This window comes from Salminus brasiliensis, chromosome 1 (genome assembly GCF_030463535.1).
Source record: "Salminus brasiliensis chromosome 1, fSalBra1.hap2, whole genome shotgun sequence".
Classification (NCBI taxonomy): Eukaryota; Metazoa; Chordata; class Actinopteri; order Characiformes; family Bryconidae; genus Salminus; species Salminus brasiliensis.
Window position 1 is genome coordinate 81,628,352 of NC_132878.1, and position 65,149 is coordinate 81,693,500.

The following is a 65,149-nucleotide window of genomic DNA, read 5'->3' on the forward strand; positions in this document are numbered from 1 at the left end:
CTGTGGAGGGAGCTAAAGATCAGGGTGATGGCAAGGAGACCCTCGAACCTCAAAGAGTTGGAGCTCATCACTAAAGATGAATGGGCAAAAATACCAGTGGAGACATGCAAAAAGCTGGTCAGCAATTACAGGAAGCGTTTGATTGCTGTAATAGCCAATAAAGGCTTTTCTATTAATTATTGAGAAGGGTATGAATAATTTTGGACATGCCACTTTTTGTTCAAATGTGTATAAAAGCTGAGAAATATTTTTTCCCACAATGATGCCTCTTGTACATCATCGTGTTATCTCCTGGGAGATGCCTGTGTCATTTCCAGGCAAAAATATAATTTCTGGTTAAATAAAAGTAAATTTAAGTCAAACTTTGACAGGGGTATGAATACTTTCGGGCATGACTGTGTATATATATATATATATATATATATATATATATATATATATATATATATATATATATATATATATATATATATACACACACAGCAATACAGATTAAGGTTTTATATGAATGTTTTTTTTTAAAGACATTTTATTCCAAATCTTTAGAATGGCGTTACAGGCCTCAGTGCCATACTTTGCATCTCATGTTTTAGAAGCCAGGTGACTGGTTCAAGATACATTATTGCATTAAGATATAGAATGATAGTAGAAAATGCAGCTTTAAAATATATTTCTGACACACTGACCCTATTTACACCTGGTCACTTCATTCAGCTTAAGTATCAGGATTATATCTGGATAAGGCCAAGCCACAAGTGTAAATGAACCTAAAATGCATTTACCACCTCAGGAGGTGGTCTGACGCAGTTTTAGCCACATTACAGCAGTGTAGACACATTCATTTTTCCAAGACGCATTCAACAACCAAACCTCCTCCCAGTACAACCAAATCTCACTACCAAGTGCAAGTGTCTAAAATGTTATCAGGATACAATCCAGATACTAGTCACATGAACTGGCCAGGTGTAAACGGGGCCTTAGTGATACATCTGTAGTTTTCTAGGACAGATTTGCTCTTTATTTGGGTTAATGGTAAAACATCATATATTGACATCACATATCATATATATAAAGTTGCAATACATCACCAAAATTCAACAATAGGTAAGGAATGTTAAGATATAGCTAACTACTTGCATTACTTCCAAATCGTTGTGTTCTGTTTTATGCACCATTAAGTGCTAAGTAAATTTGATTAATGCAGCTTATTTAAAACCAGTGAAAGCAATAAATATCCCACAATGCTGAACTTTACTCTGTTTCACCACTCCCTACCCCTGTCACTATAATAAAACAACTTTTAGGCCGAGAGCAGGGTTAGAAGAGAAAAGGGAGAGACGGGGGCCGGGTGGGGCAGCATTATGACTTGTCAGCAGCTCAAATGGATTATGTTTCAATATCAGTCGAGACACTACAGAAAGGAAAATGAGAGAGTGTGGTGTACGTTTGCGCTTGCCTGTGTGTGCGCGTGATGCAGATGGTTTTAAATTGCTCCCTTTGTTTTTCCATCCGAAGAGAGGTGCTCTCATGCCTTATCTCTCTTATGGACGGCAAGCAGGGCCGATGTTCTGAGAAAATGAACTGTCGCAGCATCGCTCAAACGCCACTCCTGTACCTCCTCCTCCTCACATATATATACACACACACAAACACCTTCACATAAACACTCTCAGTCTAATTTCACACCTACAACTCTCCCCCCTCCTTTTTCTCCTTCTGTCACACTCACACACCAGCAAGAAACGTATAGCCACTCTGCCGCCTTGTGCTGTTTGCACACACCTTGTTGCCTCCGGAGGGGCAATTACCGATGCTCATAGGCTGTCCGAGGCGTCTGTGCATGGACTCGTACTTTCGGCCCCTCTGGCCCCTGTCCATCTCTGCTCCCCATGATTAGAGAGGAAAATAACACCCCCCGCACCTCGCGCTGATGGAGCCATGACTGGGACAACACAGGCCATCGCCCTCCGCTCCATTTAGCTTCAGTAGCTATAGCTGAGGCGGGACGCCAGGGGAGTTTTGTGTGCATTTTTGAGTGACTAGTGGCGCATTACAACAATCACTGGAAAGGTTCTAAAATGGCTGGTTTGTTAAAGACCAAAAATCAAACTTACAGTTTCTCCTCCTTACCCCAAATGTAGCCAATCAGCCAAGACATAATTGGTGCCTGAAGTTTGCTTCTGTAGTTTTGCACTGGAGCTACAAAGCATTATGTAAGGTGGTTTCTTATGTATTACATACTAATGCTTTTGCTATAGTCTTAAAAAAAAGACATCCTTAATAGTTCTTTAGTGTAAGCAAAGCTTTATATATAGAATTTGTATGCTAAAATGGTCTGGTTAAATGATTCTGTACATGGTGGAGAACCTTATATAGATGGTTCTATTTAGCACCAAAAAGGGCTCTGTGTTATGAGTTAAAAACACTTTTTTGCAGTACACTAAGCACCCTTTCAGCTTGGAGCATATGACAAGTATGTTTTATATTAAGTTTATATTTTATACACAATAGTTACAATGTTTCCATACAGCTGTATAAAATTTAGTAGACGCTGGTGATTGGTGGATTATAGATACATCTTAAAAGCAATATACTTATTTCACCAAATGTGTCTTAGCTGATCAGCTACATCTGGGGTATACATTTTATGCAAAGCAGGAGCAAGCTTATTCTGAAAGGGCCAGGTTGCTCTATTCAAGCAGTTTCCATTTTTGGTTCTGTATGGTTGCCCTAAAAATTGTGGTGCTTTTCCTACTGTAACATATCCTAACTAGCTATTTATCAAGCATTGCCAGATAAAATGGATGTGCTGGAGAACGAAAACACAAAATGTGCATAAGGAATCAATCTGCAAGGCATGGAGTAACTCTAGGTTCATCATAGGTGTGCTAGATAGTATTTGGATATCTTGTGAATATTGTATGCATGAAAAAATACTGCGATAAATATTGGCCCTTATTACAAGTCATTTTGGAGCATTTCTATTTATTCTTTTATCATGACAATTTCACACAACATAAAGAACAGCTGTCAAATTCACATTATGGCAAAAAGTAAAAGACAGTGAAAACGTAGATTTGCCCATTCAAATTAAATGAAGGTGGGGAAAAAAGTCTGCCTTTTTAATTGATCTGAAGTACCAACATTAATATAATTAATGTAGTAAAATGCTACAATGCTTGTCTATCAATGTATTTCTATTAGCATCCATACTTTATTTTTGCTACACTAAGGACCAGTTTTCCAGATCCAGATTAACCCTAAACCTTGACTAAATATAATTTCTTATATTAATTCACCATTGGAATGATAATTAAATCCAATGACCAGCTTAATCTATGTCTGGGAAACTGGCCCTAAATGTGCATTATGGACTACAGAGCATTCTGAATAGAAATAATTGAAAGATTAATCTCTATATGGGAAACATAGCTTGTTAGGCTATACATATTGCACCTATTTTAATAATTACTTTTACTTAACTTTATTTTAATACATTTAATACAATTTGCCACTTTCTTCTTTTGGGAATGCTGTTGCAGAGCAGAGCTTCTAATGATCCTCACATTCCTCCTCCATAATCCTAAAAAATTTAAAATACTAATAGGCTCTACAGCCATAACATTAAAACCACCTGCCTGATATTGTGTATTTTCCCCTCATGTTGCCAAAACAGTTCTGAAAAACCCCACAAGACCTGCCTGATGTTTTGGAGATCCTCTAGCCCCCCAGATCCATACACTTGCCAATTTGTCCTGCTTTTAATACATTGGAACTGACTGTTCACAAGCTGCATAACATGTACATCCCACACCTTTGGGCAGGGCGTGCAGAAGGTTCTTCTCATTAGGAGCTGCACCTTGACCACTCTCGCTTCTTCTGGCCTGCTTTTCGCTCTCTTTCTCATTCCTCTTTTACCCTTCTCTTCCCCTCCGGACCATGATGAAACCCTCTTCAGCCACTCGGAGGACAGAAAGAAAATGGCTGCCGAGGGAGGGCCAAATCATAGAGGGGAATCACACAGAGAGGCTGGGTGTCAACAGGCCCATAATGATACCTGATGGGCCCTGGAAAACACTCTTCTGACTCTCTCTCTCTCTCCCCTCTCCTTTTGCCCCCTCTCAGTCTAAGCCACCTAAGTTGCAATGCACTTGAAAAGATAATTAGAGGTGGTAGGCTAAAACAGAGGAGAAGGTGCGTCATCCGTAAACACACACACATGCACTTCAACCCAGTGGCAGAGCCCTTTGTTTTGTATGCCTTGTCCCTCAAAACTCTTGCACTGCCCCTTACTTTCGAAAAAAAAAAGGTGGCTGGAAAGAAGAGAGAGAGAACGAGAGAGAGAGAGAGAGAGAGAGAGAGAGGGAGAGAGAGAGAGAAAGAGAGTTCCTTCTGTGAGTCGCCAAGGTGCTCTCTAGTCCATTGTGCAGTGTGCTGTCAGGTTAAATTAGGGAGTACAGGCTCCGCGAGTGTAAAAAAATCAATACTTGATGGAAGATTGCTCCCCGGAAAATCTGTTTTGATTCCAGGATTAATTCTTGACCAAAGGCTCCGGCGAAATGACATGCCATTAGGGCCGAAAATGAACACATTCGGCGGTGGAAATTGGATGGAAATGTGTCAGGTGATTGCCCCAGCCTGCTTGTTTTGCTCTCCCAGAGAGAGAGAGAGTAGGGGCGGGGGAATGTAGTGCGCCACCGGAGCAAAGCGCGGGCACCTAGAAAAGAGAGGGGGCCAGAAAAAAACCTCAGAGTCTCCAGCCCCCTTTTCTACCTCCATTTTCCACAGCCCTCCCGAGTATTCTTCTGCGCTATTGTTGTCCGGCCTCCTGCAAATGCACTGGGCACTGGGGCTCAAACGCATTTGTCCATCGGCCGCATCTCTCCTGTGTGCTTCCTACCTTAAAGCACAGGATAAAGGATGGTCCCGTCTTAAGACAAAAGGAGAGGGGGTGGGCTCTTTTTGTCTGGTCTCAATGGAGCAGTGGAAAGAAAAGGAAAATGCAATATTGATAAGAGGAATAATGTGTTTGTCATCGCTAATAACATGTTCCCAGCACCAGAGTACAAGAAAGAAACAAGAAGAAAAAAGCACAAGTGCCGTGCACCCTCCTGTTCCAAGAGTTCACAGTGAGCTTTCTTATTAGATTTATAACATAGTAAACAAAATTACATGTAGGTTAACTGGGAAACTAAACTACTGCTTTAAACAACTTAAAATAACACAGTGTAAACTGGAATCACCATAAACTGCTACAAACACAAAAATTTTAAACAAGTCAGTTGTGCAGATAATCCCTCATTTGTATCAGCTAATTCAGTATGTGAAAATACTAAGAATATTGGGGGCTACATTCCTGTCCAACTTTTAAAAAGTAGTGCAGCAGAAGTGCAGAGATTTGTGAATTAAATATCAGACCGTCTGTCTGGCAACTCTGAGGAGCAGCAGAGAACTTTAATTTCCAGTACTTGCTGCTGAAGTAAGAAAAAAAGACACACACATACACACACACACACACAGACCTAGATAATATTTCCACCCACCAAGAGATAGAGGAGAATGCCCTTCTCATCATGCCCTTGCCTGCTGGATGGTCAAAATGTGCCCTTAACAACAAAATCATGAACTGCCACGCCGCACATACATGAAAGCATACACCGAAATAAAAGATAGCAGCAAAGTGAACCAGGTGGCTTTATCCTGAACTTGCATAACTGCAAAATATTTGGCCCAGCGCAAGGATGAAGATTAATGAGGGGTATTAATTCATTTCAATATAAAGGTCACATATCACATACCGTGGCTTCATCACTATGATTGCATGGTCCTTTATAGGTTGAGCGTAACATATGAGGTGAGCCTGTAAGGGAGATGAGCCTAATAAATCATATTACTCACTGAATCATGGCCTTTTTACAGGGTGAAGGTAGCCTAGTTTACTTAAGTAATATTGACTTTTCAATGAGTTCATTGATTTCCTTAATGTCTGACTAATTTGTAAACGCTTTGGTCAGTATATTGAGAGGTAAAACACGATCACTGTCTAATTCACCACAGCATTAGACTGGCTGCCGATTCAGTTTGGTCTGATTGTGTTCTGCATCGGGCCAAATGTGTAAATTATTGCAAACAAAAACCCTTCTATTTCTTCATGGAAATACATTTTTGACATGCCATAGATAAATGAAATATTCCTAACACTGGATGAATAGAACGAATGAAATTCAACATGAATGCAGCACCATCTAGTGGTACTTCATGCACCAACAAGGCAACAATTCAAACATTTTGTAAATGTGTTGTTGAGACTTTTCAAATGTCTTTTCATACTGCTTTTACTTAAATATACTGGTGAGGAAATTAATCTACCATTTACTCAGTCACATTTAGTCCAACCGTCATGTCCTGTGATCAATTTCAGTCCGTTCTGTTGTTGAAGAACCAGGATTGATTTGCTGTTTCTTACACTTTTCTTTGCTGTAGCATCTTACTTTAGACCAAACACATAACAAGAAGACAGTAACAGTGCATACACTGACAGATGCTCTTCTAGGACTCTCTTTCAATTCAGGTTGTGTTACTTTTACGCTACATGTCCAAATGTTTGTGGACACCCCCTCTAATGAATGCATTCAGCTAGCACTACTTTAAAGTTGCACCTACTGCTGACACAGATGTGCAGATACACATACAGCTTGTCTAGACCCTGTAAAAAAGTATTGCCAATAGAACAGGACTGTCTGGCACCATGCCTAACCATGCCAGGTGTGGGCAAGAGGGATTTGGAGCCCCCCAGCACTGAGCAGCTGAATACACCCATTAGCAGAACTGTCTGTACATGTAGTAAATTGAGATACAAAAGTATATGTTGTTACTCAGCCATTGTCTTAAACTGGCCAAATACGGGTCACTTAAGGCAATTACGGGTCAGTGTATTGTGGCCAAAACTGGCCCAACTATAACAGCCACAGATAAGGTTTGAACTCTGGGCCACATGCGGCCTATATGAAGCCTACCTCAGGAAATGTTTGTAGCTACATCGTTTCTACGCTGGGCCGAAGCTGGCTTCACTGCAGTCAGCTGTTGCCATTTTCAGTGTCCCAGACCTGAGCCAGGACTCGGTTGCTATGTGGGGACGAAATGGTATCTAGTTAAATGGGATAAGCATCTAAAATTGTAGCTAGCTAACTAGATAGCTATTTTTTATGAGCGTCATCAAAAAATATTTCGAAAAGACACACTTTATCAGAGTGTAAATAATGCAATTAATAGAAATAATGATTCGTACAAGTCGGTGAAGCGTCTGTGAAAAGGTGTATCCAAATTCTAAATGAAAATTAGTGCTGGTCCTAAAACCACCTTTAAAACATGACCGAGCAAACTCAGAACTGTCCCGTTTTTGTCCATATCTATGTGGACAGTAATGACTTTATATGTATCTACAATTAGCTATATATTCTCCAAAACTATTATATTTTACTTTTCTTTTCTTCTTGAGACCTTCCAGAGCTCAGTTGTGTCTTCATTCCGAAGAGACTTGAGCCAAGTCGTCTTGGCCGCTGAGCGAAAGGCACCGAACCGGTTTAACGAACCTAACGGTCGAGGTCGATTCAAAATCCACACACCGCCTCGCGCTGTGCACCGGGGTTTACATGTGGCTACCTAACAAGGATTAGGTTAAGCTATTATACGATATTATTTCGTTTTTATTTACTTATAATTATTTTATGAACATTGGGAAGTTGTTGGTTGATATTACGATCATTTTTATTTAATTATTTATTTATTTAATTAATCATAAATATATGTGTGCGTATGTGTATTTCATCGCCGTCACCCCTCCAACTCCAACTTTACAGAAAAAATAAAATGGAAAAACCTTCTGAACTTTCAATGAAAGTATTTTAAGTCATTATAGCTAGCTATCATCATTACGCTGCCATGTAGTGTCGGTGTTTACTAGATGACTTAGCTACTAACGTTACCACAGAGTCGCGTTTACTCTTGGGAAGTACGATTTTACATCGAAGCCTTTCCGAGATCGGGGTTAGTTACAGTATTTAGTTTTCTTTATCTCTTTTTTTTTTTTGATGATTCTTATATAAAAACATACAGTACAGAAAACCGATGCTTCATTGCTGAATAAAAACAAAAACTAACCGCTTTATTGCAGTACGTTAGCTAATACAAATTTTGGCGACAGTAAAATTCATTTTTCCAGCGTGTTATTAATGTTGTTTTGGGCCACTTGAACGTGCATCAGAGCCATAAGCAGGAACTTCCGAGGAGGCCTTGCGGTGAGCATGCTGTGTGGGGATATCGCACTGAAAAGGCCTTTGAAACTTTGCTGTATTGTAGATTTATAAACAGTGTTAGTAATTACACGTTTAATTAAATCGTTAATAAAAAAAAAACAACAGCTCTGAAATCTTTAATTTCAGAAAGAAAGTGAAGGAGTTTGCCTGTTTGCCTGTAGGGGGCGATGTTTTGAGTTGGCTGGAACTGGCCACTCACGAAGAAACTGCACAGCACAGCCTGCATGACGTCGATCATATGACCATGTGGACGGGCATGGATGTCTGGGCTCCGGGTGTTTAGGTCCGTTAAACCCGGTTTAAAAGGCTGCGTTCAGCAACAGCACTGTTCGTCCGTAGTTGGAGGCCCATTAGCCCATGAGAAAGCTGCATCTTCAGTATGTCGTGGGTGAAAGCAGTACCGGCCAGCGACGATGTTTTCGACGAGGACATGGATGACATCAGTCTCCAAAACAAAGAATGGAAATGTAATATGGAAAAGCGAGTCAAGGTAAGAGTCTTTAGGCGATTAAGAACCTGATGAGTGGCATTATTATGTGTGATTTGGTCAAAATGGGCAATCCGGTGTGTTTTTCCTGATAGGATGGTTACAGAGATGGAATAGATGCGGGAAAAGAGGCTTCACTTCAGGTTGGCTTCAACTTGGGCTATAACGAAGGTGCTATCAAGCTGAAGGCCATTGGCCAGCTCAAAGGAATCATCAGGTAAGCGTTTGAAAATTGAGCTTTTGGGTCATCTTAGCTGTTTACATTATTGCAGGTGTCTCCATTGAGTTGTTGATCTGTTGTGGTGTTGGTCGTCTTTTACCAATCAAGGCTATGTTTTTATATTGGTGTGTCATGAGCAGTATTTTATGCAATCTTAGTTTTGCTGTGATCCTTTCTGTATTGTTAATCCTTTAGTTCCAGTACACATTAGATGTTGTCACCTTCTGACACAAGGATTTCCAATCCCAGTCTCGGGGAAGCCAGATTTGTCCTTTTACCTCATTCACTACCCTAGTTTAATTAATTGAATAACCAGTAGGTCAAGAGTGAGCAGGGAAACCAACCCTCAGATCTGACTGATTTTGGGAACCACTGATCCTTCTAACCAGGGGGTTCAGCTCCGGAGTTTGAACCAATTTTCTTGGATGCACTGAATAGGGAATTGACACCCAAAATGCAGCATTTTTCTTGCACGTCAGTTGATGCAAATTCATAAACATTTGGAAAATTTAGAAATTTAAGAATAAATCCACATGGATTAGTATTACAGTGAAATATAGCATTCTAAGTTTCTGTGGGGTTGCAGATGCAGTAAAATGCAGTGCAGTAAGTGCAGTAAGCCTCATCTAAACAGTAAAAGTAGGGATTGATGATATGGCAAAAATAGTATATAGTATATAATATATTTCTATAATATGTAAAATATTTTATACTGTTATGCTCTTTTTAATGGAATATGTCATTGACAATAAATTAAATAAAATATGGTAAAATAGCCCTCCTCTATTAAATAGTTGTTAATATCATTGTGCATCCCTGTTACTGTTGATATGACACTAGGTGGACAGTTCAGTTCAGCTCAGCACCGGTAAATGCTAAAGTCGGAGAAACCTTTCCTAGACGTTTCGTGATCATTCAGAAAACTAGGAAAATGTTTCTGTTTTGGTCACAGGACCTTCTGTCATGACAACACCAATATTCATGTCAAGTCATGTGAGCGCTCCATTATGCCCATCTTCATTGTGTCCCTTCATTTTCCTGCCCATGCCAGACATCTCTCTCATTGTCCGTAACTGTGGCTGTGTGTGCATTGTCTGTGCTTTCTACAGTGCTCTACGTTGCTGGTGTCAGTCCCAGCCCTCTAGGAACTCAGTGCTATCCCCCACCACAGAACTACTTCAGAGGGTAGATCAGCATGAACAGGACTTGGTGGAGGCCATGCGGAAGGCTCAGGAGCGGCCTCCCCCCAGTGTGTCGGAGGTGGCAGGAGATCTGGAGGACCTGGGCGTAGAGCAGAGTGATGATAGGCGAGGCTCTGGCTGCTGTAGAAAGGAAGGAGACAGTGACTGTTGCAGGAAAGATGGGGAGAGGGACCTCTGTGGACAGGACAAGAACATGAATAAAAGTTCCTCACACGGTTTGTTCCAGACGGGAGAGAGTCTGGAACAGTTACTTCAGAGCTGTGTGGAGCTAGTGACTGAAATGGGACTGCCTGAAGAGCTGATGTTTCATATAGAGCAGCTCAGATACACATGACTTGGGACAGGTCATGGTGACAGATTTTGCACCACCTTGCAACTGGACAGGGTTATAACACGGGTTCCGATTGTTTAGTTTTTTTTTTTTTCACCCCTTTTGCTAACAGTTAGCTTTTCCAGAGGCAGGTTTGGCGTGGACCAGCTCATATCTCATGCTCTTGACCATCCGCATGACCGTGTGCTGGATCTGTGAAGTACTTAATACTGTGAGGACATTGTACTTGCATTTTGATGAATTTCATTATAGATTTACTTAGCATACCACTATCTGAGAGATACTCTGACATAAGGGCTGTGGGTCTTGTTGAAATCCAGTATTTTCTATTATATCAGGTATATAAACCTCCTTCTATAGGTTAGAAATACAGTTAAGTGAATAAATTGCATATGGTTTGGGGCACAAAACATAATCTGATGTCCATTCAAATTATTTAAAATGTTTAGTCCAATTCATTGTGCATCTTTATTATTAGAATAATTGATCATTATACACAAGGCATTGAACAATTGGATGACTGCATTTGAGAACGTCTGTGTCCTGAATTGTATTTATTTTCAAGTGATTGATTAAATTAAGATCACTTATGTGTCAAAACTTCCAATGAATATTTATTCCATTGACATAGGTGGCAAATTGTATGATGTGCTACCTCTGTGTTTAAAACATTTACAAATACATATGATTAAAATGACTTTCCAGAAAATAATTTCTTTGTCCTATGTAATGTCCCATTAGTAAAAAGACTGAAGTCAGATGTGTCACGTATTTAGAAAGGCAGGGGCACACTTGCTTTTGTTAAAGCATATTAACACTGTTGCGACGCATCTAATTTCACTTTGTTATTAATTCATAATTGCATTACAATACACTGGCGGCAGCATCTGTACTGCTTTGTGATTGGCTACACCTCTGACAGCAGGAGACTTATTTTATTTTAGAAGAATGGAGCAAAACAATCTTCCTCTCTATTAGAGATGACATGACAACTGCATGCAACTCTAGGAAGGATGTGTAAGCCAAAGACCTTTTTTTAGGCAAGCTTCAACGGCACAAGTCCAAGAAGGCTCTATGCTGCAGGGTGCTTTGCCACCCTTTAGTGTTATATTTCACTGGGTTACCTTAAATCTGAGCTCATACTCCTGTCTAGAGAACTGGTGCTTGTGAGTGGAAAAATACACAGGGCTGTGAAAATATTGTATTTATTTTAAAAAGCATAACTAGTCTGATGTGTAGATACTTGAAATTGTCCAAAGAGCATTCATCCACCTGTATTCCCACAAATCTCGCCTCATGCCCTGCGATTGGCTGGCGGCGCTCACCTTTCTCCGCTACGATTGGCGGAACAATGGTGTGTGTGAACTAGTAGCCAATCAGTGCGCATCAAGGCGGGATTGGTCCAAAATCGGGTGGGGGAAAGAATAACGCGTCCGAGGAGGGAAAGTGAAACTACAGCAAGCTACATCATATAGATAAAGTTCCTGCTGGCGACTATGATGGGCTATCGACAACCTCAGGGAAAAGACTCAGGATTTAGGTAGGGAAGCGCGGCACTGATATTTCAGCGAAACGAGAAGCGCCTTAGCGCTGCAGAACCGCAGTCGAGGAAGCCTCAGTTATAGCCGTTAGCTCTGCAAAGCTGTTCGCCTCTGCATCGCGAGATTGCAGCTAACACGCCACATGGACGACAACAACAACCGCATATCTTGTGTCTGTGCTTGGTAAAATTAGAAAACGATCCTCCGTAAAGGTCAGATATGCTGGATTTGCGGCTCGTTGGCAGTGCTACAGCACTGGGCGACAGGAGTGGCGTGAACAATCGCTCTTTATATGCTCGGCACGTCCGTGCTGTGCGCCGAGTGGTACAGTACAGCGACGAGGAAAGACGAGGCGAACTTCTCAGTCAGAAACAGACGGAAAACGTTTGAAATGGTTTAGATTTGGACAGGCGTGTAAATAACACACGACACATACTGCGAATACCGCAGTGAAAGGGAACTCCGGAGGTACAGATCTAATTCAAGTCGTGCTGCAGCTCGAGTGACTTGTTGATTCAGTCTGACAGCTGTGCTTTAAGAATTACGAGCACTGCAGATTAGTGAAAGTGTCAAAGGTGTTCTCCATTTATGACATTTAGCTAGATAACATTAGGGTTTGACCACTGACTGGTTTCATTTGATCCTCTTGTTGCTTAGAGGTGGGTCTAGTGGTACTGGTTAGCTAGCTAGCTAGCTACAATTACTAGCTAGCTGATGGACGAGTGATGAGTTTGTGGTGTCCTTGCTTTCATATTATAACAGGCCTACTTTTACCATTGCTCAGTAATATTTATTAGTAAAGACTTTAGCTACATACTTCTAATTCCTAGTTTATCAAATAGCATATATCAGTTTGATGACAGCAACTGTGTTGGTTTATGGTTCATAGCTGCTACCGTCTCCACATATCACCGCAATATAGCCAGCTACCGTTTTACCGGTGCGGTGATGGAGCTATTAGCTAGCTGCCTTATTCCAAAACAATAACAACGACAACGATAACGATAGCTATACAAAGTTTAGTTTGCGTACAGGGTCACCAACTAAGTAAACACGTGCACAATATTAAACCAGTCACTCAATTAATGTTCATCCCATTAGTCTAAGAACAGCTGCAAATGTTAAACTGCTGCGAATCAGGAGAGAGGAGCCGGTTAGCATTAGCTAGCTAGCTAAACTTAGTTCGGCTCTCCACAAAACACGATCAGGTCTGGCTGACAGAAACCCCACTTGTAGATGTTTAGACAGAAATGACTCTGATCAAGTAACTAACTGGTGTTGGAAAGGGAAAAAAGCTGAAATTACAGACTTTATTTCCTCCTTGGTGGTGGATCTGAAGCCTTCTCGCTAAGCTAACCCATGCTTAGCTAGCTAGCTTGGCTACAAATCCACAGTAGTACATTACAGTACAGTATAACTGTTATTCTGACTAACTGCTTCACCGGTGGCTCTTTTGAATAAACATTGGTTAATGTATGTACTTGATAGACACAGAACAGAAATTTGACACATCACATGTCGTAATTTTGATATACTGTCCTCATTTGGAGACACTTTCATCATTTTGAAATGTAGGAATATCTTATTACTGTTACACTGCCCACCCCTAATTGATCACACCTCTTACATCTGGGGTCCTCTGGGGTCTTAACCTCCGCCTTTAACCCATCCATGCGGTGAAACACAAACACATACACACCCAGTAGGGGGACAGTGAGCACACACATGCCTGGAGCAGTGGGCAGCCACCTAGTGGCGTTCATGAAGCAGTTTGAGGTTGGGTGCCTTGCTGGACCTTGACATTCAGAAGCTCGCTAATCAACGTAGTCTTGCCCATGACGGTTCTTTTTTTCAATGTGTTTTCATGTACTGTCCCCGTAGAACATACTACCACATGTGTAGTCATGTGACTCTGCCCTGTCCAGTCTGCAACACAGAAGCAATGTGTAGGAGACCTTTGTCCCTCTGCATGTACTTGATCTTACTCAACATCTATGCAGGTATATGCGTGTAAGCCTGTGTGGTGACATTCTTGTGTCGACTTATAGTTGTTTTGTCCTGTTTGTCGTTTATAGGTTTGACTTCATGTCCTGACATCCTCAGTGATACGGACAGATGATCAGCCATAACCGGACTGTAATCACACAGATGTACTTCGTTTACAGACAGTGGTCATATGCATAAGTGTAGGACATGTCACACTGTATTTTAGGGAATCTTTGTGTAAGGCAGGGCATGCTACTGTATCTGAAGAGGAAGCATACGCCTCCTTGTAACTGAATTTCAAGTGGATGTATAGAGACCCACTGTATCTTTTGATTGTGGACTGGGAGAGAGAGATTGTAAACTGCCAAAATGGGGAATTCCTGCTGTCCCCCCTCAAATCCATGCAACCATACGGTGGATGAAACAAAGGGGCTGCTGAGCTCGTCTGATTCGAAGAATTCAACCAAGGCAGAAGGGGCAGGGGAAGTTAACTTTAACTCAAAAGAGGTGGAAGAGGGGAGGTGAGCTAACATATTTGAATATTTTCTAAGCTACACTTTAGTTGTATATGTTGGTTTTTCCACATTTAATGTTATTTATATTATCCATAAATCGGAACACTGTATTTTCATTTTTTTTACTGAAAGTTTAAAATACAAAGTAAGCTAGTTTCCAGATATGCTAGTGTCCATATATGAAAACCAACCTGCAAAAATAACATGATATCACAACCACAGATGTTTACATTTGACCACCTACTTGTAAACAAGGCACAAATACAGGGCAGCCAATCAGAATTAAAGTCATTTATATATGTAAGTATTAAAGAAACAATACAGCTTTTAAGCAAAGTACAGAACAGCTTGTTTGACTAATATAAGGTAAAGACTTGGAACTCCCCCCATCACAGGCCGCTGCCAGTGATGAGAGGTTTTTCTCCCCAGTTTAGTCCTTTTCAGTTCCCACCCACTGGTTAGGAAATCCTCTGTCACATGTTGCTGTCAGTTCTGGGAGGTTAAAGGTAGAGCTGGGTAATATGACTTTTTGAATATGATTTTATTGTATGGTGATAAATTTTCTTATCAAGGATCTGATCAGTGCTTAAGTAAGACTGATCAGCTGCGTGTTTCATTATAAACAGTGTTATTAGTCTGGTTTAACTGGGTAAAGTCCAGCACATTTAAATAAAAATCCCTTACTAAATATGGGCGAATATTTGGATGAAAGTTTTTAAAAATCCATCACTACTGATGCATTTTGTCTGCGATCAACATCAACATCATTGGTCAGCTGAACATGCTTGCATAAGAACGCTAACTACCAAATCAGTGTTAACTAACAGCCCCCAGCACTGGCTAGAATCTCGATGAGTTATTGTGGGAGATGTAGGGCCATCCTCCCCACCCAGAGGGAGCAAGGACAATTATTGTGTGGGATTCCCAGCCATAGATGGCACGAATTTTCATGTAAAAATAAATACACAAAAGTTGTAAAGTATGAACAGTATAGTTGATTCTGGTACATACAATTACACCAACACAAGTTTAAAAATGTAAACACCAGACCAAATGTAAATAGTTTAAAATAATTTCAAAAATAGTCAAATCCCTGATACTATCGGATTAAATAAAATTTTATAATGTCAGATTAAAAGTGGTCAAAGAGTGTGAGGAGTATTTTAGGGGCTGTCTAATTTTAATGTCTAATTTCTTGTCTTTTTGCTTGGCAGAAAAAATGAAGAAGAACTGGTCAGAGAGGTTGTCATCGATCAGCCGATTGCAGTTGCTAAACATGTACAGGCACAAAGTTCCTATAGTACTGTAATACACACGCTTCACACTGACATCTCTCGTGCGACACAAGCTAGCCAAAGCTCCTCGCTCGTGGCACCGAAAGAACCAGTGAAGGCAACCATAGAAATAGTGGAAACAAAGAAAGAAGATGAGATAGAAGAGGTGCGGACTACTGATGATGCGCTGCCAGAGTCAATTAAAGCACCTGTAGAGATAGTTACAGCTAAGGGGACAGTGGAAACAAAGACACAAATAACTGATGTGGTAGTAAAGGTGGACAAATCAGCAGTGACTGCGCTGAGAGTACAAGAAGGACCTGCAGAGACACATTTGGAGGTTTCTGAGGAGATAATAAAAAAGGAGACAGCTGAGGTGGAAGGGCAAAAGGCGGTGGATGAGGTGGCTGTACAGAAGGAGGCAGCTGAGGTGGATATACAGAAGGAGGCAGCTACTGTGGATGTACAGAACGAGGCAGCTGATGTGGTTGTAGAAAAGGAGGCAGCTACTTTGGATGTACAGAACGAGGCAGCTGATGTGGTTGTAGAAAAGGAGGCAGCTACTGTGGATGTACAGAACGAGGCAGCTGATGTGGTTGTAGAAAAGGAGGCAGCTACTGTGGATGTACAGAACGAGGCAGCTGATGTGGTCGTAGAAAAGGAGGCAGTAGAGGATGACCTACAGAGAAAAGCAGCTGATGTGGACACTGAAAATCAGGCCCCTGTGGTTGACATAGAGAAGATGTCTGCTGAGGTGGACATAGAGAAGAAAACTGCTGAGGTGGGTGTGCAGAAGGAGGCAGCTGAGGTGGACATTCAGAAGGAGGCAGCTGGTGTAAATGTACAAAAGAAGGCATCCGAGGAGAAACCAGAAACCCCCGTTGATGTTTTAATTGAGAAAGATGCTACCCAAACCCAGCAGCAAGCTCTGCATGACTCCACAGCTGAGAAACTTGCATTAGATCATCTAATTACTGAGGACGTAGCTCAGAACAATAACAAAGTAGATGTCTCCATGACAGAAAATGGCGATGCCGAGCCTCAGACATCTTCACCAAAGTCCTCAGGTGAATTGGATATTGTTGACAAATCTGTGCCAGCCAAGGTGATCAATGAAGAAGCTGTTGAAGAGCCTACAAATAAAGTGGATTACAAATATGAAGGGGACATTGCGTCTGATACAGCTGAGGGAAAAGAAGATAGCTTGCCCTCTGAAACTCAGGAACACTCTGAAGCGGTGACCTCTCCTGCAGCGGAAATTAGTAATGAAGTCACCCCTCACGCCGTAGAGAATGGGCAAGGAGATTATTTGAAAGACGAGAACCTGCCTAGTGTGGATGCTGCACTTGTACCAGAGATGCCCCGGGAGACAGAGCTAGCCCAGAAAGCACTCGAGGAATCTTCACGTATTGAGAGTGAAGCACAGCTGTCAGAAACCTCGGCCAACGTGAGCAGGTGATGACGTGTTATAGGGGTGTGAATCTCTGACCTCTTTAAAAAAATTCTTCTTAAAAGTTGATGAATTTTATTTGTATGGTTTAGAATCTGTCATTTCAAAATCACCTTCAAATGCACTAATCCATTGCAACACATCTGTAGTGTTTATTGCCAATTGGATAATTGATATAGAGCAGCATTAATTAACAGTTATATGACATAATTATTTTAGCAGTGAGGCTTTCTTTATTGTCCTATAGGGGATTCCCAGTGGTTGTAAAATGTATTTGTGTAATGCTTACTGGGCATAATAGTGAGAGAACAGTGATTGGAAAAACTAATATTATATGACATGACTAATGACATATTAACTACTAGCTTTAGGCCAGAATGTCCCTTTAAGCTTTCTAAAACTTTTTAGCACTAAACTGTTATTCTTTTAGTTATTTACAGTTGTTTACAGGTTTGGACACTCCATAAATAATGTTATAAATATAAATAAGTAAACAAATTCTTTAAATGGTTAGGTCCAATTACATTTCTGCATTTTTAAACCCAAATTTAAAAAAAATCCATTGTTTGGTATATGCCACATTTTGTGCTTTATCTTTATGCAGCGTTCCTCTCCAGTGTAGTAGATTAAGCAAATAAATATCAATTATGCACACATACATGCAGAGCTACACCTATCAGCCATACCATTAACATTGTTAACATTATCCATGTTTATCAGCTCTGTTTACCATATAAGAGCACTTTAGAGTTCTATAATAACTGCGGTCCATTTGTTTCTCAAGTATTATTTGGCCGACTGGTCATTGTCAGTACTGCAGTGACACTGACATGGTGGTGGTGTGTTAGTGTGTGTGTTGTGCTGGTACGAGTGGATCATACACAGCAGTGCTGGAGTTTTTTTTAAACACCTCAGCGTCAATGCTGGACTGAGAATAGTCCACCAACCAAAAATATCCAGCCAGCAGCATTCTGTGGCCACTGATATAGGACTAGAGCATGACCATCAGAAACTGCAGACACAGATAAGCTTCTGTCTCTGACCTTACACCTATAAGGTGGAGCAACTTGGGAGGTGTGTCTAATACAGTGGCCACAGTGTTTTAAAAAAAAATCAAGCAGCACTGCTGTGTCTGATCCTCTGGTACCAGTGCAACACACACTAACACACCACTCTCTGCTATGTGCTGGACCTGTGGGGTCCTGACCATTAAAGAACAGGTTGAAAGGAGGATAACAAAGTATGCAGAGAAACAGATGGACTACAGTCTGTGATTATAGAGCTACACAGTGCTCCTGCATATGTGTAGCTGATTAATTAATAGTGAGCATAGAAACAGAGAAGTAGTGCCAATGGTGTGGCTGATCAGTGTGTGTTCTGTGTAGAGGAAGTGATCTTATTTTCACTTTAAAGGTCAACTTGTGACTTGTGATTTACATATGACTGTGTATATACGTTGTACAACTAAATTATCAAGACCTGAGTCTGGTTGTACCATCTTTCCACAGGTTCCCTGTAGTTCATTTACGTAGAGGTGGTACAACCGGCCCCTGATGAGATGGCATCCACTATAATCATGTTTCCTCTGTTGTGTTAGCACTGTAGATGAAGTGGAAAAATCAGAGTCCCAAGAGGCTGCAGCTGACCAGGACAATTTGGTGGAGTGTCTTTTGAATGGCCTAGACTCCAGAAGTCCTGAAGAGAAGCCTGGATCCACAGAGGCTCATGGGTGCGTACCTCCTGCTGTTCACCATTACCACCAACAGATGGAACCAGAGACTAAAATAGCATCAGAATCTGTAGCAGTGTGTGGAAGGGCGGGTATTTATAGCATGGCCACCCACTTGTTTTTGTCTTAAGATTACTACACGGATGTGAACTGAGCACATAAGTAGGCTGTGTTTATTGACTCTCGGAAAGCTATTCATTAAAGGACGCCTGGAGTTCAGAACAGCCTTCCTACCACATCACAAGAGAATGTGTGAAATGTTTTCATAGGGATGCGCAAACTCAGGTGTGGCTTGTGTCTAGAGGCATATGATGGTGCTCTAATTAGCAGTCACATGCTTATGACTCTGCACTGTTTACATTTTTCACCACTAGTCATAAAAAAAAGAGTTTACAGGGAGGGCATAATGCTTACTTTAATAAGAAATACCCTAATCGGTTCATCCTTGTCTGGTCCATGTTTACGCAGTAAGCTCTAAGCAAAGTTCCAAAAATGTAACACTCCTTTTTTGCTTTTTTGTATAAAAACCCCTAGAGCATGTAACACCACTTTGACTGGAACTGGCCAGATACAGCTTCTTATCTGGCCCACAATGCATGAAGTGATATTTATACATTCGTTCACAGTTTGTGTTCCACGCTGTGTAAAATGTGCTAAATGCTTGTCACAATATTTCCTACTGCTTCCTTTAACAAGACAGGACCTCTTCTTCAGAGATGTGAGCTAACATAGTTAAAGCACTGTGAGAACCAGCAGGGTCAAAACAAACCCTGGGATTGTTCTATTGTATGTGTTACAGCACATTAAGTTTTACGAAAAGCTTGCATGTAAAGACACACCCTGTGTCCAAATGTTTGTGGACACCCCTTTTAATGAATTTATTCAACTACTTGCACCCATTGCAGAAACGAATGTGTAAGTACACACTCTCAGCTTGTCTAGTCCCTGTACACAAGTATTGCCAATAGAATAGAACTCTCTGGGGCAGAAAAACATGAATCAGTTGGCACCGGGTGTGGGCTAGAGGGTGTAAAAAGCCCTCCAGGTGTGCAGTGGACCTGTGTTCTTTGGAATGATGATGCGCCATCCAGTACTTATGGGATGAGGTGGTGATCATCCAACATCCTGACCTCACTAACGCTCTTGTCAATGAATGCAATCAATTCCTCACAGCAGTCTTCCAGAATGTAGTAGAAAGCCTTCCCTGGACAGTAGAGACAAGGACTCCAACAAAAGCAGGATAATCTCTTTAAAGAGAAACAGTGAAGGAGCAGGTGTCCCAGTACTTTGCTCATATAGTGTAAGATTCATGGTATGGTCACTGTTCATTGCTGTACAGTTCATTATTGTGCATTGAAGCTGTGTTGTGATTTAAATCCATTGACTCACCAGAAAAGACTGCATTGCTGATTCCTGCAAATAGCAATGATGTGTTAATGTGCTGTTGAGAGGGTGAAAGCGAAAGTGCATTATAGTGAGGAATTTACAAGCATATTTTCACAGTGTGTGAAGAATAATCAGTGTTTAACATCACCACCAGCAGACGTCTGTTGTTATGTCTGTTGCTATTATGAAGTTTCACATTTACGTATTTAAAGAAAATATATATATATTCTCATTTTTAATGTTTGCAACTTTGAATAAGCGTTGCAGAGTTACAGGCAGGTTATAGCACCTGAGCTTCTTTTTCTTTTACAGTGATTCTGTTCAGGTGGAGAATGTTGAGCCCACTGGACTGGATGACCATATACGAGAAGAGGAAGAATCAGAGCACCAACTAAGTGAGAAGGAGAAGGGAGAAACGACTGTCCAGGAACCAGTGGAAAAAGAGGATACAGAAAGTCCCAAGGTTCAAAAGGCAGAGATTATTCTGAGCAGCAGCCATGGTGTGAAGGTTGCACTGATACCTGTGAGTGAGAAGTTCTCACAGGAGAAGGAGGAGGAGGAGCAGGTGGAGTGAGTATTGGCCCTTAATTTCTGTGGATCGTAAACGCACTGATATTTCACCATATTCCACTCTTGTATAAATGAATGTTGTCTGATCTTATCTACAAAGGACCGTTGTGGCTGCATGTTTTCATTCCTGCAAAGCAGGAGCACACCTGATCAGTCGTTTAAACTGAAAAGAACAGAGCCCTAAATTAAACAGAGCTCTGTCTTGTTGGGAATGAAAACCTGGTTCAAACTTTCATTTGTATTTTTCCCGTTATTCTGAATCTCGAGGAAGTAGTCAAATTAAGGAAATGCAATGATTTAAATATATGTTTGATTGATTCATCTTTCTTTTGCTCATTCTGTCTCTTTCATAAACAGAGAAGACCTATACCGGGGAGCTGAAGAGATAGAGCTAGAGCTGCCCAAAGAAAAGCAATCAAAGCCTCTCCTGGAGTTCACAAGTATGAATCTTTCATTTGTTTACACAATTCTGTGTCTCATTAAAGGCAGAACACTGCACTGTTATAGTGGTCTTAAATTCTTATTCAGGACAATTACACCAGGAATGCTACGAGAGCTTAGTCTTGTCTCTGACAACCAACCTTTTCACATCTCAGAACGACAACCTGACCGTTATAAACATATGCCCTGACCTAAATGATTTTAAGAAGCTCATAATCTAGTAAGAAACTAGGCAGATGTCCAAGGTTTTAGTTAAACTGATCTTTACTGATTTATATTATTGTAAATTGTTTCATTTTTGTTAAACTCAAATACAAAAGTAGATTTAGAAAAGAAGAAAAGTTTAAAAGGAGTGGTGCACTGAAATCCTATTTATGTGATTTATCTCAAATGTAGTCCACTGGCTAAGACTGAGGGTGTCAAAGGCTGGCTGAGGCTGAGGGTGTGAAGTTTGTGTGTTTAGATTTATACTGGAGCTACTTGGATGAATGCTTCAGATACCAAACATGGTGTCTTGTCCAAAGGATTACATTTAAGGCACATTTTTTTTTATTATTTGGAACCTTTCTTTTAAAAAATATAGATACAATATAATGTAATAAATAATTGTAGCTTTTAGGCAGGTAAATAAAATGAATTCTCACAATATTAAACAATCAAGCAAACTACATTACCCATATGATGGTAGCGCAGCACATTGTCACTGCTTTATTGGTGGAACTAAAATATTATGGGTTCTTAATATTGCCCTGTTTTATCATCAAAGTGATATATTGATTGGGCTTCACTCATAATTAGCTACACATTAGCTTGTAAGGTGTAATATAACATTGAAATGTTGATTTGCGCTTGAAATGTGATATTAGCGAATGCTTTCAGTGCACAATATTTTACTGCTGTGGTATTGTATGTGCTTTGTTGCAGCAGTAGAAACTTCAGTTAGTAAAGAGCACTGGAGTGACAGTGATCTGTGTTATTACTTTCTTCTCAGTCCCTGGAGTGGAAGAGAGGTGTAGTTTAGCAGCTGCTGTTGACATACTGGCCTACAGTGAGAGGGAGTGGAAAGGAAACACTGCCAAAAGCACACTCATCAGAAAGGTGAGTGAGAGTTTTTAAAGGCAATCTCAGGAAGGAAAGAGGGATGCCTGCTAAATCTGGGCTGATTACAGAAAAGCTGAATAAGCTGTTCAGATTAATGTTAGTTTGGAAATCACCTCAGATAAAAGCTTTACTAAGAAATGTTGTTTAAGAATGGTAGGATGTGAGGTAGCAGGTTGGAAGCTGTGTGAATCTTTTCAAAATGAAAGGAACAATGAACAAATGTAATTATTTGGAAATTACACTATATGCATTTAACTATACCTGTTGCTGATGCAGCTGTGCAAATGCACACACACAGCTTGTCTAGTCCCTGTAGAGACATATTGCCAATAAAATAGGACTCTAAGCAGATATAAGGATAAGAGTGTCTGCTAAATGCCGTAAATGTAAATATACATGTACCCATTGGCACCATACCTAATTCCGGGTGTAGGCTAGAAGTGTATGGAGCCCCCCAGCAATGAGCTGTGGAGCAGTGGAACTCTGCAGTGTTCTCTGGAATGTTCTCTGGAAAGAAGATGCTCCATACAGTACTTTTGGGATGAGTTGGGGAGTTGGGTATGTGGTGGGGTGGTGATCATCAGACATCCTGACCTCACTAACGCATTTGTTGCTTAATGCAATCATTTCTTTTTAATATCCTTGATGTTGGAAGAAAAGATTGCAGGTGTTCCAGTACTTTTGTCCATATAATTTATTTGATAATGCACCCATTTAGAATGTATACTTTGATTTGATATGATACAGTGGTGTCTTGATTCGGCAGAAATAAGTAGTGCCTGGAAATGTGCTTTATGTTGATATGCTGATGTTTCTGTTGTCTTGTCTTCTGATGACATTGTGGATGTGAGACCTCTTCCTGTATCATATCTCTGTCTCTGTAGTTTTCTCTAGTTTTAAAGAGCTTTTGGGTGTAGGAAACAGTCCTTACAACATTCTGTCTTAATCTGTAATTGCTCAAAGGACAGAGCAACACTTTTAGGAGGTCAATATGCCTTCCAATATTATGTGTCTTCTTCAAGACATTATAATAGGAATCTGAATGCGCAATAGCCTAGAAATACTATGGGGCAAAGTGCCGTAACACAGTTCCTACACTGATTTTATGTCTAAAAAAGGGTTGCAAATTATAAATTCTTTATATTAGCTGTCAAAGTCTAATTTACTTATACTGCAACAGACTAGTTGTAAGTTGTTAACCAATAACTCCCCGAAAATGGTTCGCTAAAAATACCCCCCATCGACATAATTTTCAGTCTATTGTTCATTTATCTTAAAAGCTCTGTTTGCTGCCTAAATTTGTACTATTTGAGGTAACAGAACTTTGTACCATTGCAAGTTATTCAATGGACTTAAGTGTCAATAAAAACAATGAAAAATTGGGAGTGTTATAAAACTTTTGACTGGTAGTGTATATCAAACAAAAAAATCTGCTTTAGGTAAAAAGGGAGATTATTGTATTCATAGTTGGAAAATTTGGCAGAAATATTCTTTAACATTTCATATTAATACCCTTTCATTTTTGTCTGTTTTACGCAAATAGATTTAGTTGACAAAAATACCACTCCAGGACCGGCAGCAGTTATGTGAGTTAACCAGCTGTTATTAGAAATCATTTAGAAAACATTTATATAAAAATATAGTATTTTATGTGAGATTTTTATTTGGTATTATTTGGGAATGTCCCTAAAGTATTAGCAAATACCTGTTTAATGTTAACTTTGCAGGTATTTCTTCTTACTTAATTGAGACGTAAAAAGTATTAATTAGACATTTTGATACTTCTCAGTGTTATGTAAGTCTCATTTGTTTGGCACACAGCTTAGTCATGAGTGCCTACATGCCTCAAATAATGCACTGAAACTCCCCATTTATACTCCCCAGCTCAGTCTGACTGTTGCACAGTCAATGAATTATCTCCAAATCAGTGCTGGTGTAGCCCTGCGTTTAGGAGATGCACAGACATATACAGTGTGTTTGATATAATTACATTTTGTTAACATATCAAATATGTCCGCCAAGCAGTTCCTCACGGAACTGAGCTCTTATGCAAACCAGATGACACAAAGGCACTGTTCATCACCACAGCACATGTAGGAAGAAATGAAGGCGAAGCCAAACATATTGGATGCACTGGGCCGAAGGTCAAAGACAGAGAAGCTTGTGCTATTGGCTTACAATAACAGCCGTCGTGTTGTAGGACAGGAATTTCAAGTTCGCCTCCTCCCAAGCCCTGAAAAAAAGCCTTCTGTCACCTGGTTGTGCTTTGGATGTGAAGTGATAGATCGTGACGGTGCACTGGAGCTTGAGAACTTCAATGCAGGCTTAGCAAAAAGGCCTGAAAATTGTAATGAGAAATTCCTACTTAAAGATGAGCCACGACCAAAAACGTTCTGTGCTATATGAGAGACTTGTGAGATTGTGTCGAACATGCCCCATGTCTGATTGTGCCTCTCAGCTGTGACAACTGACTGTTTTGTCAGAGTGGGAAGGATTGTTTGCATGCCATCTCGCTGCATTCTCACGAAGGCCAGTGTTTGAAAGAATTGTCTTTGTATCTTTGCACCAACAGGGAAACTGTTTTAGGTAAAAGAATGGGCACAGTATCAAAATCATACTCTCTATTTGTACATACTCAAGAATATAAATTCTAATGTTATATTTTAACGATTTAAAACAGGGAATGTGCTCACTCTATTGACAGTGTGCAATATTGCATTTTTATTTAATAATGAATTTTAATTAGGGTCTCATAGCAACATTTTGCTATGGTCTACATAGCAACAATTTTTATTTATTTATTTATTTTATTTATTTATTTTTTCTCTCATTTTACCAGGAACGGCTGGGTTACAAAAGGTTGTGCACCATTCTTAGGCCACAATGTTACAAATCCACTAGTAACACTCAACCAACCACATGGAGTGTCACAACTTGACAAGGCCGAAGCAATGACCTGAGACACCATAGCCACTTGAAAAAAACACAGCAACCACCCTCACCACAACCAGGACATGCTTATTTATTCATTTATTTATAATGCTGGGCATTAACTAATCCCCACATATCGCAACAGGAGACATCCTTCTATAAACTGTTCCATGTTCCCTAGCATGTGGTTGTACACTGTAGCGTTATGGTTTCCCTTTAGTTGGTAAAAGGTGCCAATTCAACATGTTCAAAATTACCTAGCTGTTCTGGACAAACTAGTGGGAATGTTTGTCTGTGGATATTGCATAACTGTAAGCATGCCTACCTTTTGGCAATGGGTGTGGCTGAAGTCCACAAGCCCTGGGGTGGTGCCACGCTGACAAAAGTAGTGGGACATAATTTATTTGATTAAAAAAAAAAAAAAGTTAAAGCATGCTAGTGCTTCACAATGATGGGAGCCTGGTCTTGTTTGACTGTGAATGACTTCACAGTGGCATTGCAATTCAACTTTTCTTTACAAGCATTCTTTGACTGTCATTGACATTCTTTGACTGTCAGTTGGTTAAATCCTGCTGGATCACTCTGTCGTTTTCTCCTGTGTTTGAACATCCTCAGGGCTATTTGGAGATGTCCTGCAGTTTTAGCGACCTGAGGAGAGTGAGAGGAGACAACTACTGTGCTCTGAGGGCTACCTTGTTTCAGGTGCTGAGCACCACCACGCAGACACCAGCCTGGCTGCAGAAAGAAGACTTCGCTTCAGTGAGTGTTCATAAACGCATTCCACACCGATGAAGCCATTACAGCTGAGATACTGAACAATGGATGACATTGTTATGCTAAGGTCAGCCAACTTGCTGCAAGTGCCGGAAAGAATCCCAGCCGGTCAAAAGGGAAGAAGCTCTCCTCGCTCGCTGAGTCACGGCACCAGTGATGAAAAACATGTCAATTCATTAAAACTTGTGACATGACATTTATGAGGAAGAACCATATGCATATTTAATAATGTGTTAATAAAAGTAGGGTTAGAGTAGGAATCTCTGTTGCTTCATTCATTATGAACTCATATATTGAACTCTTAACCTGTATGCATTATGTACACTTTAGCTACAGAGTACTAACTGCCAATCCTGGTCCATTTCCTCAGTTACCAGAGAAACTTGAAGCTCAAGAGCACCTGATTGGTGGATGGAGGTTCCCTGCAGAGTGTAGGAAAGTAGGAGAGAAGGAGACTGCTGTAGAAAAGCTGAAGCACTATATGGAGCTCCTGCAGAAAAGGGTAAATATCAACATTTTCTCGCTGTCACTTGACTGCCAGTCCAGTGTGCAACATGGAACATGGAAGCAACATGAAGGAAATCTTAAACACTGAGCCGACTGTGTCTGTAGATCAAAACCCTAATCATTCATTTTTTTGTAAAAATTTTAATTAATTGTGAAACATTTTAGTTTAAGCTAACTTCTCTGCAATACGATGGCAGGGACAGGAAGTGTACAGCTGTGTGTAAAACACAGACTGATTGGCTGTCTTTTGGGGTTGGGATGAAACAGTACTCTAGATTGTGTATCTTGCGCCCCTTGGAAGTGTTTTGAACCTGATACATTAATGAGGTTTTCTACATCCTAGCTGACACTGCTGAGCACTGAACTGACATCATAAAACAACTGCAAACCTTAATGAACCCCCAGATAAGGATGGACCATCAGTGTTTTTGGGGCCAATACAGATCTTAATATGATCAGCCTTTTGACAATACCAGTTAAAGGTGGAGCTGAATGTTGCATTACCTTTTCAAGGGAACTGCATCATTGTGCAGTGCTTTTGTAATGATCTATGCAGTATCTTTTGAGATGGCTGACTAGGCAGAGCCAGCACACGGGGCAGAGTACATCACTGGCTCTAATAGGTTTCTGCAGCTGCAATATAGCTGCGAGGAATATGATCTGATTGGCTATCAAGATTGACTAATTAGATAAATAATTTGCTGATCACATACTTTGGCTGACAATTGGCCAATAACGATACAGAACAGATCGATTTTTCCATCTCTACCCTCAAATAAACCAGCCAGCTTTGTCCAATAAGATTGTATAGGTTCTTTCAGCAGTAGTAGAGTACAAATTAAGGAGTTATACAGAGAGGAGAGATACAGAAATTTAAATAATGGCATTCAGGGTTTAGTAGTTGACCTTCTTTCATGTGATGTAATTGTATTGTGTAGGATTGTTAGCTTGCTTATAACATGGGTGTAGCTATATTCATATTTCAACTCATTAATGGCCTCATAATCCAGAGAATCCAGTGACCGTTTTGTCAAGCTGCCTAATCTTGTCCTGTGAAGTGTCCATCTGAGTGGATTAGTGTGCACAACAATAAAACCATGAGTTTTAAGGTAAGCTAGTCAGTTATGTATTTCATGCTTGTGTGTGTGTGTGTGTTTGGTTATGTGTACTCCCAGTGGCAGGCAGCAGCAGAGTCTGTGAGCCTAGAGGAGAAGCAGCGTTTGTGTGAGCGTGTGTTTCAGAGCGGAGAAGAGGAATATGGTCTACTGGAGGTGCTGAAGTTCCTCATGCTGGCCAGGGCAGTGGAACTACACAGCCAAATGCAGGAGGGACAGGAAGTGCCTGTGTTCTGTTGGCTACTGTTTGCCCGGGACACGTCCGAAAACCCCAAAACACTCCTGAACAATCACCTGAGCCAGGTTGGCTTCAGTGGAGGGCTAGAACAGGTAGATACCACTGGTTATACCTATGCATGTAGTTTTTGCACAACAGAGCTATACAGTTGCACAGGCTTTAAATTGAATCTGTATGTGAAAAGCAAGAGAATTATTCACTTAAGCAAAGTTATTTAAAAAAAAATATGCAGTGCATGGAATCATTGACATATGCTATCAGTCATAAAGATTTGCTCCCACGTATGTTAAGCAACTGTTTTTGATGTGTTTCTCCTGTCTGTCTCTTAAAGGAGGAGAACCACAACAAATGACAGATGGTCCAAGAAGACAATGCAAGATTGAGGCTTGATTTAAAACCCACTGATTTCTGTGGAACGTGGAGAAGAAAAACCAACCACTACAGACAGCCTGTGGACAGCAGTGAAGAATGTGTGGGGAGCAGCTCCTATAAATCTTTAAAAAAAATAAGAAGAAGAATTTGGAAGGTTATAGTGTCACTCAGCATTTTGTAGCTCTTCTAGTCTTAAGGACTACCTCACTATGCTTTGTCACAATTTCCTAAAGTTTCTTAAAATGGAATTAAATTAAAGTAGCTGCTTCCCACACATTCTTTCTTTCTGCTGTCCACAGACCATCCACAGTAGTTGGCTTTTTTTTTCTACAAGACCTCAAAATGTTTAAATTGTTCCTGAATTGAACTTAATGGACTGGATGGCATCTTGCAATGTCTTGTTGGAACATTAGACATTTTTGTTTGGGTTTTCCATCTTTGAGTGAAGAGACAGGATAACCACATCAACAGTTGCTTTTCATTGGTATACGACAGTCTAAATTATTCAGGTTACTGATTTTTATGGTCTGCAGTATGTTAGGGGGAGGAAGAATAAGGCATATGCTGAAAAGAATACCCTGCCTCTAGTGAAGCATGGCGGTGGCTTTGTGATGCTGATTTGCTTCCTCTGACTCTGGAAACCTGTAGGGTTTGCAGGGCAAGATTGCCTCAATCGGGTATCAGGAAACCCTAGGAGAAAACATTGGACCTTCCAACAGGGCAATGATCCCTAGCATACCTCAAAGTCCATCAAGGCCTGGTTTTAGAAGAAGTCCTGTAAGATTCTGGAGTGGTGGTCACATTTTCCTAGAGAGGAAATCTTTGGTGGGATTTGAAGAAGGCAGTTGCAGAACGCAACCCAAGAATATTAGTAAGGTGGAGGCCATTGCCCATATGGAAAGGGCTGAGACTCCGTTAGAACGCTGTTAGAAGCATCACGTTTGCAGCAGGTCAGAACAGTGAAAGGGTGCTCTACGAAAGTACTAAAAATGCTTGTCATGAAACGGTTGAAAAATTCTGAGACTAGCTATTTTAAATTGTTGAGCTGATTGGTTTGTTACAAACAGCTAAAATGTACAAATTTTGCTAATAAACTTAATTTGCAATGAGGGTTGAAAAACTTAGCAAAACTTTGATTGCGTGTAAGCAAATGTTTTTGACTGCCAGTCTAATTAGGGGTCCAAGTACTGGAAAACCTCAAGACCTAAAACAATAGGTAAAAGGTAAAAATTGAGGTGTACAGAAATAATATATATATATATATATATATATATATATATATATATATATATATACTGTGGCTCAAGCCAAACAAAAAAGCCCCAAGAACAATTTAGTTCAGGCCAGTTAGATTTTTTGCTGAGTTGGATACTATTTTTTTAGGTTTTTTAGTTGGAGTGATTTGGCTCACATAATGGATGATAACATACAGTTATCTTTACAATGGACACAAGTAAGTTGAGTAGCTTAAACAGTAACTGTAGGTTTAAGGTAAAATAACTTGGACATTTATCAAACAGGTGGCTCTGAGTTAAAATGTATATTATTTTAGCGACATTAGCCTCTCAACCCCAGCTGAACTAAAGAAGCCCACTTTTGCTACATTTGGGGTGTGAAGTATGAAAATTCTGTAAATTGTGTATCTCTTGCCCTGTAGGTGGAGATGTTTTTGCTGGGTTATGCCTTACAGCACACCATTCAAACCTTCCGCCTCTACAAGATGGACACAGAGGAGTTTGTGACGCACTACCCGGATGACCACAAGCAAGACTGGCCCTGTGTGTGCATCGTCACAGAGGATGATCGACATTACAATGTCCCCATCAGGAAACAAGCACAACACCAGCTTAACCATGACCTCTCAGTGCCGTGGCCTGACCTTAGCTGACTGGCCATATAAATGACTTCTGGAAGGTGATTGGCAGAACAGACTTGTTATGACTGACTTCATATTTTACTGGTTTGTGTTTAATGAATGTTAATGAAATTGTTTACATTTACCATTTAACTTAATTTTTTTGGTGACAGAGATTAAAAAGGCTGAAGGCAGCAATGAGTTGGAGCAGGTGGGGTGGATTAGGGTTGGATCCAAAGTCTGCAGGAAGGTAGTTCTCTAGGAGAAGGTTTGGAGCCCACAGAGTTATACATTGGCCTAACAGCAAGCAATGAGTGCAAGTGACAACGGGTGGTAAAACCTAAACGTTCTTGTAACCGAAGCTATCTACGCCAGAGCATGATGTGATGCGCTATTGATGTTTTGCATTTTGCGTTGCATCACACCCATGTTCCTCTTTAACAAATAAGGAAATAAGGAAGTTGCCTTTACTTAAAACCAAAAATATATATATGCTAAACAAAACTAAAAAATCCATGAGGTTGAGATAAGAGAGCCTCCCTTCCTTTAATTCTTATAAGGATATTCAGGAAATTAGGGCTATCCAAATAAAATATTAGTTAAATCCAAATATTAAAAAAACGCTTGTCACAGTGTCAAATAAAATGCTAATAGCTAACACTTCTAGCATGATGCAGCCCAATTGAATCCAACAGCTTCCAAATCCATGGAAGTAAATGTCGGTACTGACCATAAATAAAATGAAATAGTCCATGATGTCAACACCTAATTAAACACCCGGCATCTCTTCAGCAACTCCATTCTAAAGCAATATATCTCCAGTGGATGAGTGGATGTTCTGCTGGCTTTATGACACAATGCATAAAGACATGCATGTAAACTTGCTGCTAGGACATTGTGTTACAGTGCAGTTAGCACAGGAGCTAAATAAGTTTTTTATAATCGATTGGCAAAGCATAAGCTAAGCTATAATTTTATAAAGTGTTATATACACAAAATACATTATCTAATAGTTAGTTAATGGTAGGTACATTTATAATTAAGTTAATAATATTTAATATAATAATATAATTTTTACTAATGCATTAATAAATGCTATTTGAATTATTAACCATTTACTTAGTCATACAAATAATTAAAGCACTGTAAATGCTCTGTCATAAACAAATATTGTAGAGGCCAAACCGAGTAATTATGAATGTAGAATGTTGTAAATTATTAATACCCAAATTATAATGATTGACTTAAGCATTAAAGAAAAAGTTATATCACAAATTTACAAGAAAATGAGTAACTACTTAAAAGAGATTATGCACAATTTATGTAATCTTTAGTAATTGTTTGTACTTTTTAGTTAGTAATTAGTATTCCAAGTTACAATTCTAAATTATTATTTTTATGTCACTAAGTAAATGGTAGATTCTATGTATTTTAATGCATATTGAACTTTTATGTTATTATTAACAATCATTTATAAAACTATTAGATTAGTTTCTCTCTGTTAGCACCTGTTATTATAAAGGTATTTGCTCTTGCAGCTGGGCAGACATAAGCAACCTTGATCGCAGTATGCATAATATTAACACAATCTGACTTTATTCGTATTGCTTCAGAGAAAGGTTTGCAGCTAATGAGCTATTCAGCTTTGTTTGCAAGCCTTTAAGAAGCAGTACCCTGACCTGTGTAATCTTTTGTACATTTTTGAGACTGAATGTTATCAAGATATGTGATATCTTATACAAGGGCAGCACAATTCGTCATTTTGTAGCTGTTTTGACATTCAGACGGAGGAAAAAGTGCTTTTTCATGGCACTATATGTGTATATAATTTTAAAAAAGCGATGTAATATTTGATGGTAAATTAATAGAACTGCTGTACTTACCTACTGAAGGACAGTTTGTCATTTATAATAATACAGGTGACAAAGTCTTAAACCTTAAAAAAAAGTCTTAAGTATTAAGGCCAAAGCAGAGCTAAAAGCAGAGCTGTTCTTTGCTTTAGATGGCAAGAGTTGTGTGTCTCACGTTGGCAAAAATGTTATTGTACCCAGTATTTATGATCAAATCGTTCTGGTGTTTTAGATTTGAAGTCCCAGTGACTCAAGACAAAAAAACAGTTTACTTGTTCTCTTAACAGTTTAATTGTTGTTTTGCATTGTTGCACTACATCAAATGTTCCCATCAGACCACGGGGACACCAGCCAGTCCACATTTTTTCTATTTCAACTTCCAAAACATCTGAACTATGTAATGAAGGGCTATAAAATGCTGTTTATCTGGCTCAGGTGTATTGGGAGCTGGAATATTTTTCAAAAAGTGCTGGAGATCCTCTGGGACCTCCTTGTTGCACTGGTGTAGCTACAGAATGTAAGAATGTTTATATTGTGCAAAGTACATTAACTTGCCAGGAGTCCTTTTCTATTTTGATATTTTATTATTATTTACTAAATTATTACTAAGTCTTTTAATGAGTTTAAAAATAAATGGGAGTTAATATTTAAATCTAAAACCAAAAACCTTAAAAAAACATGTTATGTTGTAGTTGAGCATTTCTGCAACATTTTAACTAACAGAACTTGCAAAACTTGGCTTAAGTAAGCTCTGAGACCTGGAATGAGCAAATTAGTGGTTATATTTTAGAAATGGATCCTGAATGGTGTCTTTGCTAAATGTTTTAAATGATTTTCTCTTTTGAAGAAATGTGTACATTTTGTGTCTGTCTTAAGCTGAATTTAAAAATAAAAAAACTGCCAAAATATTTAGATTGTAGTATTACTACTATGTAAGGTTTAGCTAATTTAATTAAAAAAAATATTATTAGAAATAATAAACGGTGCTTCACATGATGTGCCAATCTTATACCCAGAACACTTGAACTTTAAGGAGCTTTAACGTTGTTTTTAAGGAGCAAGAAGAACCCTGTCAGTTTGCAAATGGTTAGTATGGATATGAGAGGACACATCAAATGTTACGCCAAGGTTTCTTGTTTGACAAAAAAAAAAGTATTAGCCAAGTAGTATGGTTTGATATGTCCATGAAACAAGTTGTTTTCTTGTGGTGTAAGAACAAGCTCATTTGTTTGTGGAAATAAAAATATTTTACAAATAAAGTGCAATTCTCATGTTTAGTCAAATGTTTATTTCATAAACATTAGAATCAGTTTACAATAAATTAGTCTGCATAAAATGACCTTAAATGTGTAAAATGCAATAGAACATGCAACCACTAACAAGCTTATTTATACCTGGCCCTGTTTTTTGGCTGCAAAAATGCATGGAATAATGTATCGGTTATAAAATAAAAATCCTGGACAGCACCATTTTGTAAAAGTAAAAGTGATTCTGATAGTTCTAATGATTTCCAGCAATGATCCCAACAACATATGTGTGATTGTGACTGATGAGGACACTGATTCCACATTACTAGCACCAGAAGAAAAACATTACAGGCCTGAAAGACCTGCATCAAGTTCAGAAATCACCTCATCATCACTGAACTCCTCAACTGGGGCTGTTTTCAATGCTTTATTGTTGCTCCTATTAGGTGCGTCACATGTCCCTATGTAATAGCAGAGGAAGAAAAGCTTATTTGCACCTGAAACAGCCACAAGCCAATAGAACATCCACAAAGATACTTGACAAAAGATAAAGGGCCAAAAAGCTGTCAGTTCAGGTGTGGAGCTGATTTCCATTCATGATGTTCTTTTTCTACCTTATCTTCCAGATGTAAAATGACCCGGAATATTGCGTACAGTTAAATTAAAGCTATCTAAAGAGTTGCATTTCAGTCTGTCTTCACAGATTTTGTGAATCATGAGGGCACGAAGGTCTGAAGAGGTCAGTGAGTGCACAGTAATTGTGATTTAAATGATGGACTTTGGGATTGGGAATGGTCCTAAAAGCTCCACTGAGCTATCATTAGAGAGCTTCAGTTAAATGTAGCTTTTCTCACTGTGTACACATCGGCAATATCTGCACAAAACTCACACTTCATACTTCGTTCTCAGATTGTCTGAAGAATTGTTAATCATCAACAATGACCAGACACAGATCAGCCACAACATTAGCACTAATATTGAGTAACAGTATTAGTTACATTAGCACTAATATTTAGTAGGTCCCCCTTGTGCCACCACAACAGATCTGACCATTCAAGGCATGGACTCCACAAGACCTCTAAAAGCATCTTGTGGTATCTAGTAAGACGTTAGCGGCAGATCCTAAGTCCTGTATGTTGTGAGGTGGGGCATTCATAAGCCTAAGGTGCCCATGACCCTGTCACCAACTGTCCCTTTCTTGAACCACTTTTGGTAGGTACTGACCATTGCATACTATATCAACTTAGTTTATGAGCTGATTAGTTGAATCAGGTGTTTTAAGAGGAGGGAAATTATTAGTGTCTCCAAAAATACTGGTCTAGCCATCACAATCTGGCCCTTGTCAAAGTAGCTTCGATTCTTATGCTTGCCCACATCACCTTTAAGAACTGACTGTTCACTAGCTGCCTTATATATCCACCCCTGTAGATGAAGATAATCAATGTTTTTTATTTCACCTGTCAGTGGTGCTAATGTTATGGCTGATCATTGTGTATGTAGTCCCGCATTCTTTTATGTCTATGTACATTTGTCTCTGGGGGGCTTTCCTTAAAATAAAAAAATAAACCAACAAACAGTCAGGCCAGTTTCTCCACATTGATTATAAACAAATAGTTGAACATAGAAACCAGACAGAATAATGGTATATATGACATTTATAAAAATAACTGAGACTTTTTCTTAAAAAAAAACATTTTATATATTTAATATCCCCCAAAAGAGCCCAACAGAACCCAAACAAGACAAACATTTCCCAGGATAAATCATGTAACTATTGTGCGTTAACAGCTATTGTGCGTTAACAGCTATTGTGCGTTCCAAGGTCTCAAACGAGCAGCCGATATGTTTCACGTTGGCCAGTGTCCTGCAGCTAGAAGTTCTGCAACTGTCGCCAAAAAAAAAAAAAAAATAAGTTCCCCCACCTCAGATCTTTCTTTGAGACATAAACAGGGGGCAGATCATCTCCCTTCACATAGTTAGTTGTTTATGACGGTTAAGCGTGAAGAACAGAACACAAACATCCTCCAGCAACTTCACCAGCTTTGGCAAAGGCTTGTTTTTTTCGGGTGCTATGCAGAAAGTCTTGTAAGAACTTGTAAGTGCAGGGGGAAAAAATCCATCAGTGCAGAAAGTGCCATAGCGGATACGTAAATTCAGGCTTTTGTTTGATTGTCCCACTGCAGGTGGTCCTGTATCATTTTGGGTTTCAAGAGTGAGATACAGTGGACAGTCTAACAGACTGCACTTGATTACACAACTATTTCAGTATATAGTCAGGAATAACCTTCTTTTCGACATTAGATCTTTTCAGTCTCTCCAGTCCAGGCCTAATCCCAACCCCCCCTCCACAAACCACCTTCTCATTCTTCAACTCTTCGTTCTCCATCCACCTCTACCTCCTCTGTAATATCATGGATGTCATCTAATTGAGTCCTAGAAGTGACCTCGGTCATCGGGGCGGAGTCGTCTGCCTGCACAGCTTCTTCAGTGTCAGATTTTTTTCTCTGGGTATTTGGCAGGGGCAGAGAAAGGGGAACTGATGTCAATGAAGCAAAATACCGCAAAACATTATGGACGCCTAACTTCTAGGTCATCCCAACAGCAATGGTTTCAAAACAGGCTGTTTGCAGCATAGTTTCTATGTATACATGAACTGGGTACTTAATTGTACTTATATATATATTTAAAAAATGCATTCTGCACACTCCTGCATCTCAAGCAATGGTTCTTAAATTGATCATTAGAGACTGAAAAACAGTCCAGAATTTGCAATACAATACATAGAGATTAAACAAAAATCTGGACTGTCAGACAGTCATTGAGGACCAATTTGAGAACCACTGCTTTAAGAAAAACTTCCAGTAAAAGGGCTCCACTATGCCAGAGGTTTTCAAACCAGTCCTCAAGATGCAAGGTTTTCAAACCAGTCCCCCTAGATGATGCACATTTATATATATATATATATATACATGTTAAGAGTTTGGTACTGAGCAAAATGAAGACCATTTTAAGGCCCTGATGGCGGTTTGAGGATCACTATTCTATGGCAATGCTTCAAAGAACAATTTTGTGCTTTAATAAGATTGTAAAAAACACTAGCAGTTGAATCAAGTTACACAGGCAGGTGAATGTAACGCTAGGTCTCGTGCCCAGTGACTCTTATTGGTGTAGCGTGCTTTGCTTTGCCAAACCCTACATTTGTGACCACTTATGCTACGCCAGCTTGCTCACCTGTTGTCGGTACACATAGCCTGCAGCCACCCCCACCATTGTGGCCTCTCCCAGGAATCCAGCCAGTAGAGAACCCACTCCCAGTGTAGCACCATGCACCCTGTACAAAAGTACAGTTACCTTTGTCTCATATATAGGAATCTATACAGTAAACATACTTTCATCTCCAGAACCACATTCATATTCTATATAGCAAACAATAGACAGCCGAGGACAGTATTTGCAATGGATATTTTCTACTGCGTAAAGCAGTGCTAAGATGATAAACCAAATCGTTTTTGTATGTTTTTGTAGATACAAGGACGTTAACGGATACATCTTGCCCCCAGCACTTGTCTCTCGTTGCTTTACCACTTAAGGAGAGGTGTGAAATTACATTTAAGCCTAGCCATGCATTTGTTAATCCTGTGGTCGCTGGATATGTGGCTTTGAAACATAATGAATTCAAAAGCAGTCAGGAGCATCTAATCTCCAACCTATTTTTAGGCAGCCTAAAAATTCACAAGTAGCATGACATCGAATTAGTTCTGGAACTGCCAGGCACAGGCAGGAATGTAAAAGCTGGGAGACATTGTGGTTTGTTACAAACACTTTCCTAATGCTATTCCATGTGGATACAGGTTGCACAAAAACAAACACTTTGACAGACTCTACAAAAGCCTGCATCAGAACATATGCAGCTCACTCGTAGATCATACATGGACACTTATTGGTAACACTTTACTTGAACTCGCTACATAACACAGACAAAATCACGCCATAAACATGTCATGACATATCACATGCTGTCATATGGTGCTACATCACCACTACCAGTAACTGTCAGGACAAGCACTGCAGGAAAACTGCTGGGTTATTTCCACAGGGTAGGTTACTGGGTAGTTTTTGGGTAGCCCAGCTACTGCTTTACTGACAGTGCCATAGTACTTATGTCAGCAGTAAATATTATTTTCTGTTATTTACATAAACAGTTATTAATGTCTATTTTTAAGCAAACATATGCCTGTGTTCTGGGTTTCTTAGGCAGTGATCCTAAGCTAAATTGTTGCCAAAAAACCTAACTGCTCAAATCTTTGTTTATGGCTATATAGGATCTTTTTCCCATGAAGTAGACAGACCCCTTAGTGAAAACACAGCAGCTGGTTTAAAAATAAGGTCAGAATTAGGGCAATCAGATAAACCGAGCAAGATGATAAAGCAGCGAAACAAGAAATACAGGTACTTATGCAACACTATATGAACACTATGTTTTTACAAAGTGTTTTTGCACAGATGTTTTTGCATACCCCAAATAGGGAAGCACAATAAGGCTTGCGATCAGCACACCGATTCGCAGCACAGAGCTGGGCGCCAGCACAAAGGTCTTCTTCAGGGTCATCAACCAGCCAGTAAAATTAGCCCGAACAGTCACTACAACAACAACAAAAAAGAAGGGAATAGTTACATGTGGCCATTAAAACTTCTGGATAGAGAGATCGAAAAAGGTAATTGACACGATTTACTATGGTGCTCCTAGATCACTATAGTAAAAAGTATTTAATACATAATTCAATACTACCAGCATTTTCTGCATAACAAATTATTAACATCAAAAAGCGAGTTTGTCTGCAGATCCCCTCAAATTTTCTCCCCAATTTAGTAATTTCCAACTTCCACCCACTGGCTACTATTAAACAATGCTGCCAGTGCTGGGAGAGTAAAGGCTAGCATATGCTTCCCCCAAGTCACATAAAACCAGTTACTGCATCTTTTCGAATTGCTGGCAACACGACTTCACTGGCCTGAAGACACACACATTGGCTATTAATGCGCTTAGTAATGGGAGAAAGAACCTAGAAAGAACGAGGCCATATCTGGGACCCCTAGCTGGATGACTGTGGCATCACCATGAACGGAGCCTGCAATCTCTTGATGATAGGGCCAACACTTAGATTAGACTACATCACTTAACTCCAAAATAAATCTGGTGGTAGAGCCAACTTTTGACGCCTTTTGGGGGTAGGTATGAAGGTTCACAATATCTGCTGTGTGTGTTATCAGCTATGTTGTGGTGTGCGTGTGGGAAGGCCACGTTTGCTAACCTTCATATTACTCACTGAGGAAGAAGTGAATTTCTTCCGAACTTCAATCCATCAGACGAAACCACCTTTTTTTACTCAGTACCAACCATGCTTATCCCAACGATCTCCAACAATCTTGTTTTACCTCTGATCTCAATAATGAACTCACCACTAAGAAGTCATATTCCCTCCATCTTCAATTATCAGTTATGTCACGACTCAAGAAATCCGCCCATAATCCAACAAAAGATACAAACCTCAGATACTGTTCTCTTCTTCCTGGCGTACCTATATCCCCACCTTTGAATGAATAACCTCCTTGATACCAACAAGTCTGGACATTCCTGAGAAACTGCACTCCTTTCAGTAAGAGAAGCTTGCCACACAGTCAAAGGGAACCGCTCAATGTTCTCAGACCTCATCTTCCTTGACATCTTGGCAGCTTGCTGGTTAACACTTTGGCAGTACAGAATAGTCATCATCTTATCGAGACTTATCCTACCAGGTAGATTAGAAAAATTCTCTAGAGAGGGCTGTGAGAGAATCTCACGCTCTCACACTATTTCCCATCACACACAGAACTCTTCAAAACAACAGGTGTGGCCTTATGTTGAGAGAAAGATTGCCGGTTCAATCTCCTTGACCAGTATGAAAGAAAGTGGGGAGAGGAAGGGAACCTTTTCTTCCCTCAACACTAAACAAGACACCTAACTTCCAATTGCTCTTCGAAGGCCGGAATGGCTGCCCACCGCTCCTGGTGTGTTTGAATGTGTGAGCGTACTCACTCCCATGGTTAAAGGTTAAATGGTGTTTTATTGTTCTACAATAAAAATAAAAAGAAGAAGACCTAAATGCCTTAAAAACAACCTCCAGGTAAATTTGACTCCAGCTGAAGTTCCGGATTTCAACAGCAAGCGTCTAAAGGAGTTATGGACGCATGCCAAAACATTGATACTGCAATCACCATACTTCACTGTGTGGAAGGCTATTCATGGGGTGTGTACAAAGTTTTGGCTAAAAGCTCTATCCAAGTCTCATTTGACCATAAATCATTTTAGTGAGGTCACTCTTATACTATATAAATTGCAGACACTATAGTGCAGTGGTCCAGCGGTGCTTAAACGCTTGGCTCTTATTGGTCATCGGATTTTGGTCTGAAATACTGATCAAATCTAAACATCTGTCCAGCTGCCAGCTGTCCAGTTTTCCACTGTCCTAGAAATATCTGCAGACAATTATTACTGAGGCTTTGAAAATAGTTCACACAAAAATGTAAATTGGAAAAACGTGTACTCTCCGATGGTAATGCAGGAAACTTTCAGTTGTTACCATATGATTGAATACTTTCACAAGGAACATTACATGTGCTTTGATGGTGGCAAATAGCAACTCCTAGAGAAAGACACTATGGCTATAAGCAGTGGATCAGGTGTGGTTGGGATCTGACCTGGTACAGGGAAGAAGGAGAAGATCCGGAGAGGAACTACACAGAGTTGAGCAAATGTCTCATCCACTCCAATTACATCCACCAGGATACGCTCGGACACACCAGGGATCCAGAACACCATGAAACACATCTAGAGAGAAAATACACACACAGATACATACAAGAACGAATGCATCACCCTTACTGGGCATTATTGGCAGAAAGAGACCTGAAAGAGATCATGTAAATAAGTGCATCTTCACACAGAATATGCCACATTTAGCCAAACACCCTAATCCTGTCAATCTTGCTCTGCAGTGTGCATTGTCTCTCTGCTGGCTGTTTGTGTGTAACGTGCATAGTGTTTTGACTGCGTCCAGGGGCTGAACCGTCTGTCATCATTCTAGCACAGGCATGCAGTCAGAACTCGTCCCGGCAGGAGCGGCTTTACGCAGTGCTTTTTTTTCACACACTGTGCCCACTCCCTCGCCCAGCGCCCGCGGCCATGCCTCTCTGCCCTGCTGCTCGCACGCTGAGCCAGGAGCAGGCTTGACTCACTTGTTTACAGCGCACAGCCTCTCCAAGAGAGAGCCTGTGTGTCCGCCCCCCCCAGCATTTCGCCACGCCCACCTGAAACTCTGCCCAGACCACAAAACATCCTGTTATTGAACTGAGAAAAACCGAGTTCCAACCACGGCCAGTCCCCAAGGCTTGGACATCAAAGCACACTGCCTCATCCCTATTGACCAGTGTGGTTTTTATTGTTTTGTTCTTTTCCCTGTAAGGTCAGGCACCTCTGGCTACAACATTTATCAATGGTCAAACCACAGAAAACAAAACAGCCGACAGGACTGCCAATAACTACACCTTTGGATGTGCTCTATTACTGGCTCTATTATTTCTCAAAAAAACAAACAAAAAAACAAAAGAATTCTAGTAAGTGCTGTTTATCAGGGTGTATTCTGTTTACCTTTTATGGAAATACCAGCTTTACTACATCCCTTTAACACAGAGGCAACCACTATTGGGAGAAAAACATGAGCAGAGATGAACTCTTGAAGAGACATTCCACCCACGTTTTAGTGATACAATCAGAACTGCAACAGACTCAATTCTGCCTTACTAGCTTTGCATCCACACCTGCATTAAAAAAGGAAGAAGCAAACTCTATATAGACATTTCAGGTTTTATTAATAATTGGTTTAATTATTTGAGCAGGTATTTCTTAATACCAGCAATCTGCACATCTCTGCATTCAAATTTAACATTAAAAAGCAAACTGTACCTTTTCATGAGCAGTCCTGCTGAAAGCTGCATGAGTCAAGTGTATCGAAAACTGTTAAAGCCCTTCAACAGTGTTCGATACATTTGACTCGGTTCTACTACTACTAAACCCTTAAAAACCTAGTAAATCTTTGTATAATAGTAAATGCAACAAAATTGCATGCATACATTTTTTGATTAGTAAAAAGAGGCCAAAAGTTGAATACCATCAACATTAGCACAATAACAGAAATGTTTAATATGACATCATATTTAATATGACATCATAATATATTTTGGATTAATTAAGACCTAAGGACATAATTTGACACAATTTGTACCTTATTTCACAAATTGTACCTTATTTAGAATTGTAACTAGAACTATATTGAGAACAACAACAATACATTAAATGATAAATAATATACACCAATCAGCCATAACATTAGCACTGAAAGGTAAAGTAAAAAACACTGATTATGTTCATCTACAGTGACAGCTGTCAAGGCGTGGATATATTAGGCAGCAAGTGAACAGTCAGTTCTTGAAGGCAATGTGTTGTGAAGATGAAAACATGGCAAATGTAAGGATCTTAGGTCTTGTGGAGTGTTTCTGGTATGCAGTGGTCAGTGCCTGCTGTAAGCCTGCGACAGGGTCATAGGTACTTATGCAATGGACTCAATATTTATTGCACACTGCATAATTTGCACACTACCCCTAATTATTTATTTATTATTATTTGTGTATTATTACTTGTCTGTACTGTGTTTTGATGTCTGTTGCACTTGTGATCTGTATGCACTGTGTCTATGTTGCACCATGGTCCTGGAGGAACGTTGTTTCGTTTCAATGTGTACTCTGTATCTAGTTGAAATGACAATAAAACCCACTTGGCTTGACTTGACTTGAATGTATGGACACAGGATGCCTTCAGAGGTCTTGTGGAGTCCATGCCTCGAATGATCAGATCTGTTTTGCCCCTGATCCTGACTGTTTTTAAAGTGATCACTTTATAGCATGTTGTAACAAAATGCAGTCTGACTGACCTTCCAGATCATTTAGCTCCCAGTTCCTTTAAACCACTGCTTAATTACTTCACATGTGATGTGTGTATAGTCACAGGATTTCTGAACTGATATCTGTTTTTTGTTGATTACTGATGTGAAATAACTATCTTACAGTGTTTTTCAAAAAGTGTAAGCATTAGCTCCTCCTCTCGGTTTTGAAAGCACTGTTAAATGCTGGTTAAAACCAAACAAGCAGTTCTCCCATGGGAGCATTTTAGCGATTGTGTTCTTTCTAAGCAAATAATAAAGCAACAGCATGGCTGTAATAAAGCAGCCTATCTAACCGCAGCCATGCTGCTATTTTACGATAATACACGACCTAGAGTGTTCCAAAAATAATATATATAAATAAATACAAATAAATAAATAAACTGAGCTGTGAACATAACATTTACTATGTTATTTCCTTCTGCCAATTATAATTCCTTAACAAGCAGCTTGTTGCTATGTCACAGCAACAAACTCCACCCACTCACTGACCAGCCTGCAGGTCCTTCTCCAGCTCCTTACACAGACCAGCTAATTAAACCCCCTTTCCAACTAACAGTTTTTTCCTGACTGTTTGTGTTGTTTGTCATTGTGTTATTCTTATCTAACCCTTTTAGCCTTCTTTAGAGTCATCCTGTTTTCTTTTGCTCAGGGTGTTTACATTACTTCTTGGTTGATTATATGATTTATAGCAACAGCGTTACTGATAAGTGCTGTTATGGTGAAATGAATGATGCTTGAAGGACGGGATAGAATGGTACAACGCACAGATGATAGTTCATAACATAAAATGACTTGCTCTAGTCCATAACACCAATGAAAAAACACTTTTCTGCATGGCCGAATCGTCACAGTCATTTTGAGTAACCAGAACCACATTTACCTTTGCACAACACTGCATTGCAGTCCAGTTTCAAAGCGGAATAGTACTAAAAAGTAGAACGCTATATGGACAATGCTTAGCTAAAATATTTAAATTACTTCAATCATACCATTTTACACAATTACAGAGCTTTTTGATAGATTTTTGACAAAAATAAAACTATAATCTTGGGATATATTTTGCAAGATGATACTACATATCCAGGGTATGTCAGTTATGTTAACCTAGCATCTTCTGTTCTAAACTGAAAAAGCAAACTTCAGGTATCAAACTGGTTGATCGACTGCATCTGAGGTAAGTGATAAATCATGTTTTTGACTAACTATTTCTTCAAAGCAAATCGATTTTGAGTACAATCTCAAAGCACACCTCATCTGATTATCCAATCAGTCTATTATCAGGCCAGACAAGCACTGATCTGTAAACATATAAAAGCCAATGATTTCCTGCCAATGATTTCTTTTACGAGACTCTCTGAACTGCTGGTACAATTGCCCGATCCTCATTGCTCAAAACAAACGTAGTAGGTGAGCACAAGTCCCCAACTGTCAGCTTTTTATGTAATTCCTCCTCTGTCTCCATATGCAGAACATGTGTACACAAGCAACAGACAAGCAAATAACCTGAACTCGTCAGGGAAAGCCTTAGGCTCTTTTTTATTGCATGGATACATCTTTTACCATCATCTGTTAAAGATTCTGAATAACAACAAAACAACTATTCCTGGCACGCTTTGTACTCATGCAGGGCTGCTAATAATTTCAGCTCCTGTAGAGAACACAGATGGATGCATTAGGCAAGATAGAAAACATAGTCTAAGCTCATCCATAACCAATCTGTTAATGTATCAAAGGTACGGCTCATCTTCTGCGCCTAAAACATGAATAGCATCTAGAATGCCAGTGTTGGACAGCTTTGAAATGAACAAGGACTCTTAGAAATGAAGATTCTTGGCTTTGAATGTTTCCCCTGCTTCCATACTGAACCTAAACCTCAAATGTTAATTGCCCTCCTTCCTTGGTGGTTTATGTCTCTGGCCAAATTAGGCTCAATTCATCATACAAGAGAGAGAAAGAGAATATTGATCAGGGGCAAATAAACAAAGGAAATGCCCAGACAACAAGAGAGGGAAACATCTAGATCTCTCCCGACCATAGTCTCTTTCACCCCATTCCAACATAAAGGCCGCAACTCTAAGCTAACAACCATGTCATTACAACAGTGTACAACACTGCTTGGAAAGGCCTTCAAGAGATTCCAACTACAAAGTAAGAAAAACCTCAGTTCTCCTAAACGCCTGTAAGCCCCCGAAGAGCCCCAACGACCACCTCTATGACTCCCTCGTCTATGCCACCTGCCCATCTCACAATTGAGCAGGACACTACGAGGCCTTCAAGAGACAAAATGTGATAAAAGTTCCAGGCCCAGATTTAGTCTAACCAAACCAGCACCAGTTTTCTAGACTTTTCTAACAAATCATTGGACATTTGCTCTGTTCCCACATTCCTCAAGGCCTCAACCATCAACTCAGTACCCCAAATGTAATACATTTCTAATAAATGACTACAAGCCGCTTACCCTGGACACTCTAGTCATTAAGGGCTATTACAAGCCCTCTGCTAGACACGTTACAGTTCATGTACAGGGACAAAAACAGGTCTGCATCTCAACTGTTCGGGGAGCTTTTCTAGAGTTCTGTTTGTGGATGACAGCTCAGCTTTTAGGATCATTGTGGCCGAGCTCCTGCAGGTCAAACTCTGTGATCTTGATGGATTATTTTCTGACAGGAGGCAGCAGGTGTGGCTTGGAAAACACATGCCAGACATCTGGACTCAGTACTGGACTACCACTGTTGGTGCCCACGTCTTTTCAATCTCTACACCAATGACTGCATCTCCATAGACCCATCTGTAAGATCCTGAAGTTCATGGACAACCATGCCTATTTTATTTTAAGTTGCTCTTTTTTCTTTATGATTATGTCAGAAATAAACAAACAACAAAAACAAACACTGGCAAACAGGGACTTCCACAGAAATGTGTGTAAACACACCATACAACTGGAACCTGCGGTTCTTGACTTTCTTTTTTGAATTCGCTTGGAATTGGGCATGTTGACCTTAGGCTCTAGAGTGGCCTTTTTTATGTGCATGTGTGCAACTGAACATCTGTGTCAGCAATGGGTCCTTCACAAAGTATCTGAATTCACTAATTATAAGGAATGTCTGGACACTTTTGGACATGTAGTGCATGTATTCATACAGATTGGCTTAAACGATGCAGGGATTTCTTACCGTTAGGGACAAGATAAAGCAAGCTAATGTGAACTTCTTGATTTGACATTTGGACACTGCAGCACCACCAGCCACCTTGTTGGAGGGATTATTCTGTTAAAAAAAGGACAATAACAATGCTCAATAAAAAACACAATCAATTAGAAGGACATGCAAAAAGAGGGACAAGACACCATACAGTTAAAAATATCTGCAAACACATGATGCCACTCCATCACCATGCTTTCACATAGGGCATGTTATGAATGTGTTCTTAGGCTGTTGACCACATAACACTGAGGGTCAAAGTAGTAGAAAAATGTATTCTTGTATGAAACTCAAGTCAGCTCTTCTTTTTTCTGTTTTTATGTCTGGTGTGACTACTGTGAATTCAGACAGAAAAGTTTACTTTTAAAATAATGAAATTTAAACATGCATACAATTATATATTTTAAATAAACATTTAATTAAATTAATGTAAGCTAATAAAAAGGGTGTAAGTGTGTAATGAAGTAGGAACTGTGTATACAAATAAATAATAATAACAATAGTCTAGATAATTGTGGAGCTATTTCTCTTGGTTCATTCATCATAGGAATCTTGGCACAATATAAATAACTAACACAGAGCCGTTAGATTCACATTATGTCAAAAAGTGAAAAATAATAAATAAATAAATAAATAGACAAACAAATAAATAAGATAGATACATATGTGTACTTCTATAGTGCTGAATATGTTCTAATAAACTGAACATGGAAATATTAACATCAATATTAAAATATGGTAAATTTTCAACTACTCTATTCTTGCTGTTCTAAAAACCAAGGGCACTACCTTGAATGCACTCTTCAGTTAGTTCAAAACCTGCACAAATACTTACTCACTCGGAGCACGGTCAGAAAGTAAAAGCCCAGACACAAACCCTTCCTAACTAATTAAAAAACTGTTACACTGAATGTTCCCTACAAACAAAAGAGAGGTAAAAAAAAAGGAGGTGGAGAGGGGAGGGGTTGTCTATGCACTTTGTGTGCTTCTTTAGCCAGACCAAACCCAAACAACTGAATCATCGCCCTTCTGGTAGGTTTCCACCACCACAGGCAAGGGGCTGAGTGTTAGTCAAACTGTCACAGTTACACCGCTGTTATGTAATTATAGGCATGGTTTTTATGAAAAACACACTGGCTGAGATGGGCGTTGGATGTTGATGCTGGAACATTCCTCTGTCTTAAGACAGACCAGGACATGTTTGTGATTTGATTTCAAAATGATCACAAAGACCTCATTATAAGAAAACAGGAAAGGAAAACATCTAAAGCTCTCACATATCTAAATAGGCTTCAAATACTGCTTACGCAACAGGTTTTTTTTTATTATTCTAAAGTCAGCATTCTTTTTGTCCACTGATAATCAGCAACACCTGTTTTCCATGTGGCATTATTTGCTTAGTACTTGCTTAATTTTTTAGACCTCTGAAGTCATTGTTGTCATTTTGCGTTATATTTAATATACAAATGTACGCTTACTTAATGAGTTACACTTGTTCTTGCATTATGTTTGACCAGTTTCCCATACAACTTAATTTTCAGTGGATAGTGATGGAGAAGGTGTATTTCCTTCCCAGGTGAAAACATTTGCAAAAAATTCTGTGTCTCTGTCATTTACAATCCACCTAGTTTTAGAACTTGTATTGCATTTAGAAATATGCATTTCCTAAAGGAAACGCAGGATGGCTACGCAGCTAAGGTGCCAGTTGCTAGGCTGTTGCTTTGTGACTGCTAGGTGGTTTTTGTGATATTTTAGGCAGTTGCTATGGTATACCAGGTTGTTGCTTGGTGATTGCTGGGCCACCCCAGGTGGTTGTTTTAATGTTGCTAAGTGGTTGCTTGGTGGTTCCTATGGTGTCGCTAAGTGGTAGCTATGACATTCAAAATGGTTGTTATGGTGTTGCTAGGTAGTTCTTATGGTGTCCTTATGTAGTTGCTGTACCATCCCAGGTGGTTGCCATGATTTTGCTAAGTGGTTGCTAGGTGGGTTCAATGGCGTTTCTAAGTGATTGTATGGTGATTATTATGGTATGTCAGGTGGCTGCTATGATGTTGCTTAGTGGCAGCTAGGGTGTTGCCAGGTGGTTGTGCTAGTGTTTTTGTAACATTGTGACATACAAACTTTTGCACCCTGTTTATTTCAATGGGAAAAAAGAACAACAGAAAACTGTTGCTATGTTATTGAAAAATTTAGGACAAGATAAGCGGCAAAAAATATTAGAAACTCAGTGTTGTGGGGTGTTATAGTATCCCATTAGGTAAAATAAATGTTTTCTGAAGCCTGTCTAATTTACCAACAATGCATTTGCCGGCAGAGCATGGTGGCATTCATAACAGCTAGGACATGAGACAGAGATGTGGAGGCGTACCTTGTCAAAGGCTGGGTACACAGCTCGCAGTTCTGTCAGCCAGCCATAGGGCATGTGTCCTACGGGGTAGGTGGCTGTGAGGACTGCTACAGCCTTGCAACACAAACACATTGGAAGGTTGAAGCAGGTTCCCATTTGTTCCAGCCGAAGGCCATAACACAATCTGAAAGGCAGAACCACTGACCTCCGTTGAAGCAGCACTGCCTTTAAGGTCTCTGGACACAAAGAGGTTGACGACAGGCCTGCTGATCCTCTGGGTGGCCAAAATGAGGGCCAGTGGCCACCAGAAACTTAGCATCTTCCTTATTGAGGTATTTCCCTAAAAAACAGCAAGCGTAAACCTAATATGACAGAAGACAAACATGATTGTAAGAGCTTCCTGATGCTTTGGTCATTGCAATAAATCTGTACTTTGCAGTTTTTGTGATAATGAGTGGGGATGAGTACTCAGTACACAAGTGCTTTAATATGAGCACACTTACAAGAATGCATTGTAGAGGATGTGAAGAACAATGATAGTGTGACTCAGGTGTGGACAACTAGGCAAACTACTCTAGCTAATATTAGGTATGTCCACAAATAGTGAAATACATTTATTTGATAAACTAACATGTTGGCACATCATCCACTAAGGAGAAAAAAAAACTTTGTAACAAAATCCTGGGTGGATTTTACCTTTCAGGAGCTGGATTTGGCCAAAATGACAGCCAACAATTTCAATTTATTGCTTAAGTAGTCAATTACCAAGTCGACTATGTTTGGCATCAAAAATTTGCTTCTTTATTTTTGGACTGGAGTTACATTCAAGACAAGACAAGACAACCATATTCACCATTTGTGTCGAACACAGATGGAATACGGCCTCTGCCCAACAGTAGCAGGCAGAGTATTTTACATTTACATTTAAGGCATTTAGCAGATGCTCTTATCCAGAGCAACTTACAAAAGTGCTTTGCTATTTACCCAAGAAAAACCTCAGCTAGTTTGAATAGACTAATAATTCAAAGATACCTCTAAGTTTAGACATTACTAAACACACAGTCTCAAACCCACAATCTTGTCTTCAAGATCCTGGTGCTCTAAGCGCTGAGCCACCACTGTCCCCAAATGTTATGTTCAGGGGGGCACAAATTGAATGCCTATAAAATTCAACTGAACTTTAAGTTGAATGTAAATGATATTCAGTATCACATTCAGGACTTCTTATTTTGTTAAAACTGTTGTATAAAAGCAACAGAAAACTTGAGGTCACGCCTGTGAATAAATCCCAGTCTATTTAAACATAACAAATAAACATCTAAGAAATGCACAAAAGTACATTACCTAGCTATAAAGGGATAGCCATTATATAAAAAATCTCACAGCCTGAATTATGGTGCTACTCTAATCCTCTTTTACAGATTAATAGTGTACCACACAACATAAGACTGAGACTGACATAATCTGAAGCAACCGTTTGTGACTGATGTATGTTGCTAAAGAAGCAAAATTTGGACACCAATCATGTCAACCGTGACTGTATCTGGGGTAAGGGTGGAAATTGTTTTAATTGACTTTTGTCCAAACCAGGTGTGAATTCTGAGAATGCTTCAGAGTTGCACAGTAACCACAAGCTCATATTAAGAGCTTCTTCAGAATCACAGTGATCATTATCTCTACCATCTACTTCCCATAAATAAGAAATAAGAAAAAAATAAGAATAGAGATATCTCTATAAACACAGATGTTGAACAGACATGTACAATATTTACAATACACAGGTACAGAAGTTACACATGTAACACTTTTCGAAAACAGTGTAATCATTAGACCACATGACACCTGCAAAAGCCTTTGGTGACAACTACAATAGATCTTTATAAGTTTATTCCAACAAGCACCAGATGTCACCCACCATTGAGGTGAATTCACATCAGAATTGGTAAAAGCACCAACAGTTATGACAACTGAAGCTATTTGGAATAAGCTTTCATAAATGTTGATGTAAGTGTATGTCAGTTATAAATGTGTCATGCAGTCTTTATGAACAACACCTTCCCTTAAGCAGCATATGTCATGCACTGTGCAATCAATAACAATGCTATTTTATGATGTATTATCATAAGACATTCACGATCACATGACTGCCTAGACTCACCCCCACTTCCTGGCTGCTGGACTGAGGGAAGGTGTCGTGGATGTTGCAGTAGTAGCCCAGTCCCACGATGGTGAAACGGACCATTGCTCCCATGTACAGAGACAAGATGGGAATGAGCAAAGGCTCAATACACTCAAGGTTACTCTGGAGCAGAATCGCTACAAAAACGATCTAAATGAGAAGAGAGATAAAATACTAAATAGATGCGATTAGAAAGAATGCCAAGCACACATTAATGCATGCACATTTAAACATGAGCCAAGGCATAGAGTAACAGCCCCTGTTCTAGTGAAGGACAAAATGTCTAATTTCCAGTAAATTGGTTTGTGACAACCCCCCACACCCCGTGTTTGTACAGATAAATAAGCTTGGAGATTGTTTTCTTTGATATGCATGGTGCTAAAGAACTCATTTGAATGAAGAATGAAGAAGTCCTCTAAAATAACCAAATCATGGCTCTGTGTCTGTGGCCCAGTTTTCACTAAAGAGTGTGGAGATGTACGAGCTAAAAAAGCTTCTGCATGATGCTGTAATTTTCTGCCAAATTATATCTTATTATCTACCCCCCTTAATACTTTATGTAGCTGTGAACAACTAATCAGTCCTTCATTTATGTCTCCCTGACTGAGAATATTTCAGAACTTAGCTGAAAGAGATGTGAAAGTGATAGATCAGCAAAAAAGCTAATAACAACAACCTTAAACATGATCATCTTTTATACAACATTTATATATTCAGTTGGGACATGATTATTGCAAATAGTCTGTAGCGCTAGATATCATGATGAAACTGGGTAAATTACATATTTCACCACTACTTCACAAAATGACAGTGAATTTACCTGTGCTACAACATCTGAGATGGAGGCTAAACCCACCAGCAGGCTGTATTTGTGCTTTAGAAGGATGCCAGAGTGAATCCATGCCTATGTAGGATGTAGGAATTCAAACAAATCAGGTACATTTATGGAAGACATTTGTTATACAAGCATTGCTTTATTCAAGCAATATATATTAGTCACAGGTGTTCATGAGCCTCTCCTTATTTATGATGGCGATAATTACATATTACAGTCTTCAATCCTCAATCAGTCTACAATCTTTTAGTACATTATCATTTAAAATACAAATAATGTGCTGTTATAATTAACAACTATATTTAACTATTGACTGATCTTGTGAGTTGAATTATACACAGTCTCCACTAGAAAAGTGCATTTGTTGAAGACTGCTCAGGCAATTCCCTGGTCGTTGCTAAGGTGGTTAATCCTAGGACATTTGCTATGCTGTTCCAAATTATTGCTATGATGTGGCTAAATGGGTGCTATGGTAACCCAGATGGTTGCTAGAGTGTTGCTAGGCGGTTGAAGTGGTGACCCAAGTGGTTGCTAAGATGTTGCTATGTGGTTGCTAGGGTGTAACAAGACAAGACAACCATATTCACCATTTGGCTTCCACTTTTAACCCGTCCGTACAGTGAACACACACACACATACACACTAGTGATCAAGTGCAGCGGAGTTTGTCAACATTAACTGATTGCACAATCTTCAGCTCTATAAAGACTCAGAGGCTCCCGCTCACCATAGAGTCCAGTAAGGGAAACACTGCGAGGTACAGGAAGGCCTTTCGTGTCTTGCTGCCGACAGATTCATCCACATGGTGGAGCTTGTTGATGATGTAATATCCGAGATCTGTATAAGCTGACATTTAACACAAATATACAACATTTGTTACAGACATTAAAGCCAGTTGCTTCACAATGATTTTGTTTGCAATAAACTCAGAGTTCAAACCCATTCCTGGGAATTATTAATATTTCTTAATTCAAATTCTTTGGAAATTATTCAAATTATGTGCAAATTTTTACTTGAAATAAGTAAAGTAATAGGACCCAACCAACACCTACTCTTTCTGTTAATCTGATCTGTGACTCGAATAATGTGATTCAAAATCTCATTGTTTAACTCATTATCCGCCCGAAAAATGTATAATTTGACAACTGCATATGGCATTATAAACATCTACTTGTAAGCAAGTGCAATTTTATTTTATTAATTTTATAATTGGCTAGCAACAAGCATGTTGCCTTAGACTGATAGCAAGTATTAAATCATGAGGCAGAACATGTGATCCAAATATGGCAGTATTTCCATTTTTTTGCTCCAAACCAACTTACAGCACATAGCAGCAAAAGTGTGGACTGTCCAGGCATCTCTGGTGACTACTTTTGTATTATATAAACTAACACAACAATGTCATATGAGAGCTGATTCCAAACATTTGAAGTGTAGATTATTTTCAACACACACACACATACCTATGAGAATATGGAGGATCATTGCTATGGTACCAGCCACAGCCATACAGAGCACGGCCTTGTTTCTGTCCCTCCTGCTGTGGACAAGCACCAACCCCACACTCTTAAAGTCGCTCATGGGTCCTGTGAAGAACTTCATTAAAGAGTAGGCCAGTCCATAGCTGGCCAGCATCTCCACGCGGTCCTCTTTCACTGAGGCGATTCCTCTGTTCAGAGCCTGTGAGATAAATGAGAGATAAGAAACCATTTATTTAGCAGGTCTGATGCACCCTGCTTGGAATTAAATAAGCAGGGGAGGTGGGCAAAGGTCTTCTGGCAGCAGAAACATAGTAGCACAGTCTCTGCAACCTCAAGGGAGCAGCGCTAACATTCAGATCTACATCTAGGATGTGAGATAGTAGCATTTTGCTAAACTGCTGTCAGAATTTAGATATTTACAGAATTAACACTGAACGAAATGTGTGTGGAGGTTTGTAAGGCCCCAGGCCACCTTGCTCTATTTCAGCATTCCACATAAGACGCCCATCTTTCTGGAAGTTCAGTTATAACGTCTGTATGATTTTACGTACCAAAACAAAAAAAGGTCACACTATTTTTTTTTACCATTTCAACCTCCTTTATTCTTTAGAGCTAAACATTCTATTTTTGTTACTGTGCCTTTAAGACCCAAATGTGTAAATGATCTCTCTTCTGACTGAGTGCCCTCTACTGCACCTTTCTGAAAAAGAAAGCTAGTCTGAAAGTCTGCAGGAACAGAACTATAACATCAACTGCTGTCGACTGAAAGTAGATGTAAGTGTGGTGTGACAACCATGACAAATAGGGCAAAGCAATTTATACAATACACTTCAATATATTGCAATACTGTCAGAACAGCAATTTTTAAACAAATTTTTTAAAAGTCACCGTATAAAAACCACCATCATGCACAAAATCTGAGAAAAAAACTTGACTTTTTTCATGCAATCAGAACAATGGGATCTGAAGGTCGAGTCCAACACTGCTATCTAGTGGGTGGGGTTTAAACACAGCACTAAATTAACCGCTGTCTGCCACCAATCTTTACGTGTAGCCAATTTATTAAAATACATACAGTGTTTTTGAGAATCAATACAGCCTTTGCAAAATATCATATCATGATACTTCGATATATCTATATTCTCCTACACCCCCGATGATGAATTTGACATTTTTAGCAGCTGGGTTTCCATATATGACAGTAACTAGGCACAGGTTGTGATGAATTTCAAAGCTTACACAATGTTCTAGCATAGTAGATCACCTTCACTTAAATCAGCACACACACATACACACACACACACCTCAAACTGTTGTGTGTGAAACTAAAAAAGCACTCTCTAATTTAGCACTACCCCAAGTAAAGCCCTGACTGAGTCACGCTCTTCCTTCAGCTTTCTCTGTCAAACCCCACACAGTTGTCTTTCTGAGGTGACCAGCGTCTATTAATACATTCTCTTTTACACACTGACATTATGTAAGACTAATCCTTTGCCCTCTCCTCCACCACACACACACACACATAGACTCAACAGAGGAACTTGTTGTCCCTGAACAGGAATAGTAAGAGAGGATGACAGGACACATACACTTGGGAGGCCTACATACCAAACTAAGTTAAAAACATAAGTACACAGTAAGACACAGTAAGGAGCGAAGACTGGCATAAATTGGTGTCATAGAGCAGTACTGATATTTGAAAGAGATGCACTGATAAGGGGAGGTATAGGCTGATATCAATACCCATATTTGACCTGGATTTAAACTGCAGAGTAATGGTGCAGGTTATAAAAGGTTATAAATAACTGGATTAAATGTGGGTATTTTGTGCAGTTGTGTCCTAAACACAGCTTTTTAACAAATAAACAGTGATTTTAAATATTGATCAAATCGAACTGTCCTACACAGAGTTTTTATAAGCCATGTGCTGTTTTATCTGCAGCTCTAAGCATGACATTGGGTTAAACCTAATGCTTCAAACAGGGAGCTAAATCTACAGCTCCAGTGAGACTCGATGCAGGCCGATGCTGCTGTTCTGTTGGTTGGGCAGAACTAGGCAAAATAATCTGCACATTCATACTTGAGTCACAAGAATCTACATGATATGGACAAATGTATTCATTGTTTATTCTGGAATCAAGGGAATAAAAAACCCTGCTTATCCTGCTTTTGTTGGCTTTTTTATTAGATTTTGGAGCACTGTTGCATTGCTTGATTGCATTCAGCAACAAGTGACAATTAGCATGGTCAGGATGTTGGATGATCACCACCCCACCTTATCCTCACCTCCCCAATTCATCCCAAAAGTATTGGCTGGCACACCAAACATCATTCCAGAGAGCATAGTTCTACTGCTCCACAGCTCAATGCTGGGGGGTCTTTATACTCCTCTAGCCCACGCCTGGCATTAGGCATGGTGACAATAGGTTCATGTTTATCTGCTACAGTACTACAGTACTTTTGTGTGTGTGTGTGTGTGTGTGTGTGTGTGTGTGTGTGCATTTGCACATTTATGTCAACAATGTCTCCAACTTAAAGTAGTTAAATGCATTCCTTAAAAGGGTTATCTGCAAACATTTGGACACGTAGTGAACCAGTTACCAGGAATCACTGTTTTCAATAAGATGACAAATTTACAGTTTGGACACCAATGCACAGACAAATGAGGATTACTGCTTAACTTATATGCAGAATATCTCATATTTCAGAAGTGCTGACCAAATCTCTAGACAGATAACGACCAAATATTACGATGACTTTTTACAGTGTATTATTTATCTTTTTTAAACATCCTAGTGTTCCCAAAATACTCTAAATATTAAATTAAGGCCCATCCATACCATAAAATATAACGCTACAATATTTTATTCCACTCTTTTATCTACATTGATTATTGGTACTGAAAAACTAATTAGGTAGTGTTCTGTGATGATTTCTGAGTCAATACAGTATTCTATTCATGTGGAAAATATATATTTCAGTGAAACAAGTACAAATCCCTGCGGCACTGATACTACTCAGCAGCAGATAAAAATACTGAATATTTTAAATAAAACATTAAGATTCTTTTCATAACATATTTTCATGATAGTTAATACAAATTATACTATTTAGTATTCATGATGTGTGAAATAGGTGCCAAAACACACCACAAAAACAGAAATACTAAAAACTATTATGATATGAATAAATATTATGATTATAAAAATGTATAAACAATAAACATAACATATTCATAACATAAATGAATAAAAGATAATGATGTCATAATGTGCTGACGTCCAATCAGCTACTTGCTACTATGCAGTTTATGCAGTTACTTGAGACTGATGTTGAAACTGTTGTTGTTTACAGAAAACAATAAGTGGAGCAAATTCTCCTTTTCTATAACACCTTTATTCAGTATTCCAGGAGCACTGATAATAACTGTGATGTATTCAGAAAAGTGCATTGTAACGGAAATCATCACAGTAGCAGTAATGGAGCGTCATATTACTTAGATGACTTTGTTGTTTTTGTTTTGTTTTTTTAGCTAATCAGGTGTTTAGTTACTGAGGATCAGCCCACAAACGAACTACCAGGTCAGCTGCTTGCCAAGTCTGCCAAGCTTGCCTATCTATATATACATACATACACACCTGGTAAAACAATGGAAATACAAGAGGACAATGGGCATAAATGTGCATGAATAAACAGAATGTGCAGCAGGTGTATTCATTCAGTGTTCTTCATCTATATGGTTGCACCTAAATTCCCAGCTTAATAAAGTCCATGTCCAGTGCTGAGAAAGACTGATATCCAGTTACAGGAAGAGTTCTCCCTGAAGAGGGGCAAATACATTTTCATGACTCTGTAATCACATCTAGCTACTTACAACTTGATGCCTTTGTTTCTGTAACTTCATGTTGCACTACAAACAAACGCACTCAAACACACAAGAATAGTATCTGGTATTTTGGATTTGCTCCATGCAAAAACTCTAAGCACCCCAAAAGATTTCATCACTCAGAAAACGTCTACCGCTTTCTCAGACAGAATTAGATTAGCAGGGCTTTGGCTTGTTCATAATTAGCGTTAGGAAAGTTCAGGTGTTGCAAATTTATGCAAAGCTTTGTGCACAAGTATGACATTCATGGAACAGTTTTTAAACTTAAATTGTTTAAGATGCATTTAAACAGGCTGATGCATTTTGTGGACTGGTTAAGCTAAAATAGAATTTGGCTGCGATCAGCAAAAGATAAGTTTGTTGAAAAAAAGGGATCTCTCTAAATGGTAAGCATGGAGGTGGATCGATCATGCTTTGGGCTTGTGTTGCAACCACTGGCTACAAAGTTTCACTGGCAGAGGGAGGAATGGATTTAAGATCCAGCAAATTCTGTAATAAATAAATAAATAAATACAGATGTTATAATACTAATAATAAGAAGAAAAGAGGTGCTTGTTCAAGGTTTTTTCATGGCCTTTACAGTTCCCCCACCTAAACATTATTAACCAATCTGTGGATACACCTCAAAGGAGCAGTGTGGCCATGAATGCCCATATATATACATACTGTGAGCAGGGACTAGCAAGCTCTCCACCATAAAATCCACTATGAATTCTATGAATTATATCAGGAGGTGCTTGTAAATGTGAGACCATCTGTACAAAACCAGAAGCATCAGCTGAAAGAATTCTGCATGAAGGAGAGAAACAAATGGGTGAACAAATGGCAAGTTATTATGAAATAACTACATTTTAAGAGGAGAAACATGCCTGAAGCCATATAGCATCCCTTAAATACCTTCTGTACCTTATTCATGTGTCTATAAGTCTTCACAACCTCCACCTCCACTTTAAAGGGATTTTATCCTGGATTTTGTGGAAACTAAGCTGGAAAAAAAGGTCCTTTAAATCAGTTGTTATAAGAGGTGTTTCAACTGGGACTGCTTCCTGAATGAGGGACAGAGATGATTTGCATACTTGCATATTTGCAGTAACAAAGTAACACAGGAATAAACAGCCTTAGAGATACATAGAGATGAAAAAATCATAATCATGTAAAAATAAATGACAGTTATTTTGTTAAATATGATCCTTTGTGAAATACAGAAGGGTCTTTACTGACTGACATACCTGTCATACCTGTACTGAATGACTTACCTGTTCTCCGAAATCGATGGCTGTGTTGGTAATAGCAAGAGGAAGCAGGAATCTGATGAGGGGCCAGTAGGAAGTGAGAGATGTCAGCTTCACCATGATACCGGCAAGAGGAGAACACCTCTGCTCACACTCGCATCAGCAGAAAACTTTATTTAGCTGTACTACAGCTGTACTACAGTACTACACCTCTATCTGTATCTCTAGCAGTACAGGTCCCAAGTCAACACCTGTCTGTGTAAAACACACCGCAGTACAGGCAGCCGTTCAACACCTATCTGTGTAAAACACACCGCAGTACAGGCAGCCGTTCAACACCTATCTGTGTAAAACACACCGCAGTACAGGCAGCCAGTCAACACCTATCTGTGTAAAACACACCGCAGTACAGGCAGCCGGTCAACACCTATCTGTGTAAAACACACCGCAGTACAGGCAGCCGGTCAACACCTGTCTGTGTAAAACACACCGCAGTACAGGCAGCCGTTCAACACCTATCTGTGTAAAACACACCGCAGTACAGGCAGCCGTTCAACACCTATCTGTGTAAAACACACCGCAGTACAGGCAGCCGGTCAACACCTATCTGTGTAAAACACACCGCAGTACAGGCAGCCGGTCAACACCTGTCTGTGTAAAACACACCGCAGTACAGGCAGCCGTTCAACACCTATCTGTGTAAAACACACCGCAGTACAGGCAGCCGGTCAACACCTGTCTGTGTAAAACACACCGCAGTAGAGGCAGCCGGTCAACACCTATCTGTGTAAAACACACCGCAGTACAGGTACCAAGTCAAAACTTGTCTGTGTAAAACACACCGCAGTACAGGCAGCCGGTCAACACCTGTCTGTGTAAAACACACCGCAGTACAGGCAGCCAGTCAACACCTATCTGTGTAAAACACACCGCAGTACAGGCAGCCAGTCAACACCTATCTGTGTAAAACACACCGCAGTACAGGCAGCCGGTCAACACCTATCTGTGTAAAACACACCGCAGTACAGGCAGCCGGTCAACACCTATCTGTGTAAAACACACCGCAGTACAGGCAGCCGTTCAACACCTATCTGTGTAAAACACACCGCAGTACAGGCAGCTAAGTTAGGGCGTGTGAACCCTTCTTCGCAGCACCATCGTGGAAGAAGCCTCCTAGCTGAGAAAAACGAGCCTCTTCACTTGAAACAGCACAAGGTCGCTCCCAAATATCAGCAGCATATTCCTTCGCAGGTCATCCGCAGATAAAGTTTCAGCTGCACAGAAAACTCTTCACAATCACCGGGCATGGCTGGCGACAGCTTATCTTTTCAAACCATAACACTGCAGGGAGCTCCTCTCTACGGCCAGCAGCTCCCACAGCACTCCCGCTTACTGCTGTCATTTCTGCCTTTTTTAGCACGCACGTGGGGCGGCACAACACGCAGGCCACGCCCCCTGCCTGCGTCACGGCCATGGAGCGGTCGGAGTGTTCGTGAAGCTCCGCTCCACAGGAGTAGACACTGGGGGGACCGAGGAGGCAGAACACAACCTTAAAGGCCATCTTCACATAAGCGGATTAAAATCAAGCCATATTACTTTGTTATTAGATGTGGAAAGGCATAGATAAATGCATATGTTATGAATAGTTTTCGGAAAAGGTACAAAGAAACTGTGCTGAAGTGAAAGTATGAGCACTGTATCAAAGAATGAAGGTAAATTTACTTGACCAGAGTAAAAACTGATCTAGCCAACATTTAAACATCTTCCCGTTGAAAATGAAGAGGATATTTTTTTATGAACACTTTTTTCTTGAGCCTATAAAAAAAAAAAGTAGTAGTGATAATATCACTTAAACGCACGAGTTAAAAATAAACCTCGTAATATATAAAAAATAAAAAGTACATAAACATATATGTATAATATTATATATATATATATATATATATATATATATATATAATATGTATATGTGTAATATATACATAAAAATAAAAGTACAAGTATTGAGTTTTCCAAGTACAAATCTTTCAAAGTCAAGTACAAATACAATTATAATTAAATCCTAAATTAAAGAAATTGCAATTTATTTATTTTTATTGTGTTTATTTATTTATTTATGTATTTTATTTTTATTTATTTTATTTTTATTATTATTTATTATTTTCCAGTTAGTGAATGCAGGTACTTTAAGGTTTTTATTTATTATTTATTTATTTATTTATTTATTTTAGTCCCTGTGTCCCATTATAAAGCATGTCTTATATGACTGTCTGTACCTGTGTGTGTACATGAAAGTACTTTTCATGTTTCAGTAAGAATTTTTATTGAAAATTCTGTTTCACAAACAGACAGATGTTCAGTTGCTGCCTGTACAAAACACTTAGTATTGAGTATTGAGTAATGTGTAGAAATTGAATTGAAACAGAAAACTTACACAGTTTAAACAGTATTAATCTGCCCGTCCCGCACAGAACTACAGATTCTTATATGCAGACTTTAGAGCAAACCTATGTGTTAGTCCACCTGGTTTAGTCTGTTATGTCTTAAATTAGAGGTTTTGGGTGTAAAATGCTTAATTCTAGAGAGGCGTATAGAGGGGATAAGAACCAAAGTGAAGAGCTGAATGCCTGTAAAAACTACATCAGAAGGTTACTGCAGTTAATTGTTACTAATATGTTGCTTTAATGCTTGAGAAAGTGTCTTGCAAGAGTTAAGATTTGTAGCTTTGAGATTTTCATAAGCATGGTGGAGAGGCATATGCAAACTGATACAGGCCCAAAACAAAACCCATTTGTGTTACCAACATTATATATGACAACATAGAAGATGTGTAGTCTTACTGGTAAATTAAATAGGCTCTGGTTCCATTCACCACCACTGTAAAGAAATGGCAGCTAAGACATTTCTGCAAAAAAACATAGGTTACAAACATATAAGCACACAAAGGCTGCAATGTGGACATTTAGTGTGTGTGGTGTTAAATATTTATAATAAATCTTTGTTAAGCAAATCTTCAACATCATCTTCAGTATGCACATCAACTGCACACCACAGGATATATTTGTATAGATTAATAAATTAAAATGTGAGAAAGTCAGTTTTAGTTTTTATTTATTCCACAGTTGTTTTGTGCGCTCATTTATTTTATGAACATTGGCGCCACCTGTTGGGTATTACTGTGTATTGCACTACCACCTGCCTTGTCCTGTGAAATTCGTAAAATTAGAGCTCCAGTTAGGTGAATGAACAGACAATACCTGGGGACTGATAGGTCAACACTGGAGAAACACCTATTGCTATGCCTTTTAAAGCTTAAATATATGCACTGTTTGTACTGAACTTTATTATATTGCTACTAAATGAGGTTAATGGCCCCTTATGTCTAGCAACATCCAGTATACATTATATGTCAAATGTTTGTGGACTCCTCTTCTAATGAATGCATTCAGTTACTTAAAGTTGCACCCACACACAACTTGTATTGTTCTTGTAGGAAAGTTCTGTCAATAGAATAGGACTCTCTGGAGAAGATAAACATGAACCTGTTGGAACCATGCCTAATGCCAGGCGTGGACTAAAGGGCTATGAAGCCCCCCAGCATTGAGCTAAAGTGTTGACATAAGCATAAATATAAATCCAAGTATTGTCGGTGTCACAGTTAAAATGAAAACAATGGCAGTGTACATCCTGAGCAAGGGACAACATATGAAAGAAGAAGGGACCGAGGACTGAGCCCTGTGGGACAGCTTGTGGGACGGCTTGTGGGGTGGCTTGTGTAACAGTGACAACGGCAGATTTATGTTTCCCAAGGACAACTGAATGAATCACATAGTCACATAGTAAGACAGACAATAAACCAGCCAAGAGCAATGTCCATATACCAACAGAAGCGAGACAGGAGACGAGTGCGTCATGGTTTAGAGCATTAAATGTACTGCTTTAATCTAAAAGGAGAAGCATACAGACGGAACCAGGATGAGTACAGAGGTGGAAATCACTAGGAGCACATAAGTGGGCCGTGTTAGTGGTGTGAAAGCCAGACTGGAAGAGCTCAGAATATTACTGTTACTGTTACTGGAAGAGAATGCCTGGACTTGATAAATTCCAACCCTATTCAGCAGCCTATCTATGAAGAGGAGAATGGCAGTGTCTGAATACATGGCCACTGTTGGCTGGACGTATTTGACTGGTAGACCAGTCAGAACTCATGTACAAACCTACATATAATGCTCTCATACCAGAACAACACACCCTAACATGCCACTACCATTGTGGTGTCACTGATATGCTGAGAATGCTCCACCACCCAAATAATATCTGGTCAGCTGTGGCCCTATGGCGGTCTCTTTCCATTGATAGAGAGGGGCTTAGTGGTCACACCCACAAGACTGAACAAAATACTGAGAATATCCATGAGCCCTTAGTAATACATCATTTATCCAAAGAGAAAAACAAATGACCAAAGCCTTGACTGAACAAGGTCTTCATCCTCGACATAGAAAGAGACTACTGAACACTGTGAGGAGGACAATGTGCTTAAAAGGGCTGCTTTATTGTAGTCTTCTATATGAGTTACCATCATTAGTCCCATGTGACACCATTTCAATAGCAGTATAGTGATGTACTGGCTATATTAAGTAGTACCGAAGTAGATGAAAGAGGCTGGAGATGCAGAAACCCTGTTTTCTGGTTGTGTCATGATTATATCTGGATAGAGCTTACCAACATACAAATGGTCACTATCAGACAACACCCTGAAGCTCACCAAAGGCACTTTTTACATGGACTCTCACTGAAAGTTAGGAAGCTTTTAATCCTCTCCTGTAAAGCTGCGATGTAATGCAGGTTTACATGCACCCAGGTCACATTTAGAGATTGTTCAAATCACTTCAGGAAGTAGCCAGATGGTATACATCCATCTCTACAAGCCAACTCTACAGTACAATACCTAGCAATCAAATCCCAGTTTTGTAATGGGACCTCTTTCTGTGGTTCTGAAGATGGGGAAAGGACTAACAGACTAACAGGAGCATTGCTACAGGTAGATAATTATTCATAACTCATCTTTTCTTGTTAACACAAACTTTCACAGACATTGCAATCAGATTTCAATTTGACTAATCAAAGGCGCTACCAAGTGCCAAGTGTACAAGCATGTGTGTTTACAATCTTATCAGGATGCATTATCTAGATTACTCACATGAAACAACCATGTGAAAAAGGGGGTCTTACTGTCACATATGGTGGAAGCAATAACCCCCCCCCCAAAAAAAAAAACACAAAAAAACAAAAAACAACAACTCCCCCAACAACCATATATAGTCAATAATATATATATATATATATAAGAGAACAGACCTAGAAAGAGAATTATGAGGTTGGGCTCACATGTCTGCCAAGCCGCTTTGGGACAGTGTCTGCTATAAAAGGCACTATTTTGAAAATTGAGCTGTACTCAGTTCACAAGGTGGATAAGTGCAATGTGAATGTGTGAGTTAAAGAGGAGGAAAAGGATGGAGGCTCCGGGTCTCAAAGAGCCTTTTTACACATGCATTCTGTATCTGTACAGTATCTGGATCTACTTTGTTTGTCTGTTAACACTTGTCACTAAAATGCAGCTCCAGTGTGACCAGATGAAACATGATGTTACTTTCCCATCAACACATACTTCATTTCCATTTCACCTTCTGTAAACAACGGTTTCTCGTCTAGTTTTAGAGGAGCCGTGAAACAATGGATGCTTTATACATTCCCAGAAGAGGGTGTTGCCAGAGATTTTTGGCCCCATGAAAAGATGTTTAGCTGGGTCCCTGAAAACGCAACATTTTGCGCTCAACACAGTGCTGCTCACCTCCTTCAGTAGGAAGTAGGGCTGTGATATGGGGATGGGGATTCTTCATGGCCACAATCACCTCATCTTCTAATGGCTACCTCAGCACGATGATGCACCATGTCACAAAGCAGAAGTCCTCTTAAGCTGGTTTATTCAAGATTTCAGACCAAGTGTGTGATAGTTTAGATATGGAGTTGCATGAGTAACAGTAAAGAACCTAATAGGCCAGATCTGAACAAATCCACAGGTTTTTCTGTCCATCCTTCCATAGTGAGAAGACCACTCAGCCCTCTAGGTCTGAAAGAATATGGATCTGATCAAGAAACACATATATAAGAACATTTGTGCTTTTCTCAGAACACATCACTGAATGTGTTTGGAAACATTCGGATGGTGAGAAGCAGAAAATGCTTCTAAGACTGAACTTTGGAGAGGTGGAAAAATCTCCAGAAACATTTGATTTTTTTTGATGCCCATTAGCTGCCATCGCAATAGCAGCTATCCGACAAGCATAACAAATATAACAATTAACAAAAACAAAGCAAAATACACATATATACACATACCTACATGTACACACATACCTACATACACAAACAAATATTGATAAGTTGCTTAAGGAAAAATACAAATTGCAGTAAGGATTAATAATATTTCATTTTAATCACCTTGTACACTCCATTCTGCATGTCCATCCATCGGCCGCAAGGATTCATCGGCTCTCCATATCTGTGAGGTAGTGTCTTTTTATCATTCATGAACCGTATTTTACTATCAGTTTTCAGCAGCGTAACAGGCAGTGAATTCCATTCTTTAATGGCTCTGTATATAAATAACCGTTCTACACATGTAGTTGGTTCTTGCTCTCTGTTATTGGTTCTAATTGATCATAAAGGCCCGCTGGATGTTTTAGTTTATAATGCAACGCATTTAGTTCTTTATGCAAACTGGGAACAAATACCCAGCAAATTCTTTCTCCCAGGCTTGTGGTATGGTGGTTTTAGGGGTTTTCAATACCCTGAACGTATTCCTCTCTGCAAAGAACCAAAAGGAGAAGTTGATAAGCCAGTGGTCACCAACGCTGCTTTATAGGACATCCACCATCTTGCAGACTTCAGACTTGCAGCTCCAACCCTAATCAACCACAACTGATCCATCTAATTGCTGCCTTTGGAAGTCTCTGATAAGCTAAAGGAGGTGTGTACCACTGGGGCTGGAGGTAAGCCTGCTTTAAGGTAGAAGGGTTGGGAACTAGGCATCTGCTTTACATTTCAATACTCCAGCCAGCAACAGCAGGGGGCGCTACACCCCCGTATATTTTCAAAGTCAACCTTCTCATCTGGGGTCAGGAGCACTGCTGTTTGTGTTCATTTGGAAGGAACCTTGGGTTTAACCTTGTGTGGTCGAAAAGCCGGGAGATACAATTTTCCTGACTTTCCATTTGGGGGGAGAACACATACATGTTTAAAGTGTGTCTGAAAGCTAGAGTACATAAATCGTGGGTTATTAAAGACAAAACACTGATATATTAAGTGTTATTTTATTAATAAAAAAAATGAGCAATTACAAAGCTTTGTAATTTTAATGACTACATATATATGCAGCTGTCTGGTTCATGGTGAAAAGCTTAATTAGCCTTGAAGGAAGAAGACTGCACACGACATTTTTAATATTTTATATG

General features: G+C 39.5%; 3 protein-coding genes across 5 annotated transcripts; 2 read left to right on the forward strand and 1 right to left on the reverse strand.

The window, feature by feature from the left end:
- The first annotated feature begins 8,545 nt into the window (after nt 1-8,545).
- On the forward strand, nt 8,546-11,155 carry otulina (OTU deubiquitinase with linear linkage specificity a). Its single transcript, XM_072690985.1, has 3 exons — nt 8,546-8,805; nt 8,898-9,019; nt 10,132-11,155. Exons 1-3 carry the CDS (start codon nt 8,695-8,697, stop codon nt 10,556-10,558), a joined length of 660 nt encoding a protein of 219 aa, XP_072547086.1. The 5' UTR covers nt 8,546-8,694; the 3' UTR covers nt 10,559-11,155.
- An 825-nt stretch (nt 11,156-11,980) lies between these two features.
- On the forward strand, nt 11,981-33,449 carry LOC140565136 (uncharacterized). 3 transcript variants are annotated; one of them, XM_072690947.1, is made up of 11 exons: nt 11,981-12,095; nt 14,172-14,603; nt 15,812-17,326; nt 18,919-19,050; nt 20,749-21,006; nt 21,364-21,446; nt 22,439-22,545; nt 26,095-26,238; nt 26,624-26,755; nt 27,936-28,205; nt 30,143-33,449. In XM_072690947.1, the coding sequence occupies exons 2-11, from the start codon at nt 14,452-14,454 to the stop codon at nt 30,371-30,373; spliced, it is 3,024 nt and encodes a 1,007-aa protein (XP_072547048.1). In that variant the 5' UTR covers nt 11,981-12,095; nt 14,172-14,451; the 3' UTR covers nt 30,374-33,449. The 3 variants fall into 3 exon arrangements, with proteins under 3 accessions (XP_072547048.1, XP_072547063.1, XP_072547056.1); XM_072690962.1 differs by lacking the exon at nt 30,143-33,449 and adding an exon at nt 28,445-28,618; XM_072690955.1 differs by lacking the exon at nt 11,981-12,095 and adding an exon at nt 12,117-12,308.
- A 1,677-nt stretch (nt 33,450-35,126) lies between these two features.
- On the reverse strand, nt 35,127-58,095 carry ankha (ANKH inorganic pyrophosphate transport regulator a). Its single transcript, XM_072690975.1, has 12 exons — nt 57,660-58,095; nt 52,500-52,716; nt 51,764-51,882; nt 51,022-51,105; nt 50,181-50,351; nt 48,228-48,362; nt 48,044-48,136; nt 45,649-45,741; nt 40,176-40,305; nt 37,955-38,078; nt 36,669-36,768; nt 35,127-35,941 (listed from the first exon to the last, which is right to left on the reverse strand). The coding sequence occupies exons 1-12, from the start codon at nt 57,753-57,755 to the stop codon at nt 35,798-35,800; spliced, it is 1,506 nt and encodes a 501-aa protein (XP_072547076.1). The 5' UTR covers nt 57,756-58,095; the 3' UTR covers nt 35,127-35,797.
- Nucleotides 58,096-65,149: the final 7,054 nt, after the last annotated feature.

What these genes read in the sequence shown, in the direction of transcription:
- otulina (XM_072690985.1), top strand. Translation starts at nt 8,695, where the DNA reads ATGTCGTGGGTGAAAGCAGTACCGGCCAGCGACGATGTTTTCGACGAG. An exon ending in ATATGGAAAAGCGAGTCAAG is followed by an intron (nt 8,806 to 8,897) that starts GTAAGAGTCTTT and finishes TTTTCCTGATAG; the next exon opens with GATGGTTACAGAGATGGAAT. An exon ending in CAGCTCAAAGGAATCATCAG is followed by an intron (nt 9,020 to 10,131) that starts GTAAGCGTTTGA and finishes TGCTTTCTACAG; the next exon opens with TGCTCTACGTTGCTGGTGTC.
- LOC140565136 (XM_072690947.1), top strand. Translation starts at nt 14,452, where the DNA reads ATGGGGAATTCCTGCTGTCCCCCCTCAAATCCATGCAACCATACGGTG. An exon ending in GGATCCACAGAGGCTCATGG is followed by an intron (nt 19,051 to 20,748) that starts GTGCGTACCTCC and finishes TTTCTTTTACAG; the next exon opens with TGATTCTGTTCAGGTGGAGA. An exon ending in GAGGAGGAGGAGCAGGTGGA is followed by an intron (nt 21,007 to 21,363) that starts GTGAGTATTGGC and finishes TTTCATAAACAG; the next exon opens with AGAAGACCTATACCGGGGAG.
- ankha (XM_072690975.1), bottom strand. Translation starts at nt 57,755, where the DNA reads ATGGTGAAGCTGACATCTCTCACTTCCTACTGGCCCCTCATCAGATTC. An exon ending in TGTACCCAGCCTTTGACAAG is followed by an intron (nt 45,742 to 48,043) that starts GTACGCCTCCAC and finishes TTTTTTTAACAG; the next exon opens with AATAATCCCTCCAACAAGGT. An exon ending in CTCCTTCTTCCCTGTACCAG is followed by an intron (nt 38,079 to 40,175) that starts GTCAGATCCCAA and finishes TTGTTGTTGTAG; the next exon opens with TGACTGTTCGGGCTAATTTT.